General features: G+C 28.3%; 5 protein-coding genes across 7 annotated transcripts in view; 3 read left to right on the top strand and 2 right to left on the bottom strand.

The window, feature by feature from the left end:
- The first annotated feature begins 442 nt into the window (after positions 1–442).
- LOC123305053 (lysosome-associated membrane glycoprotein 1-like) lies at positions 443–10,456 on the top strand. Of its 2 annotated transcripts, none has more exons than XM_044886655.1 (5): positions 443–611; positions 6,984–7,502; positions 7,917–8,105; positions 8,344–8,479; positions 9,305–9,468. In XM_044886655.1, the coding sequence occupies exons 1-5, from the start codon at positions 557–559 to the stop codon at positions 9,414–9,416; spliced, it is 1,011 nt and encodes a 336-aa protein (XP_044742590.1). In that variant the 5' UTR covers positions 443–556; the 3' UTR covers positions 9,417–9,468. The 2 variants fall into 2 exon arrangements, with proteins under 2 accessions (XP_044742590.1, XP_044742592.1); XM_044886657.1 differs by lacking the exon at positions 9,305–9,468 and adding an exon at positions 10,202–10,456 and having other exon boundaries at positions 444–611.
- A 2,370-nt stretch (positions 10,457–12,826) lies between these two features.
- LOC123305730 (COP9 signalosome complex subunit 9) lies at positions 12,827–14,554 on the top strand. Its single transcript, XM_044887531.1, has 3 exons — positions 12,827–12,980; positions 13,038–13,110; positions 14,453–14,554. Exons 1-3 carry the CDS (start codon positions 12,912–12,914, stop codon positions 14,488–14,490), a joined length of 180 nt encoding a protein of 59 aa, XP_044743466.1. The 5' UTR covers positions 12,827–12,911; the 3' UTR covers positions 14,491–14,554.
- Positions 14,555–18,961: 4,407 nt separating this feature from the next.
- On the bottom strand, positions 18,962–35,892 carry LOC123303346 (transcription factor Dp-1). The gene is made up of 10 exons (XM_044886273.1): positions 35,512–35,892; positions 35,121–35,251; positions 24,988–25,051; positions 24,130–24,209; positions 23,139–23,389; positions 22,423–22,588; positions 21,118–21,476; positions 19,810–19,892; positions 19,421–19,504; positions 18,962–19,361 (listed from the first exon to the last, which is right to left on the bottom strand). Exons 1-10 carry the CDS (start codon positions 35,558–35,560, stop codon positions 19,117–19,119), a joined length of 1,512 nt encoding a protein of 503 aa, XP_044742208.1. The 5' UTR covers positions 35,561–35,892; the 3' UTR covers positions 18,962–19,116.
- A 721-nt stretch (positions 35,893–36,613) lies between these two features.
- LOC123305562 (F-box/SPRY domain-containing protein 1) lies at positions 36,614–40,730 on the top strand. Its single transcript, XM_044887316.1, has 3 exons — positions 36,614–37,251; positions 37,332–37,422; positions 40,013–40,730. Exons 1-3 carry the CDS (start codon positions 36,640–36,642, stop codon positions 40,105–40,107), a joined length of 798 nt encoding a protein of 265 aa, XP_044743251.1. The 5' UTR covers positions 36,614–36,639; the 3' UTR covers positions 40,108–40,730.
- A 7,996-nt stretch (positions 40,731–48,726) lies between these two features.
- LOC123305143 (transmembrane protein 164) overlaps positions 48,727–60,948 on the bottom strand; it is a 23,182-nt gene continuing 10,960 nt past the window's right edge. For both annotated transcript variants that reach the window (XM_044886770.1, XM_044886771.1), the window contains exons 2-6: positions 58,729–59,321; positions 50,543–50,659; positions 50,402–50,480; positions 49,464–49,564; positions 48,727–49,402 (exon numbers count right to left, since the gene is read on the bottom strand). In XM_044886770.1, coding sequence (XP_044742705.1) covers positions 49,133–49,402; positions 49,464–49,564; positions 50,402–50,480; positions 50,543–50,659; positions 58,729–59,181 — 1,020 coding nt within the window. In that variant the 5' untranslated portion in view covers positions 59,182–59,321 and the 3' untranslated portion in view covers positions 48,727–49,132. The remainder of the gene's footprint in view (positions 49,403–49,463; positions 49,565–50,401; positions 50,481–50,542; positions 50,660–58,728; positions 59,322–60,948) is intronic.

Genomic DNA, 60,948 nt, shown 5'->3' with positions numbered 1-60,948 from the left:
TTCTTTTCAGATGTGATGTCAGTTTTTCGCTAGCTGTCACTTATGTGCTTCATTCCGGGACCTGGACTCCACATTCTTGAAACATATTAGAGAAAGAGAAAATTATTTCTTGATGCAAAAAATTTTTTTATTGACTCAAGAAAATTATCCTTTTTGATATTCTTGAGCCAAGATAACCAATTTTTCTGTGTATCAACAGAATTTATCATATCATTACAATTGCTTATAGTGTTTGATATCCTAAATCTGAAGGCAACGACGAAGGGTTAACAAGATTACAGTTTATTACAGCAAACAAAAATGACAGGAATATTTCTAATGTCTATGTGGTTGTAGTCTATTGTTTGTTTACTCTGTTTGTTTTACAAAATGCACCTTATGTTTTGCTCTATTGAAAGTATGCGCACGCACTAGTACAAGAAACAAATAATTTTGAATGCGCAATAACAAGAACGATTACATTTAGAACTTGTAGTTGTGTGAATCGGTTTAATCTACTATTTCATAAAATAAATTCTTTAAAAAAGTGTCAAATTATCTTTTTAGTTAATTTAAAATGTTAAAAATGAAGTATTTAATCTTGTTTTTATCGTGTATAGCCGTATGTTTAGGTAATGTAAAATAATATTTTATATATCAAAAATTATTTTAACAAAAAAAAAATGACGTCGCTTTTCTGTGACAGGTCATCACGTGATGATATTTGTTCAATTTAATAATTCTGTTTTGTATTTAAACAAAATAATTATTTAAAAAAATTAATGTATAAGTTGAGTATTCCAGTTGTTTATCATTATGATATTTCCACCTCGAAATATTTTAAGATGAAAATCTTAAGTAAATGTTTATAAAACTCTTATTTCTTTGTGCATAATCTCTGTAGCTTATCAATTTATAATTGACTATTTGATTACATAAATATGTCTTGGAACTGTTAATAGGTTGTTATTATTCAAAGATAAGTTTTAATTTCGTATCATGCTTCCTAGAAATGTTGGAGGTTGGAATATATGACTTGACTTTTTTATGTACCTTGATTATATGCAATATGTATTCGAAAAATGATTCATAGATAATAATGAACTTTTTAGGTTTCATCCAAAATGCAATAAATCGTCTAATACTTCTTCAGCTATTTCAGTTCGTACATTTTTTAATTTCATGTTTATGTACACATTCGAATAAAAAACGTGTTTTTACACGCTTGACGCTATACAAAAGTGCATCAATGCTGGAAGCCATATTTTGTTTTTAAATTCGATAATTCTTTTAGCCGAGTAATTTTCCTAAGAAAATTTTCATTGCCTTTTAGATTCGTAGGTGTATTTAATTTTTTTTAACAATTCAATAATTTCAATTAAATTACTTCAGTAGGTAATTCAACTGTTATCAGTCGATATTTTGTAACGAATATTTTTGATAGTGCCCCCCACAATTATTAGGCAGACAGATGAATTATTTTATTAGTATTCAAAACCTATGCAAAAAAAAAAAATTAATTAAAAAATTGAACTGAATCATCCAAACAAATTAATTGATTGTTGGTACAAAGTTGATTATTTTTTCCGTGCTTTGTTCAATTAGACGCAGAGTGACTAACAATTCTCATAACAATATTTTTAATAATTTATTTGAATACATTTTCTTTATACACTCTCCTAAAATATTTTCGGAAGTTGGCTCTTGTTGATCTTGGAGGAACTATTTATGATTGAAGAATATGTTCCGTTGTGAAAGAAAGTATATTTCGATGAAGGAGCTTTCATCATTTCGATTAGCGTAAAGGAATAGTCATTGATTTGATACTGTCGTTAAATTAAATATGATTTTCGAAAAAATAAGTCAAATTATAATAAATAATTGAAAAAATATATTAAGAAATAGGCCGACAGGTAAGACTAAACTTATCATTGACACGTTTGGGCGTTTGTTTCTTGGAAGTTGGAACTATAAAACCGGTTTTATATTTACCTTCTGTTGTAGTGGGATCATGTGAACGTTCTTAATAAAAATATTTAAAAAATAGATAAATAAAATAAATAAGAGCTTTAATTATTCAAATTGAGCGAGAATTCTGTCCTTTGTTAGGTTTAAACTTTGATATAAGACCAACAAAAAACATGTACCCTCCCTACTATTATAATGTGAATCCCCATGCTGATAAGATACATGGGCTGCAGTATGCCTGAAGATTAATTCGTAAGTAAACTTACGGGACACTCAGTTCTATCACTAGCTTTTCCGAGTCTTTAGATGGAAGCCAGCTCGCCCCCTTTCCTTGACATTACACTTGCTTGTATGCAAGCTTTATTTGTATCCATCAACAGAAATCTATACAAAATATTTTAGTGTAATGTTGATTTTTTTAAAGTTTTTTTTCGTATAATTCATTTTAAATTTCAAAATTAATTATAAAAAAATGTTATACAATAATAAACTGTTGACTATATTTCATCCTGTTCAGTATATTCCACAGATAGCATTAAACTACTAAAATAATCAAAAGTTAGTAATAGAATCCATAATATAAAATGCCAATTGATATTATAAAAAAACATTTTTGATGTACCATGTTTTTATAACGTACTATAAAGTATAAAATAATAAATAGCTATTAAAATACTTAAGAAGAGTAAGAGTAAGATTGGTAACGAAAAACAAGAGGACCTATTCTATGGATCGAATCAAAGGAATTTCAACGTTTAAATTGTGGTTTTAATTGGCCAATTTGCAAATCAAAAAGCTAGACGCGCTTGCCTCTGAAAATATTAACAGTACCTATATTGAAATTTATCAGTACTATGAATGAATCATTTTATTTATTTAAAAATTGTATATCGAAACTTAATTCATTTTATTTTATGTAAAATTTCGGTTATGGGATGGCATTTTTCACTTTGCTCAGGGGCAGGTCTAAGGTTAAATCCAGTCTTGATTGTGTTAAATATGAGTCACACGAACCTTTGATATCAAACGCACGTTTTGGCCTTGTGTAATTGATAACAATTAATGTCACACGTTTGTTGAAATGGGTGGGCGTTGATTTTAACTCATGTTTTACGAACTTTCATTAATGTATTTTTGTTTACAATATACAAACTTGTTAAATCGAAGACCTCAACCGACAAATAACTTCATCTTTCATTTATATATACTTGGCAAATATATTCCGAACTTTATTTCATAAACTGTTAATATATGTAGATATAATCTACCTGTACAACCTAAGGTGTCTCTGAAAAAGATCGGCCTAACGCTCTACAAGGTACAGCTCGGCTCAAAAAAGACTGATTTAACTAAATTTATCTTAGTACCAAGTTGCTTCAAGTGGGTCCAAAATTGAAATTTTGTAATTACATATTTTTAATTAAAATTAAATCTATGATTGGTTACTTTTCCGAAAGTTTTTGACGTGTTGCCCCTAAATTCTACCCTGAATATGGTAAAAATTCATTTTTTCCATTATTGAAAGTCATGATATACCCAAGCGGGGCTGAGACACTTACTGCTAATCCAAGTTTACAAATTTACCTGAACTATACCTGTTAGAGAGTTGTACAAGCCTTTTAGAGACATGTATATCTAACTATAATATAATAAAATACTAGTCTGTTTTCATTTGTGTTCCATCAAGGCTTAGGAAAGATTAAAGTTGTCAAAGGTGGGGTTTTTATTTTCTTTTTAATAATTCTCTAATCAACAATCATTAATTTAACAAAATACGAAAACGAGAAGTTTTTTTTTTAATCAGCTATTTTATGTTACCCCTTCTTGAACCTTACTTAATATTTTTCAAGTTTCACTGTTTTCGAAATTAATTTTAGTTGTGAACGAGATGAATTACTACATTCATTAACCTACTTGAATGAATTCAATGATCTTAGACAAGGCCACATACTTACAAAACAAGTGTTTAGAAAAAAAGTTAATTTTATGCGCTGTTAATAACTAAAATATTGTTAGATTTTTGGATGAGTAAAATGTCTGGGATTTTTATTTATTTAAAAAATTCGTTTTAAATTAAAAAAATGATATATTTTAGAAGATAAAATTCCAAAAACAATCTTCTTATAAAATTTTAAATCATTTTTAAAAGTATCCTAAAAAACCCAGATATTTTATACAAATAATAATAATAATAAATTCATAAAAGTTCATATGAAAGAAGAAACTGGCTGATCAATCAACGCACAGTTAAAACCACTCTGCCTAGAACCATGAAATTTTGCACAAACGTTTTTTAAATGGCATAAGTGTGCACTAAGGGGGGGTTGGAAATTCAACCCCAAGAGGTTGGAATTTTGTATAAAACTTGGTCAATTTTGAAGTTAGAAATGCTTCTTGCTAACAATAATTGTTGAAAAAATAATTGTCTTATTACATTTATTATACCTGATAAATTTTAAGAATTGAAATGATATGTGAGTTTTTCTACATGATTAACCGAAATTCGTTTTTCTACATGATAAACCGAGCTTTATTCGGTTGAATACTGAATGATAGCCCAATACGCGCTTATAATCTCTATAAATTCAATATAGAGATGTAATTGCATAATACTACATCGGTAAATTCATATAAAAATCCCATCATTAATAACAAATAACAATTCTTATCATTGGGTATTCATTTCGGCAAAACTATCATTTGGTCGTCTTATCCTCGGACCAAATATTGAGGATACCTTTAAGACACACATTCTTAATGGTTAGTCCATAAACAAGTTTTTTTACGACGATTCATCTTGTTTTTCCTTGAAATAGTACCAAAAACGAGTATTTTCCTTGGGGAATAAGATATTATTTTTTATGGAGAATAAGATATTATAATTTATGATTTTATTAATTTTAGTACATCGTATCTTTTTTTTTTTTTGTAAATTGTATTTTCGTACGCTTGAAATAAAATCTTTCTCGAATTCTTTTTCCTATTCGTGATCTTTAAGTGCATTATTTATTGGGCTTTTTCTGCTAAACAAGTCTTAAAATACTTAATATGAAGGTACTGGGATTTTTTGTTTGTTAAAAGAAAAAAATACAATCCACAAATGATGGTAGATATTCAGAAAATCTGATGAATTCACAGATTATAAGTTAATTTTTTAAATTAAAAATTATAATCTTTGGATGAATTAAATAATCATAGCGCTGAGGAAAATTTTATTGATTCAAAATAAAATAATAAAACATAACTTGATTTCAAGGTCATTTAATAACGGTTGTCATATAATTTAGAAATTTTTCCATGATAACATTAGACAAGCGCATTTTTGCAAAAATATTTCTATCATTTATGTTGATATTAAAAATTATAATAAAATATGCATTAATTTACTCTTTTATTTACATGAATGATGAATAATATTTAAGAGATAACATTTACATTTAGTGTAGTCAGTAGTGTTAATATGTATTTCATGTAAAATGACGACTATTAGTAATTATTATTGCTTAGTATTTCATTTTGTGCAAGCCGTTATCCGCCCACTGTTTCGCTGGACAATTTTCTTATTCTTCATTAAACTCCCCTTTATGTTTTGGTTTATTGAAATTTATTTTGCTTAACGAATAAATAATACCTATTTTTGTTATCTAAGTGGTTCATGATACAATGATGAATACCTTCAAAATCAGTCCTGTAGTCGCATATTGATAATTAAATCATTTGATATAATGTAACAGGAAGGGGTGATAGCCTAGAATAATTTTGCAGGAAATGGTAGCTTTTTATTACGTTTTAAAGCGCATTAGAGGAAAATAGAATAAAAACTTCCTTTTGTATAGACAAAATATCTGACGTAGACACTGCATGACTTTTAGTGCCCTTTATAAATCGCTAAAATTGATTTAGAAAAACTTAAAATGCATATTTCTATTGAAATCCGAAAATCTAAATTTTGGATATCGCTATTTGTAGTTTCGTTCGATAAAAACGCGACATTATCTATACACCACATATTTAATAGATAAAGAATATATTTTTGTGTTGTGTCACCAATACCTGATATATAGATAGTGACGTTTTTTTATTGAACGCAAGTATATAATGAAATACAAAATAAGAAGTGTACATTAGATGCTTTAACAGTACTAAATTCAAAATTTTAACATTCTATGTCTAAAGAAAGTTGGTATAAAACTTTTGATATAAAAATCATTCTTTAGTTAAAAAATTGTTGAATTCATGTATATATTTACTTATTTAGTAAATCAATATCGAACACGAAATTTTAAGAACACGCCTTTGTTGGCTTTGAATCCATTGTAGATTAAATACATTTTGTTTATTCATTCATGAACTATTACAAACAATGGATTTTCAATTGATAGAAATTCTAACTATTAATAGAAGAAAAATTTGGAATTTTCAACTATATTTGCATATTTTATGACTCTTTTTAAAGTAGTCCGGCCAACTATTATTTGATGAATAAATGAATGATAATACAATTATGTTAATAAGTACTTAAGTTGATTGGAAAATTATGTAGTTAAATAGTCTTTATAATATAAAAATAAATTATAAAATAAACACAGATTTGTCACTACTCCTTGAACTGTATTAAATATATTTTATTTACTTAACGTCAGATTGCGTTAAATCAAAATCCGGGAAAATTTAATGGTAGATAAAAGATGTCTGCAGAATTATGCTTCAATTAAATTTTTCATTTTTGTAAAACATTCTTTTTTCAAGAATAATGTGTAATCTCGTTCTAGACCGTAGATCACAGATATTAATGATTCACCATTTTCCGAAAATAATACTATTTAAATAAATTACCTATTATTTTCGTAAGTTCTGGAAAAATACTAAACAATTTCATAAAAATAAATGTTACTAACTTCTTAAATCAAAAAAGAATTTTTGATTCAACTCATGTGCAATCGTTACTGATTTTTATGCATATAGAATTTTTCCCTTAAAATTCGAATAGTTAACAAATTTTGAAGTGAATGTTATTAGAATTACCCTTTTTGTAGGTGCTGATACTTCGACGACACCAAGCTCAGTAACTAGTTCAACTACAAATGCGCCACCATCAACCTCCACTGCGGCACCAAACACAACAACCGCAGCACCAACAACAACTTCAACCGTTGCACCTGCACCAAACACAACCACCGTAGCACCAACAACATCAACTACTGCACCGAACGTTACAACTGTGGCACCAACAACCTCCACAGTAGCTCCAACACCAAAACCAGTTGAACCGACAATGGGAACATGGGTTTTAAATAAAACTGGACAAGTGTGTATTGTAGCACAAATGGCGTTGCAAGTAAAAATTACATATAAAACAAATTCAAATGTATCAATGGATGATTTCGTTAATTTACCATCTGCAAATGAAACCACTTTTGATGGTGTGTGTGGTAATGACACACAAAATTTAATCATCAAATGGAACAATAATAGTTTGGAGCTTTCCTTTGCAAAGAACGTAACTGAAAAAGAATTTATGTTGAATAAATTGAATTTAACTGTGCAAGTACAAGGTTAGTATGTTTTGTTAAAAAAATTTGTTACTCTCAGTTATGACATTTTTAATAAACATTTTTTACATTTTTGTTAAAATTTCATTTTAAAAAAAGTTTTCTTGCGATTTACAAAAAATCAAATAGTTTTTGCAGGAGTAGGGATTGAATCTTTGAGTTAGTTTAGTTCTTGGATAACTCATGATCAAAATAGGTATTGATATCCGTAGGAACTTAGGATAGAAAAGTAAAAATGTTTGAACTCTCGTACGGATGAATCGTTTGTGGATTGAACCCGTCATAGGTACTATGTATTAGTATTACTATTCCATGTATTTTCTCAACTTATTTATTGTTGATCTGTCCAGACCATACACTGTTAAAATATTTAACATAAAATAAAGTATAAATAAATTTTAATTTATTTTGTTTTAGATAAACTCATGGAAGCTACTTTAGACAAACCATCATTCATTACACCATTAAGTATGTCATATAAATGCGATCGTGAAGAAACATTAAAATTAGTTACTCCAAATGGAAATGATACAATTTTAGTTAATGTACAACATTTGCAATTAGAAGCCTTCCGAACAGATAATACCACTGTTAAATTTAGTACAGGTAATAAATTTGAAAATGATTTTTTTGGAAGATGTTCTGTTACAAAAGTTAAGTAAATAATTCTGTTTTATTTTGTTTGAAATTATAGAAGTAATCAATTTTTTTGCATAAAAAAAATAAATACTGGAAAGAAATATTATTAGACAGGATAAATTAATTTTTGGATACTTGTAACATTACACTCCAATTCACTCATATTATTATGATTTAAGATATTGATGATTTATGTTCTTTTTAGCTCAAGAATGTCGAGTACCAACACAAGATATTGTACCAATCGCAGTCGGTTGTGCTCTTGCAGCATTAGTCCTAATTGTTTTAGTCGCATATTTAGTAGGAAGACGTCGCGTAACAGCACGTGGATATCTCAGCATGTGAGTTGTTCCTCTAAAACACTTGATCTAACTTTTTAAATTATCCCTTCGTAATTAGATCTATTGTTACAACATCCAACAAAAATAATATTAGAAAAAAAGAGGATAACTGTCTTGGAGGGAGATAAAAGTACTGACATGCTTTTTTCTTAAAACCTGTTATTGCTTTATTCCATTTGCAATTATTATCTCTTTTGGCTATTAAAAAAAATATGTTAACAAGAATTAATTTTTTATTTCCATTTTACAAGCAAGATTATCTATTTTTTGTTAAGGTTAGGTCCAAAATATTCTGAAGAAATAGATTTTTCATAACAGTCCAGACACTATTAACTATAAGGTTTATAAATATTATTTTTGGACTTTACCGTAACAATTAAACAAACTTCAAAGGTAAAGTTAAATTAAAATTTCCCATTCATGAAATTTATGTTTAAACAGTTATCTTTTTAGTTAGATTTATATTAGTAAGTATAAATGATTTTAGGTATACAAATTTTTCAGATAGAATTTATTTGAAATGTAGCTACATGTACTTTTTTAAATCAGGACTTAAAAATTTAATTTACTAACTTTTATTAAAATGTTTAATTTGTTTTCTTTTTATGAACATCAGAAAATTAAGATAAAACTAAAATTTTATAAAGATAAAATAGTATGAAAACAGCACAAGTTTGTTTCATTACATTGTACTGTCCAAACAACCTGTTTTTAAAGCATTATCTGATGTAAAATACTGTATGCTGTTTTATGTAGACAAGTGCAAAATATCCAATTATAAGAATCCAAGTAGAGAATCTGAAATACCTTTAAATAATTTTTCAGCACTTTGGTGGATTGCTTTGTATTGGTAGCATTGATTTGTTTATCCACTCATCAAATAATAATCATCAACATTCATATTCAAAACTTATCGTTCAATGGTCATTTTTTTTAAACATTTTCATTTATCAACTTGAAAAATGTATTCACATTAAGATCATTAAGCTTAAAACCAAAAGGTTTGTACTTTCCAAAATGATTATCGCAATTATAAGTAAAATGAGTAGCATTGTTCGAAAATCTTTAATTAACCATTTTCAATATTAATCACTGTCTAACTATCTTTGTCTAATTACTAACATCAGCTTCTTTTTTTTATGTTTCATTCGATACTGATTTATTTGTAATATAAAAAATACGTCAGATACGCTTCATTATATTTCAACTGGACAGATTCCTTAGTATATTCATCTTTGGCCTTTAGAGTAATACATCGCGTAACAGCTTATGAAGTTAATAGTTATTAAATTATTAATGTTTTTTAATTGAAATAAATAATTATGACTTGTCTTTTTCGTGAAAAGTATCTAGATGCATATAATTGTGGTCTAAGTTTCTCCAGAGAGGTATTAAACAAAACTCGCGTTTCTTGTTATTGGAATTTTGCACCACTTATTTATTATTCAACATAATCGGAAAACTTTTATGGGAAAGTACGAACATGTAAGATTCTTGGCGTATCGCGTGTAAATGAATAAACGTGAGATCTGATAACATACATTTTTGATATTTTACAAGTTTACAACTATATTATGTAACTTTTCTAAACAAATGATTCTTTGCTTTTATTTTTAACACTAATTTTATTTTTCTATTTGGAATTAGTTTTGCACCTTGTCTACGTTACACATAAAAAAAAGGTTTAATATAATATATTTAATAAAAATGTCAAATTTCTAGTTGAAATACGAAAGATGCTGCAGAAAAAACATCCTGGGGGTATACAATAATTAAATAATATTCCAGCATTTAAATAATTACCTTATTTGAAGTATTTGTTATAAAATAAAAATAAACGAGAGTTCTGGTGCTAGTTAAAAATTAAAATATTATGGAATGAGCTGATAAATTTTATCTTTTAATTAAGGCATCGGCATACAGGCTGTGATTTCAATTAAAAAGTGTGTATTGTTTATTAAAAAAAAATTAATTTGGATTTAAGCCTTTTATGTCATTAATATTAATATTTTGTAAATTACACAAAGAAAAAAAACTTAAAAAAAAAATGTTACTACTACATGTAAGAGAAAAAATAAATTTTGTTTTGGGTCATTTAAGTTTTTTTTTATTTCTTTTCCTATAGAAGTTAATTTTAATTATTCTGATTTTCACTTCTTTGGCTGGGGGCATAGAATGAACATACCAAGAGTATCGATAGCCGAAGAATTAACAATGAAAAAATTTAATTTCAACGACTGCGAATCAACCATAAGTTTGTGTTTATTTTGAAAGTCTCAATGGTTATGTAAATCAACAACAATGGTCATGTATATAGCCACATATTTTAGTATTTAAAAGAAGGCACAAATATAGTGGTGTAATACCTAAGTAGATATAAATTCATTGCTCATAATGTCTCTAGATACGGATACTTGCCGCGGAGAAATATTTAGGTACAGATATAACAACAAACAAGTGGCTTAGTTAATTGTTGAAATACTCCGTATAGACAGTGCTGAATGTGGTTTCGTTCCTTTTTTATAAATTAGATAAATTTAAAAAGATTAAATAGAATATTCTACTATGGAATATGTTCTCGAAAAAGACCCCTTTATCTTATCGGATGAATTTGGTATGAAATAAGAAATAGTTCCTATTTTGTATAGCAGCTAAGCCGTCATGGTCTTGACTAGCTATTTTTCAGATAACATGAAAAAGAGATGTGTAATGCATTTTTACCATTTCTCTCCATAAAAGTTAATGAGCAATAATACCCTGATCCGCATAAAAAAACTAATATTTTTTCGAAGATCACTAGATTTTGGAGCAAATTCGACTTGAAAATATGTCATTGTTGCATTTAATCGAAAGATAATACGCTAGCTTTAGAAAATTATTTTAGGCAAAAGTTAATGACGGCAATACAGGTCATTCGTCTGTGTTAATGACTTTTAAGCCTAGATAAATTTTCAAGATCATTTGACGATCAAGGTCAAATACCTTTCTTATGATACCAAGTTAAATTTGTTAACAGACTAGTGTAATGAATGTAGTTACCTATATTGACTTACGTTTTCATATTGTATGAGCAAATTCACAGCGATCTGTTAACCAATCGATATTGGTATCACAATAAGGATAATTTAATCACGAAAATAATGGTATAGGCTTGCCTGCAAAAAACTTGTATGAACAAATTTAAAATTAATCCATGTCCTCATTGACTTTATATTACTTTATAATGTCAATGCATGTCCTATACCAAAGAAAATACAGTTGATCATTTCAAAAGTATGCACCTTTGAGATGATATGATTATTGTTTTGAGTGAAAACATTTTAGATATCTAGAGGGAAGTTCAAAAATGGCACCTTGAGAATTTTTAGTTTCACCCCTTAGCCAACCCAACTTTGAAATTTCAAATGGTCTCCCTACTTAATTATACATCATTTAAAAGGCTGTAAAATTCTCTATTCACCATGTTAAAGTGAAAGCACGTCAATTCAGGTATCCATGGGAAGTTCAATAATCCTCCCCCCCACGTACCCCAACTTTGGAATTTCAAATGATTCTTCCTATTTTGTGATACCTCATTTGAAAGGCCGTAAAATTTTCTCTTTAACCATGATTTAAAAAAATAGAATCGATCGATTGGCTCTTAAAATGGACTACCCAGTCTATTTGAATTGAATTCTTACCCTCCATCTGTTGCGTAGTCTATCTTATGAACCACTCGATCGATTTCATATTTTTAAGCATGGTTAAAGAGAGAATTATATACCCTTTCAAATGAGGTATCATAAAATAGGAATTGTACTATTTGATATTTTAAAGTTGGGATAGGTGGGCATGAAAGAATGAAATTTCCCGTCGATACCTAAAACGACGTGTTTCCACTCAAAACAATAATCACATCAGGTCAAGAGTTTTTAAGAGTGGATACCTTCCACCTTCTGTGTAAACTATCTTGAAAACCAATCGATCGATTTCATTTTTTTCTATCATGACGAATAAAGAATTTTATGCCCTTTCAAATGATATATAACAACGTAAGGGATGCTATTTAAAATTTCAAAGTTGGGGTGGCTAGGGACGAAAGGGTGAAACTTAAAATTATCTGGTTACCATTTTTGAACTTCCCTCTCAATATCTAAGTCGACGTGTTTTTACTCGAAACAATAATCACATCAGGCCGAAAGTTATTAAGAGTGTATATTTTTGAAATAATCAACTGTATAGTATCCTATGGTCCCGTACTAAAACATCTGATTTTGTAAAGAATTAACTACTGTCAAAAACAGCTGTAATATAACTATGGTTTGAAGATGGTTTGTACCCATGATAAATGTCAAAAAATGCGAAAGTGCTGCCACAGATTTAACTTCCGCCATACAGAAAACAATAAACAAATACAAATTATAAAATTTTATAATATTCTACAAATAAAAAAATGAAACCTAATTTAGTCGCAGATGAAATGTTTCCAGAAGGTGCTGGTCCATATATGGACTTGGAAGAGGTTTGCCTTACATTAAATTTAATAATTCAATGAATTAATAAATTCATAACCTTATAGGCTGGTGGTTCAACTGGACTTTTAATGGATTTAGCAGCAAATGAAAAAGCAGTACATGCAGAATTTTTCAATGGTAAATTTTTTAATTAATTTGTATTTAATACAAACCTGCATTTCATCTAAAAGTGAGGTTTCAGTCAAAATAAGATCCCTCATTTTTTTAATAATTAAAAGATTTTAAGACTAACTCAAATGCTAAATTTTAGGCTGAGAAGCAATCATTGCTTTGGTATAATTATTTATTAAAATAAACATCAAATTTGTTTAAGCTCAACTACTTAAAAAAAGTTGAAACCGATATTGTGAAACCTCAAGTTAAATTTAAATGATCAAAGTCAAACAAACCAAATCAATCATTTTCTTAGTTGAATATAGAGAATATAGCTATACAATTTTATTATATTCATTGATAAAACTAAATTTAACTAATATCGCTTTTAGAATTCTAAGCAAATAATTTAAAAATAAACGTTTTATTTTTTTTACTAAACAGATTGTTTCAACTTAGTCAGATCTTAAATTTGAAGGTCTGTCAAAAGCGAACTCAGGTCCGTAACTCTTATAAGAGATAAATGCAAATTTTAAATTGGAAAGTAGCTCTTTATAAAAAAAAAAGAAACAAATTTTGTCAAAAACATTTGTTTTTTTTTTTTGTAAACCTGATAAATTATTCAACATAAAATCTATGCTTGTTTTTGCATTCCGTTTTCAAGGAATCTGGTCAAATTTAAGAAAATTGTTTTAAATAAAAGTATGTACAACATGGCTGGTTTTTATAAAATACAACTTTGCTATTTAAAGTATTTCTCTTCCTATTAATAATGACCAGACCCTTAGCCAACTGAATTCAATTGATAGAATTCCTCCAAAAAGCATTTCTAGCCTACTCCGTTGATATTCATTGGCGTTTTCTTCGAAATATAATGAATGAAAAAAGAATTTTCTTATGGTATTGTGCATTTAAGCAACTTACTCTAACTTTTCACAGTTAAATATTTCGAAAACGATGCTCCTACGAAAATTTCTTATAGAACCTATTTTATGTAAAATTAACTCACGCACAAATTTTATAATGACTAAAACTGCCATAAACTTAAAAGTTAACGAAGATATTTAAAAAATCTCTTTTCGCGATCTTTGACCTTGAATAATGTTTCTTTGCGCACATGAATTTACAATGAACTTTTTACGGGTCATTTTTTGCATCCGAATAAAGATAATTTCGGTCAAAAAACTTCACTTGCATTTTTTAAGCAGAAAAAACTTTATTTCCTGGCTAGTTTTCATCCTTGTTGACACTACTTTGCGTGTGATTTTTTGCTATAAAATATTATTGATAATTAATTATCAATAATATTTCACAATGCAAAAAAATTGAGAAAGCAGAATATAAATATAATCTTTAATTTTTTCAGATTTTGACGATTTATACGACGATGAAGATCTTCAGTAAACAATTAATTAGCAAAATTTAGTGATGTAAATTTTTCCAATCATAAACGCAGTATAACTCTTAATTATGGTGTTTTTTTATTAGCTTATTTTAAATAAATTACTTATCCAAAATTTAATATTCTTTCGATGTCATTTTTTAAATATGCGTGTTTAGGATACACCATCTTGAAATTCGCAAAAATTGTTCACTAAACGGTTTTTAAATAAATCAAATATTAGAATCAGAATTCATAACTAATTCTTAAGTAAATTTAATATATTTCAATAGAACTTACACATCCATTGCTTACATTTAGTTTATTTTTCGATAATCTGTGTCATAAAAAAGTAATTAACACATATTGATACAGTTATTCAAAGTAGAATATCTAGTGGAGACACAATAACTATTTGAAATTGATTAATAAAGGTTTATTAATTCTCCTTTAATCCCCACTCCTGCGTACATCTAATTTAGTATCTACAATTGAAAATAGAAAAAAATGTTTTGAGACAGTTTAATAAAAATAAACAAATAAGTATTTTTTAAAGCTGTCCATTAAAATTAAAACCCGAAATCAAAAACTTTACTTGAAATTGATTGAGTGGAAAGTTGAAAGGTGTAATCAAAGATAAATGCTGTCCAATGTTGTGTATAAATAAAATTTTGGTTTCCGTTACATACTAACATACAAACATACGTATGAAGCTAATAAAAGCGTGTTAAAAAGATGCTCCTATATGTAAAAGTATTTTTAAGCACCATGGCGTCAGTTTTGCGCAGTTTTAGGCGAGAACATGAATGTTACAACCCTTAAAATCTCACCCCCACACCATCAAATATGTACGGCGTTGGTGGATACTAACTCTACATAAGTATTCGAAGCAAATTACATAAATGTCGTACAGAAATAAATCACGCAGGGCTTCGGAAATTGGCGGGAGATTGTTGAAAACTTGGGACTTTAGATGATATATTTCATATATACATGGTATACAAATAGTTCAAAATATCAAAAATAAATGAATATCAGTGGCAAAAACTTTTGAATTTCAACGATTCTATGGTAAAATTATAAATTGCGTATTCCTTACGGATATCGTTGCAGTTCAAAAGTTCAGCCAGATTTATTTGAGTGCTCCATGTGGAATAGTAACTTATAATAATAATGATAATGGGGTTTAAACTCCGTTTTTCTGACACGCCTATAACAGAGGCCACCCACATAGTTATTTGTTAATCTTTATTTATGTAACTACATCCATATTATTACAATTACAATGTAGGTAGAATTGGTTCCTTCGTTCATATTTCAAGCGGCGGCAATGTGATCACTTCTACCGGCCCCATTAATTATAATTGTTCACACTGCCGCTACCTGGATGCGAACCCGCAACCTAAGTTTAAGTAGTCAAACGGTCTAACGCCTTAGACCGCTCGGTCAATTAGGCCCTCGAATAGTAATCAAAGAGAGCAGTCCTGAATGGAGACATAGCAGAACATCTAAGCATAAAGTGATAAAGACTCTTGCTCCTTCAAATTGCATAATGTGCATACTTCGTCTGCGTTCCACTTGTATATTATTCCTTTAATAATTATTCTTATTCTTGAATGATGCATAAGTTTTAGTTGTGATATAGGGCGGGTTACATCCAGAGCGGTATTATTACGGAAGTATATCTTATTTTTATCTGCGGGAAACCATTTATACAAAATGTTAAAAGTGGAAGTGAGCGGTCGATTGTGATCCTGATCCTGTTCGAGTAGTTGATTTGAATAGCTTACGATGATGTTCTCAAGATCATTCTCCAGCGCGCGACTATTTTGTTGTAACCATAAGTTTTCAAAACCCAAAGTGATTAGGAGCAAACATTAACCCTCTATCCGTAGTGTGAACTGCATGCTTTAGAAGTTTTAGGTGTAAATGATTAGGTCAGGATGAAATAAAACGTGTACTATTTTTATGTACTGATCAAATTTATATTTAATATACAAATTATGAATTATAAATGATACACTGGAAAATGCTAAGTGATCATACATAATAATACATTAACGATGTAATAGAAATAAATTCTTCTTAATGTAAAAAATGAATATACAGATGTTCCTACAACAAGAAATACAAACATCTCTCCAGCTCAACTTTAATCACCAAGATATGTAGATTCAGTAATCGATAAAGGAAGGATTTCTTCAACTACAGTTTATCAAACTTATTTTTACAATCGCCACTTTATACAATTAATTTGCCATGTTTGTCCCTAATCTCCCTAACATAAAAAATCTATTGAAAAGACCCTCCTCTATTGAATACCCTATATACGGGCTTTAAAATAATAACATTTTTATCGTAGATTCAATAAATGGTGTAATAATACAAATTTTAATCTTTATATTTTGCAAATACCCAACAAATATATTTAGATACCAAAATGAATACCACCGTTTTGTGAAATAGTTATTTACTTTCACAGCCATGCCTTTAAAAAATTGAAAATATATCAATAGTAGCATTCAGTTTAACTCAGCAATTAGGGATTGTTTTAGGAACCATGTAGAGGGACCACATTAAAAAAATACTTTTTTAATAGCTGGCTAAGCGTTTACATAGCGATGAGTTAAACTGAATGCTACCTCTATCTGCAAGATCCATACAAAATAAATCAAATTCCTGCAGAATATAATCAACGCGAATTACCTCAATTTAATTTGCTTCACTTGTAATTAGCCCATACGTGTTGAGGTTAGTATATCTTTGCCTCTTCTGAGTGTTATAAATATCAAAATAGCGGAATTTTGACTATATATAAAAAAAAATTTATAAATGAATTCGTTAATTCTCAAAATATCTAAATGAAGCTTTGAAGCTAAGATTTAGATAGTAATGGTTACATTTGATGCCATATGCATTGGTATATATAATTAGAAAACAGATGCCTTATAGAACGATCACTTTTCACTATTTTAAAATTTTCGTTTTGAGTGAATAAGAAAAAAAATTTATAATATAGAATTACTTGAATTGTATCTTGGTTTTTCAGTTTTGAATAGAATAAAAAAATATAATTATCCAGTATTCTTTATTGATTGGAGTACATGTACTTGGTTTCTTTTTAAATAAAGAATTTATAACTTAAAAATGAGCTGAAAGATTTTCAAAAAAAAACAAAAAATGGCACTTATGATATCCATGTAGAGGATGTTATACTTATTTAGGCACATCTGTACAAAGGGGATTTTGTCAAAGTTGCGATAAGATTTAAAATTAAACCTGAAGGTATATTTTGTCGTGGATGGCACGCATTTCTCCAAATGGCGATTCTCAATTGAAACCATCAACGATAAATACCTGAAATAGGGGCGCAGTATTACTAATTCGATGGATATTTTAACCAAAGACAAAACTATATGCATATGTGTGTTTAAAGAGTCATTAAAATTTTATCTGTTTGTTTCAACTTAAGACAAGATGAAAAGAAAAAAACTTTGTTTGAAATAGTTTTCGTAAAGACTGCGCCTATATCATTACGCAATATATTATGATCAAATAAATCCTAAAATCACTTTTGAAACAAAAACCCACTTTTAAAGTTGTGAAAACGTTAACTAATCAAATAAAAATACATAACTTTATGTAATTAATAAATATTTGTTTTTATACAATATCAATTTAAAAACTTGTGTATATTTAGTCGAACTGAATTGTATTAATTAAATGTGAATTTTCAAAAAATATTTTATTCAAATTGATAAAATATTTATAAAACAAAAATTAATGATGAAAATAAAGAAAACAAAACAAATGAAGTTATGAAAAAATATTGTACTCTAGAGTGTTGACGTGACATAATTATTTATTAAAACTAACATTAAAACGACATTATATTTTTTGTTCATCAGTTCAATTTTTTTTTGTATGAATACATTCCTTCATATCATCACCAATAAGTATTGTACTGTAACAATTTTGACTGAAGCGTTATTATAACACCTTTTAATTATTTTTTATATTTTTTATTTTAAACAAAGTATTTCTTAAGTGTCTCCCAAAAATAACTGCATTACATGTTGACCTCAACTCACCGTAAAATTAATTTCGTAATAGATGTGAAATTTCCCGCTTAATTAAGAAATTAAAGCTTTTAAAGTGCTTTTGTGAAATAAAAATTTCTTACTAATTATTATGTGGAATTCGCTATTGTTCTTTCAACTTGAAACTATCGAAATATTTCTAAAATTTTCTGTTATAATAATTTAACAAACAGAATTCAACGTCAAACATGCTTTCTTATTCGTTTAAAATTTTCTTTTATCGATTTTAATTTTTCGGAGACACAGGAGAAAAGAATTGCAATTAAAAATAAAAAAGAATTTAATAACTTTCAGTCAATACAATTTTTATACCGAAATAACCAAAAAGAAAAAAAAAAGAAAAAAAACAAATATTCGTCGATTTTTTATATTTTATTAAAAAAAAAATCGACGATTCCACTATTGACTATGAATACAGAATGATTTTTTTGTTCTTTCAAGACTACAAACACAATCATCTTCAAAAACGCTTAAAATATTCGTTTTGAGATAAGAAAACCGCAATAATGTTATTACAATTAAATATATCAGTCTGCACCATAGTTGTAGCTAGTTGATATCAATATCATCGCTTGATGGCTCATCAGAATCTTGTTCATCGTCGGAAAAATCTTGAGAATGATTCGGTGAGAGTGGATCTGAATATGATGATTGATGTGAAGTGTCACCTTCACATGCTAAATGTGTTTCTACAAATTCAGTAGGAAGTGGTTCCAGTTTACTGCAACTAGGCCCTGGCCCCGCTGATGATAATATATCATCAATTGTTGGATCTTCTATGCCATGTGCTAATTCTATTAAAAATTTTATTATTAATAATTCATGAAATGTATCTCGAAGTTAAAGAACTTACGTTCAACATATTTTTCTAAAGATTTTGGTAACATGCTTTTCGCCTTTCTGATATTTTCTTCACTTATTTGTCCTTTATCCAAACCTATAAAATTTTATAAATTTAAAAATTAATTATACACCTGTCACAGGCATAACTTAGTACACCAGGTAATTCATTCGGAAGTACTTTCTTTTTATCTCTTTGATTAAGGTATAATTTTCACTTAAATCAGTAGATTAATTACAATTATTAAATAATTGGTTTTTCAAGTATGATACAATTGTCTTAATTGTTTTTCCTTTTAAGCATAAATGACACATACCACAAGGAATAATTTCTGAGTTAAAAAAACTATTTTAGTTCTCCGATCTAATTTAATAGTTTTGATAATGTTCAATAAAACTTACCCATAAGCATTCCAATTCTTTTCAAAACTTCTATGTCATCATTTATTTCAAACATATCATCAAATGTAAAGCTGTACTCCATTCTAAAATTGAGAAAAAACAAGTGAAAATAAACAATTGATTGAGTTAATTGTTGAAATACATTGTATACACAATGTTGGTGTCGCAATCGTTTGTGTACGTCACGTAAGTAAAGAAAGATATCCACACACACATAACTAATATTTCCATATAACACATACTATAAAATTTGCACCTAATTTGCGCCCTCACGGGTAAACAATGATGTTTACGAAAAACTGTTTTAAACAAAAATTGTTTTTTATAAGGAACATTACAAGATGGATCATACGGATCCAAGATCCAATTGACCTATGTTGCTCATTTACGAACTCGACCTCACTGTTTATGTCCTAAGCACGCTATAAAAATTTCAACTTGATAACTCCTTTCGTTTTTGAGTTATCGTGTTTACAGACAGGCGTACAGACGGGCAGCCTAAAATGGACTAATTAGATGATTGTATGAACACCTGTACCAATATTTTTAAGCGTTACAAACTTGAGACTAAACTTAGTATACTTTGATATATTTCATACCCTATATACATGGTATAAAAATACAATGACCATAAATCACATTTTTTCTCACTTTGTATGAATGCGTTTTCATAAAAATCACGTTAGAAAAAAGTGAACCCGATATTTGACTTTTTTAGCCATTATTTACCGACTCCTTAGAATACACAAATAGAGAATAATTCATTTCTGTCACAAAAACGTATACAAAAATACAAACGTTATGCGATTTCTTGAGAAATAAAAGTTTTAATTTTAAAAAGTTCTAATTAACAAAAATTAAGGACGTTCATGTACTACCAATAGTATAGTATAGGGAAAACAGTATGCAAATTTTAAATGAATAGAAAATTGAACAATTATATGAAATTCTAAAAATTTAGATAATTATTTTTTGTAAAAATTTGTAGTCAAGTTATCGAAGTGATTTTTGAGAAATGCCGATTTATATTGTCCGTTTAGTTCCATGTACTGCCTTGATTTTCGTCACTTTTTAAACTAAAAATTCAAAGAAATTATTTCGATAGCTGTATATTTTTTCTTTCTTAAATCATTCAAAATCATTTACACTTATATATTATCATAATTATTTTAATTCTCTATTTATATTGTTAATGCATGAAAGTCCTTAAAATACTAATTTCAAATTTAACGCCAAATTTTATTTTCTAAAATAAATGCATGTAATCGAGATAGAGAAGAAAATTATAAGAAAAATGCAGTAACTTACTTATCATTTGAAATACTGCATTCTACAGATGTTTTCTTGTCGGTATTAACTATAATAAAAGGCAACGGTATAGTTGAATTAATTGGTGGTACACCAAAATGTCTTTGTTGTTCACGATTTCTTTCCACTAAATTCTTAAATGATATTTGTTGATAAATGAGATCACGTAATTGTTGTGTTTTTTGTTTGATACTATCTATTTTTTTCTGCTTCTCTTTTTCTAATTGTAAACATTCTTGTAATGAATTTGTTGGTAAACCCAACCATCGGATTTCTTTCTTCTCTTTGGATATTATATTCATTGCCATTAATACATTTAAGGCATCATATACTCTTCGCCTAATATTCTTTTGATCATACTGAAATTCAAAAAATAGAAGTAAACAAAAGTTATTCTTAAACAATTTGAATGTCAATCAATCAAAATATTTTTAGTTTATAACTCTACGGGAGGAAACCCGTAATCGAAAATCTAAAAAGATATCCTAAAATATATTGAAGTTATTTAATTTTTATTCGGTACTACGATTTAACAGCTTTGTTAGCATGAATTTTTAACATTTCTAGAAAAAAAAATGCCTTCAGAATATGAATTATTGGTAATATTGCGTAGCTTATACTACTATAGTACTATACTAAAGACACATTGGCTGCTTCGATTTTTTAAGTTTTAATTCAAGATAGATATTGGTGAACCACAATTTATGAAAAATATTTGTTTAATGTTATGTTAAAGAATCTTTTTGGCTAAACTTGAATCTTTTTACTTAACACAAAATATACGTGGTGGATCAGAATAAATGCTTAATAATTTAGGATGTTATAGAGTACAGCAAAAAAAAAAATATTTTAGAGGAAATGTTTCGAACAAAAAGTTGTTGATTTTAATGAAAAATATTTTTGCTTATTACAGTTTTTTTTTTTTTTTACATATTTTAAGAGATACAAAAAATTTGTTAAAGAACCGTTGAAGAAGACCAAAACTAGCTCTAAACGTAGCAAATCGAGAGAGATAGAGCTAAATTTGAAATAGTAAGAATTTGTATTATAAAAATACCAACAGCTTTTGTTTGAAACAATTTTTCGAAAACCGAACGGATTCGGCAGAAATTCGACACTGTACGCAAAATTTCTAATGCCTGTAGCTCTGGAGGAAAACGTTTCTGGACACATGTTTCTCATAATAAAATACTTCTTTTTCTGTACCTTATCACCCCCTAGATTATAGACCTTTTATTCTTATATATCCGGTATCATTGGCTATTGTCTCAAATATTATTATCTAAGTAGATAACACTAGCTTACTTGTTCAGCAGATGAATTATTTATATTTGACGGATTTGTAAATTCAGCAACTAATTCATCAGCTACCTCATTGTAAGATGTTGTACCTTTTTTTCTAACTTTTTCACATACTTTCATTGAAAAATGTCTAAGACCTTTACCCAATTTTTCTGTTTTTCGACGTTTGCTGAAAATTGAATCAATATTAGTTAAAGTGCATGTAGCATACTCACAACTTACTCATATTGAGTTTTTTTGTGTGTAGTTTTATAGTCAGAGTCAAGTTATAACGGCAGGATCAAATGTTGGATAGCGTTAAAATAGTGACAATTTTTCAATACAATTATAGCTGAGAAGGCTTTATTTACTAGATACAGGGAGTTAAAATTTTGGAAGAAAAAACAAATAATTTTCTGAATATTGGCAAACGCCTGTTTAGGATCCTTCATGGTTGAAGGCATAATTATTAATTATGAAAAAAACTGGCGGAATGTATTCCTGTTTTCTCTTAAATTTCAACCCCTTTTACCTGGAAAATTACAAATACAAAAAAAAGTAGGTGCAGCCGCTTTATAATTATGTGCGGATAACCATTTGTGGCAATTGATTTTTATTTATAAGATTTTGAAAACTCTATATTTCAAATATTCTTATATCTCGAAAGTTCTATATTTCGTATTAAGCGAACGGGAGTCAACGGTACTAAATTAATAAACAAAGAAAATATTCAAACTCACTACTCTGGTTGACTATATTCACTATCCACATCATGTCGTTTTCTGGCACCAGTATGATCCAATATGGGGGATATTAGATATGTCTTATTTTTCCCTTGTGATACTGAACTCGTTTGTTGCTGTTGTTGTGTTTGTTGTTGTATTTGTTGTTGGTGTTGTTGTTGTTGTTGTTGTTGTTGCTGTTGTTGATGATGTTGTTGAGCCACTTTTTGCTGCGTCGAATTTATAACTTTCAGCCCTCCCGTTTGAGGCTGAATAAAATAATATTATTAAATGCTATTCTTAATTTTCAACGCAGGCAAGCTTGATTAAGAGAAATAAATATAAGTGAGATCTTTTAAAATTTATAAAAATATACGTTTATTAGTTTAAATGAACGTTAGTTTTATATCATAAACTCTAGCTCTGAAGCTAGAGTTTGCAAGAAGAACGATGGTTTAACTACCATTTAGTTAAAGCTATCTTAGTAAAAAATTGTTGCGTTTGGGCGTCAGTTGTAAAGCTAAAATTAATTTTTTTTAAACGTATTGAAAGCGGAGTTCGCGATTATGTTAAAATTTGTAACGGTGACACAAGCTATATAAAACTCACTTTTCAGTTCAGTTCGAAGTCACAGTTAAAAGTGCAACTATGGTAGATAATAGAGTGTTTTCTGTTTCTTTTTAAGAATTAGAGTCCTTGACGAGATCAAAGACTCGATTTGAATGCAAAACTTCAGAATCTTCCTCTCGGTGGAAATATTTTTGAAAGACACGTTAATCATCTTTAAATCTGATTTGATATTCGTCTTCAACATAATCGATTATTTACTCAGACTTGAATTAGTGATTTTAGTGTTAGTAAAGCAATTTAAAAATCAACAGTCACATCTTTGTCTGTTTTCAAAACTAATGTGAAACCAATATTCTCTCAAATCTAGGGTTTAGTGAAATAATAATGAGATACCGATGATACTTTAATTTAACCAAGATATTACTGATGCAATACTTACCACTTGCGAAGTAGTTACTCGTATCTTTTGTAATGTTTGACCGTCTATTTTTTGTCCAACAGGTTGTAAATGTACAATTCCTAAAAATAAACAAAAAAAAATCAACACATTTCGCGTTTAAACGGTTACACGAATAAATATTCCCCGTAAAAATGTTCTGCGGCAGACTCAAAAAAAACACTTCAAAAATAAGAAGTCAAGAGGACCAATTTTAAAGTTTTCGAATAACCGAAGCCATAAGTGAATATTGGAAATCAATTATTTAGCGATTTTTCCTGTTCTATCGATGAAAATTTAGTATGCCTACTTGATAAACAACAATTAATATATCCTGTTTTAACAAACAAAAAATTGGAAAATTTTCAAATAATATTTCGAAGGACTAAAGATTCATACCTCTAATAAATATTTTCCTTTAATATAATTTTAAATAAAACATTATAGATGATTTTAAAATTATTTGCTAAAAATTAGTATTCAGTATCTCAAACTAATACAATTATTTGGAGTTTCAAATATCTGTGCTAAAATCTATTTTGATGGGTTCAGGAAAGATTTTTTGAAAACTAGGTATTCAATTTTTTTTTACAAATAAAATATTGGAAAAAGTTTTCATGAGTTATAATAACTCAATAAACAAATCTTTTTGTGAGTCCGGGTTACTTGGGAGAATATTCTATAAATAGTCACTACTTAGTATTTTTTATTTTCCATACCACAAAAATACATATAATTTTTAAAGTAATTAGTTCAATTTTCATTTCAATGAATATTCAACATTTTGTAAAATATTCCCACAAATGCTGCGAGTCCACAAAAAAAAAAAAAAAAAAAATCAATACTTAAAAAAGTACTTACTTGAGCTTAGTTTAGAACCATCTCCTTTAAAAGTGAAAACTTGTGACCCCGCAGTTAATATACTCTGAAAAAAACAACTTATAAAAATCAAAATTATTTTGAAAGTTTTTATCTCTGTTTATTTAATAATTTGGTTGAGATATATGAATAACATTGTTTTCAAACTCCATGTACAGGGTGTAAAAATAACGATACCTCAAGCATTGAAAAATGAAGTTTAAATTAGTAAAAGATAGAGGAAAAATTAGGAAATCTGTTTTTTTTTTAATTGGAAAGAACTTTATAATTTAAGATTTTTCTCTATCTCTTTCCGGTTAAAAGTTAGAATTTACTTTTCAGTGTTTGGAATACTGCTTTTTTTTTTTTTACGCACGATTTCTTAAAAATTTTACCCACATTCTATGAAGGGAGTTCATCTGATATTTGTTTATTTATTTATCTTTTTGAAGATATATATATAGAGTGCCTCTTTTTTAGTTTCTCCAACTTAATATTTTTAGTGAATAGGTGGTGGACACTTCATTTTGACTTAAATTTGATCTACCTGTTAAAGTGGTCAACTCATGTTCGTTACTGAAGAATTAGGGGGAAAAACGGATTAGAAAGTTATCATTCAACAAACAAATTTTGTTCGAAACTTTTTTTTGTAAACCGAATAAATTTGGTAGAAATATAATGAATAAAAGAAACTAAGATAATAAAATTAAAACAATTAAAAATTAATAGAAGAAAAATTTTAAATACCAAAGTTTGCCCGTGTAGCAATACTAACAACTTTAAATCAAATTTTTTTTTTTTTGCAAAAGTCACCTCGATTCTATAGATATCGAATGCAGAAAATAGTTGAATTAGATTTTTGTGTTATATTTAAATCGAATTTATTAGATTTACGAAAAAATACTTCAAACAAATTTTATGAACGATATCTTTACAATGTAAACTTTTCTTCTATCTCATTTACGAACATGGATTGAATTTTTGATCATCTTGTTAGATAGATCAAATTCGAAAACAACTTTTACATGGGTCAATTTTTCCAAAACTTGCTTCGTTGAACAAATGTTCACCTGAGGAAGTTAAAATGTAGCATCCCATATATAATTCAGATTTATCCCTATAGAATGCTTTAATTGGTATAAGTTGCGGAGCATTAATTATTAATACTTATTTTTACAATTTTTTAAGGCACAATATGCTTTGCAGGTCAAATTTAAATCGACGATTCTCTTAAGAATAAAACCAAACTACTAATATGAATGCGAAAGTAACTCTGCCTGTCTGATACGTTTTCACGCCTAAACCGCTTAATCAATTATGATGTCGGTTTAGAGATAGATGGAACCTTGGGGAAGGACATACAATACTTTTTGTTGCGAAAATAAAACATGAATGAGATGAAAATTTGTATGTGAAACCAATCATTTCACAAGTTAGCGTTAGGAGGGTTACGCAAAACATGATACGAGAACTCCCTTAGGGGTTCGTCATTTGATGGTAGGGGGTTCGCGACAACGAAAGATTTATAAAAAGACGGCTGGATTTAAAAAGTATGTCTTAAATTGATTTTTGGACAGCTAGGCAAGGAGAGTATCCTGAACACTCACGCAAAACGCTGAATTTCCTTTTATCCTTCACAACATACTTTTGTTAGAATGGGTTTTCACACATGGTCATGAAAAAAATAAAATACTGAAATTGACTTGATGCTGAATCAGAATTAAGGTTAAAATTGTCAAAAATTCCCTTTAATGTCGATTCAATTTGCGACAAGAACAAGCCCACCCATCACATTAATATTTATGATATATTTTTATGATATATTAATTAAAATAATAAACCGTATTTTATTCCACAACTAGGTTTTCTTATTTTGTTTACAGGAGATAGGTCGGCGCTCTCGCCTAGGAACTCCAATAGGGGAAACGTGGGGTCATAAGTTTCAGAAACCCTGGTTACGTTATTCGCAGTATTATAGCCTATCAGAATACGAGATAGGATATAATCTATTTTATATATAAGCCTCGGGAAACAGCTGGTATTGAATAGTTTAAATTATAAAACTCTTTCGAATCAAAAATTCTATAAAAAATTAAATAAAATATTATTGATAATAGTTTTATGATTGTCGCGTAAAGGTCGCCATTCCTATCATAGAAAATAAATTACTAAGTAGGCGCAGATCTAAGAACTAAATCTTGGAGAGTTATCATGGACTTAAATTAATAAATTTTGAAGGACTAGTACACTGTGAGAAATGTATGGCGTTTAGTACAATGTTGGTATGGTATAGAAACAGATATAATAATATCTATATTAGTATAAATAATATTACAGTATTAAATAAAACTGGTTGAATCCACCAGAAGTATTGTGGTATCGCCAACCAGTATGGGCCTACACCCATACTGCATTCACTCGTCTCTTATTCGTTGTGTGCGTAGTCATGGTAGGGACAATAAAATCGATGCCAGCGCTTGAAGTGAAAAATTTTGGAGTTAAAGGGGGCTGTTATGACTAATTTGCAATTCTTTACATGTTAATGTAATAGAAATGTCAAATTAAAATTATTGAAAAAAACGAATTAATTAAACTTAATGCATTAAAAATTGTGAAAATAAGAAATCAAATTGAACAAATATTATCTTTCAAATGTAAATTATCATAATTATTTATTTAAATTTGTGAAACAAGAATATTAAATTTTAAATGTAAGTCTTAAATGCAATCCATACAATTATATATGCATCCATACAATTCTATAATTAGAGTAGTGTATCGTTACCATGGAAACGAAACTCACGCACGGAGCGAATAGTTAATGCTAATGTTACTATTCCCTCAATGGCCAAATCAGGATGGCATTCTCACCGATACTGACAAGGTGATATCTCCAAAAAAATTTCTTAACGTGCATATTCTGGTTTTTACGCTTAACCTCATTTCATTTCAATGTAAGATATGAGTGGAAAATTATATTTTACAAAAAAATTTTATTGTTTGTGAGTGATCATGGAAGTTTTATTTTAACAATCGAGTCCATTAAAAGAGGCATTAGGTCTCTTACTTTAAGAGAATTTTACGAATCCAATATATCTAAATGCTTTATCAAATATCTCAACTGGGGAAACGTAATTATTAGAAAATTTCGTTGAAATAATATTTATTTCTATTTTATTTTATTTTTTTTAAAGAAAATTAATAAAAAATTCAGCTTGAAAAAAATTAAGGCATATACATAATTTTATTGAAAAAGAAAATTATAATTGAAAAATTTACGAAAATATTTCAAATTATAATTAAAGAGAATAACCGTGACCTACATTACATAAATGCTATTGTAAATTTAGCTATATTTTTTATTTCTTAAATTATTTTCATTTATGTCAAAAGTTTATGATCGATTTTCGTGATAAAATTTTTGTTAAATTAATTTATTAAAAATATAACAAAATTGTTTCTCTTAAAAGTGCGGATAATTGATTTGGTTTTAAGTTTTTATTTAGTTTCACTAGTCCGTTTTTAAATCAAATCTTGCAAGTTGAGTTTGACCCACTTTCAGATTTCCCATTAAGCTGTAATTTGGCTTGCTATGTAAATCGGATGACAATGCTTATAGTAAGTATGACCTGATTTTCCACTCGCCTCCACCATATTTGATTTACATAGGTTTTTTAACTTTAAATTAAAAATTTGAATAAAAATACTTTTTTAGGAGGTTTTTATTGTCCTAAAAAGTAGAAAATAATTTTTCTTATGAGCCACTTATAACAGCTTTTACAAATAGCCAGTATGAGTGAATCTAGTCAACTTAAGCAACACTTAAGATCGTAACGGTTGGTATGCTTTTCATAATTTGCTTTCTGAAAGCCAGGAATAGAGAAAAGGCGACCTTAAACGAAATAGTAACAGTTTTGCGCCTGAAAAAATCAATCAATGCCCCGCCCTCTGTAAGGAATATTATTGTTGCACCACTTCTTAAAAGTAATTTTTTAGGATGTATACTATTGGATGTATACTAGAAATATATTGAAAAATTCGTTTCGCTATCCTTTTCGGCATTAAACGACGATCAATGAGCTATAAGTCCGTGATTATTGATATTTCCTTTGTTTTCTGTGCCTAAATTGTTTTCGATAAAATATACGATTTTCCAATTCTTCACGCGTTTCAAAAAATAAAAAACACTATTATATCTTGGCAAATTTTTATTGCTAGAAATCTACAACTTCAAAATTACGCCAACTACAACTTCAATTTGAAACTTTTTAACCCATGATTCCAAGTTTCTCGCAAAAAACTAATACGTAAAAAAAAAATGCGCCCGATTCGCGTGGGAGTATCTTTCTGGCACAACTACTTAAAAGTAAGTTAGGTTATATATTCCAGAAAAATAAAATGTACAATTTTTTCCACACCAGTAGTATTCAGGACAAACCTCTGACAAGGAATGAAAATTACAAAAACTAATTTTTCAGTTATAGAAAATTTTCTATTTCTAAACAAAAAATTTCACTTTTTAATATGACACGCAAACGATAATTTTTTCTCGAATCAGTAATAATTCCGTACAAAATAAATGGAAATTATAATGACTACTTTTACTGTTTGTTAAAGCTTTTTATTAAATAATCTCATTCCATGCACAAAAAGTATTGAAGCTTGAATGAAAAAAATAACCGTAGGTACTAACATTAGAATTAACTACCAATACCTTGTTATTACAAACCATTGCATGATAATTTTTGTTTGATGTTGAAATATTTTTTACCACGAACAACAAACACCGCGTTTAAAACTAATATTACCCAACATTTTATTAATTTTACCTCTATATATGGAGTCAAATAGAGGCAAAAAATTTCTTTCTCGAAAAAGATGTGGAGTTTCTGGCGGATATTTTAAGGTCACTCGATTTTAAAATAGGCTTTTTACAGACAATACTTATTGATAGTTATTTTACCGAGACCAACTTTTTTGAACTTTAAAACTTGACCTAACATTTTTTCGTACAGTTACAGTTTACGTACAGAACGGGCGGAAATGTTTTACCAAAAATTGTTTTTTCGTATCAAAATTGTTATTTTGTATAATTGTTTCTGCGAAATCTAGACACTTTCCGGAAAAAATTTTTCAATAAATCCAATAAAAGTGGTTGGTTTTCTATAAAGACTATTTTAGTTCAAATTGAATGATAATTACTGTCTAAACTATTCGGTTTACAAAAAAAGTGTTTCCAACAAAAAATGTTTGCCTATTTATAAAGAACAACTTCCTAATTTAAAGTATTCATTTGTTTGTCAGTTATGAATCAGAGTAAGATTTAATTGAACCTGAAAACAAACGAATTCGATGCGGATATGAGATGTGTCCCTTTGAAACTAATATTTTTCGCCTATGTCAATCTAAAAAAAAACACCCTGTATCTGAGTGCAAGGGCAGTAAAGGTAAGGAAGTTTACAGGCCCAAAAAATATATTCTTGATACAAACTCAACCTAAATATCAATTTTCAATCCTTAAGCTCATTTGGAGTGACTGTAGAGAAGTTCAGGTATTTATGGGCAAGTATTAACAAAATTTAAAAAACCTCCCAAATTTAAAAAATGCGATTTTTTCTTAGAACTCTATTCAAACTGAACCGATTTTCTTGATACATAGCTACAAACACTTTCCATTAAATTACCATTCAAACAAAAAAAAAACAAAAAACAAAATCGGTTCATCCGTTTAGGAGCTATGATGCCACAGACAAACAATCACACACTCAGCGGGCAAATTTATAACACATTTCTTTTTACGCCGGGGGTTAAAAAAATATTTTTTTTTTTTTCTGGAATGCATAAGTCTACATTTGCGGAGAAAATATGACTAAAAAACAATTTTAAAAAATAAATAAATGTATTAAGACTGGACACTCTTTTTATTTAATTTTTAAAATTGATATGAAAATTTCAATAAAAAACAACTAACGTCTTTGTAGTACAATTTTAACCCCCTTCAACATAATGACCTTGTAAACTTAACCCTTTAAAATAATTATTTGTGAGTAGCGAATGAATAAACATCCTTGGTCGCTTTAATAACAAACCCTGAGAAATATTCATCAATAATTCCGTTTATCTTTTAAAAAATATTCAGCTTATAAATCCAGAACAGCATATCATATACCGTATGGAGAAAGGAAAACAAAAAATATTAAAAAATTTAGAAAAACGAACTCATTATTTTGAATTTTGTTTAAAAAATCTCGTTTTTAATGCAAGTAAGTCTAATAAGAAAATAATAAATTTTACAAGACATGTTAAATAAACGGAATGTTAAATAAAATCATTTTTACATTCATTATTTGACGATCTGCCTGACAAGTTAGCAAAAAAATTATCAAATCTATCAAATTAAATTGCTCAATTGCAATAATTTTCGTAAAATAAAAGTTATTAGGCTAAGCATTATCTCAAGTCACGCAATAATTTCTTGGGAGTATTTATCGATGACAACATATGCTTATGGACACCGAGACTATTCATTTTTTGTCGTTGGGCGGGAATAGTGTCTGCGGCTCGTGCGAATTATTTATTATCCACTCGGTTGATTAAACTCCACCTCTTGAGAAAATGACAATTTATTCCATGCTCATAGCTAATTATACTACCGTAACTAATTTTTTAAGCAATAATTAATAATTCCGATTATCATTTAAAAATCGTATACAAGACTTTGAAGCTAAATGAAACTTTTTAAATTAAGAAAACAGGACTTGTAAAATAATCAAGTATTTAAATGGTATGTAGAAACAAGTGAAAACAAACAATTAACTGAGTTAATTGTTGAAATACCACGTATAGATAGAGTTGATGACGCAATCTTTTGTGGCGTCACGTAAATAAAGAAAGATATCCACACACACATAACTTAAATTTCCATATTAATATTATTAATACATACTATAAAATTTGCACCTAATTAGTGCCCTCGTGGGTAAACAGTGATGTTTACAAGAAAATATTTCAAACAAAAATTGTTTATTTTTTTATAAGGAACTTTTTTTACATTTAACCTTTTGTTCTATTTCTAACGGTTTTCAAGATTGACCTATGTTGCTCATTTACGAACTCGATCTCACTGTTTATGTCCTAACCACGCTAAAAAAATTTCCGCTTGATACCTTTTTTCGTTTTTGAGTTAGCGTGTTCACAGACGGACGGACGGACAAACAAAAATGGACTAATTAGATGATTCTATGAACACCTATACCAAACTTTTTTTCGTATCATCAATATTTTTAAGCGTTACAAACTTGGGACTAAACTTAATATACTATGTATATGGTATAAAAAGGAAACAGAATATGTAAAATTAAATTGATTTAACACATCAATTTAATCGTCATATTACACTAAATATGCTTGATGTAATTAAATAATGGATATTTACTGATAACATATGTAAAAGAATCATAAAAATTGGAGCAGGGGTAGATTATGTATGCATATAATATGTATGTATATGAGGGTATACACATCTATGCATTCGGTTTTGTATACTATATGTTATGTTTAGTAGTACATATATGTTATGTTTATTCAATTATATCAGTATACAAAAGTAACAGTGTCACTGTTCGCGCCATATGCATACATGCGTGCGCATGTTATATTTGTAAAGATATGATTAAACGGTATTCGTTTCCAGTTTGCTTCTAGTAGCCTTTAAACATCCATTACCCAAATATCTAGTTTTGTAGTTAACCAATCAAAAAAATAACATATAACAAAAGTTGTAGAGTTTGATGGGAGGTATCATGTTCTGACATCAGATTGGACCTAGTTCTTCGGGTTTCTTTAATAGTCAATTTAGATGATAAACGGTAAGAGATAGAATAACACTTTAAATTAGAAAGTTGATCCTCATAAAAAAACTAACAATTTTTGTTCAAAACTTTTTTTCGAAAATCGTCAGCTTTCGGAGGAAATGCGACTGAAAATATGCAATAGTTTTAATTAAATGCAATAATGACATACTTTTAAGTCATCGCTAATACTAACGTCATCGTTAAGCTAACGTTTTTAGAAAAAAATGTTTTAAACAAAAATTGTTAGGTTTTTTGTTATGAGGATCAACTTTCTAATTTACAGTGTTTATTTAAGTTGGTTATTAAAGAAAACCGAAGAACTAGGTCCAATCTGATCTCAGAACATGATGTCCCTCATAAAACTCATTTTTTTATGAGGATCAACTTTCTAACTTACAGTGTTAATTTAAATTGGTTATTAAAGAAAACCGAAGAACTAGGTCTAATCTGATCTCAGAACATGATGTCCCTCATAAAACTCAGCAAATTTGTTCAAGCAATTTTTTGATTGATAAACTATTAACGATATATTTAGATATAAAGATTAAAATAGCCCATTTTGCATATTTACGCAGATCATTGCTTTGAATGACTGATTGTGTAAATTCAAACACGGATATTTAGTGTGAAAAACTAGCATGAAACCAATTGAGCCAAACCATCTTACTTGTTATAACATCTAATAATTGATACAATTCATTAATATGGCAGAAAAGAGAATAAACAAAATTAATTTTTATAAATAAGTAATTATTTTTGATTAACTTGAATCGATAATCAAATGCGAATTTTCACGTGGCAGTCTGCTACGCAATTAACGGATCCAGGCTATGATGTTAGCATCTAAGAATTCATTACTTTTAAATAATACACTACAATTCATTACTTTTACATAATACACAATATAGCTACATATATGAACAGAGTTTATTTAACCTAAGTTTTTTAACCAAGCGGAATATGTACATATTTTGGTAAAAGCCCTCGTTTCGTTAGTAAAACACATAATTGTAAGAACCTTTACTAACTACGATAATTTTAAGTGAATTAATTATTAAGGTATTAGGATTTTTTAAACTTTATGTTAGGCTTAAAGTTTAAAAAAATAATTAAAATAAAATAACACACCTTCAAACAGCTAAACTGAGGATACAACAAATTTTGAATTTTTATCGGAAACACTATACCGTGTAACTGAACCTGTATTGTGATGTCATTGAATAACTCTCCATGTGCCATGTATGTATACACAACAGTAATCTTTGAAATGTAATCGACATTCTCATAATATTATTATACATCAACAAAATTCTAATATATCTTTGGGTACCATTGAAATTACTTAGTAAGAAATATCGAAAATTTGAATATTATAAATAAAATTCAATTAAATACAGCGTATAAAATAGAAAATCTTTAGTCCTATTTTGACCAAAACTCTTAATATAATAATAAACTAAATATAAAAAGAATAATTTTTCTAGAAAAATTAACTAACCCACTTTCGATAATTTCATAAAGGAAAACCTGTATTTTTTTTATATTAATCCTGAAAAACTACAGCAAATTTGTCAATTATCTAAGAATAGTTTTGTTAATCGTAATTAAGTTAGAATTTTCGATTAGTAAACTTTTCAGCACAAATTGAAATCCTTTTGCATCATTATATAAATCATAATAGTCAAGCAATCAGTCATAAAAAGTTTGGTTTTTGAAATAGCTATTAGAAATAATATTATCTAATATTAAATTTATCAAAAATTATTGGAGTGAATAAACCTGTAGAATAGCCTATTATAATTTGATACCTTTGTTTTAATTCAATAAAATATTATGTTTTGGCCTTGAGTTTTAAATACACCGTAACATATTGAAAATTGCTAAGATTCGATATCTTTAATATTATTTGAGATCTCGTCGAAAAGTGTGAAAAAATTCAATCCACATTTTTTTAACATAGTAAGATGTCTATAAGACGAGACTTAGTGATAAAATATTGATGTACTTAATCATTTTTAATCAAGATTTGAGATAAATTTTTATCATACCCAATTATCTATTTAAAATAAAATTAGATGCCGGAAAAATTGTAATTTTCGTGAAATAGATTGAAAGGCTTATTATTTTAACTTTGAAAACACATAGGTACCTACTTAAATATATCAATCGGTGTATATCTAAAAAAATTTGCAATACGTAATTTCTGAAATATTTTAATTAACTTCTCAAATAAAAATTTTATCATAAAAGTAAATGCTAAATTAAAAAATAAAATTTTCCTACCTGTCCACTTTCTTGACTCGTTGCTGTTTTAAAAACAGTTTTCACAGGTGTCCCAGAAAAACTGTTCTTTACCAGTTGACTTAAAGCTTTACCAGGGGTGCTTTGTACCACTTTAATCATCTGGGGTTGACCTTCGATGAAAAACATGATTATAAAATCATATAAATAAAATCCTAAATACTATTTCGGTATGATTTGAAAATATTTATTTTGAAACCTTTCTGTTACAAATATTCGATTGTAAATTTACATGATATTACTTATTAATATAAAAATTAATAATTTAAAATTCACTTTCACTTGAAGGTCATGATTATAGAAAATTTTTGTTACTAAAGTATGGCAAAAGTAGACACCCCCAGGAAGATTGGGGTAAGGCATGCATACTTACCATTTGCATCATGAATTAATAAATTGACTGTACTGTTTTGCTGCGTCATAATTATATATTATTAAATATATGAATATTACACGTATTTTATTAATTGTTCCACAATTTTAAACACACTAACATTAAAATCATTTACACATAACTACATCGACGACAAATTTTTAGTCAGCTCAAAATGGCGACTCCAACAAGGCATCATTTATTTATTAAAACCGGCTATTATTGGATACATTAATTATTATTTTATTTGTTGAGCGGGAAATATAACAATTGTTCTTTAAATTGGCGCCAACAACAAGCTTTTAAGGTCAATAAATGACACGTATTTTCAGTTTGGAAATTGAGAAGTTTTGTGCACAAAACACACCTGAGACAAGTGTATAAGCTTGGCGGCAGGCATAATACATTACAGCTGATTGGACGACGCGCCTCACGTGGGATTTATGAGTTCACAAGCTGACCGCATTTCCGACATAAGCGCCGATATTCATTTAGTTATTTTGTGCGCCTAAACTGTATTATCTACCGTGTAGGATTTTATTATGCACATAAATTTAAAATAGTATACCTAATATTAATTATTAATTATTACTATTTTAATTATCATAATATTTAATGTATACTAAAAATAATAATTTTTTTAACTCAAAAATTTATTTAAGATTATCATTTGATTATATTTATATGTATTATGAATTACGATCTTTTTTTGTTTTACGTCAATTTTTTTTTTAGATAAATATAGGTAAATTGCATTGACGCCTTAATTAAATTAGCTTTCGGTGAGTTATCATTTATTATTGGCTATAAATTTAATTAACCAACTAAAAATTACAGTTATTTTAATTAATTAAAGGGACTTTATACTATTTACATTTATATCTGCAATTCGTTTATAGAATATTGAAAAGAACTCCATGAATGATTTTAGTTTACCATGAGAGAAATTAAATAATAAAATAGCTTGGCCAGTGAACCAATAACTTTTATTACATTTTAATATGTAAATAAAAAATATATTATGTAAACAAAAAATCTTTTAAAAATCAGCAGGTCAGGTTCTCGAGAGCCCTCTGAGCAACAGAATATGAATCACAAATGATTGGAAATAATGTCTTTAGTGTCAAAATGGTTGACGAAACAACCGCACGGCCGTCAAATATACCGAATTTATGGACTAGGTTACCAGATAATGTTTTAGAAGTGATGTTTTCATATTTAGATCTTCACGATCTTAGAAACTGTTCATTAGTGTGTAAAAGGTGGTATGAATATTTAAATGATGAAAATAATGACGTATGGCGGTTACATTGTATTGGTAAACTTGCTGAAGAAGCACTTAAATCAGACTTATTATCATCAGTTCCAACTTATAAAGCAAAATTACGTGCATTTTATCATGCATGGAATCCAAATGATTGTTCTAGAAATGTGTATATTAAACCAAATGGATTCACGTTACACAGAAATCCTATAGCTCAAAGTACGGATTGTTCGCGAGGAAAAATTGGATTTAGACAAGGTAGACATGCATGGGAAGTGATTTGGGAAGGTCCTTTAGGAACAGTTGCTGTAGTTGGTGTAGCTACAAAAGATGCACCACTTCAATGTCCTGGTTATGTTGCGTTGTTGGGTGCTGATGATCAAAGTTGGGGATGGAATTTAGTCGATAATCATTTGTTACATAATGGAGATGAACAAGGCAATTATCCTTTATTAAATAATGCTCCTAAGTATCAGGTAAATAACATTTTAATATTTTTTCATGGGTACACACTGTTTTCATAAGTTGATCATGTTTAAAATTTGTATTTTTCTAGATGGGTGAAAGAATAAGAGTAATTTTAGACTGCGATGATAATACTTTATCATTTGAAAAAAATTACGAATTCTTAGGTGTTGCATTTAGAGGTAATTATTATTTCAAATTAATTTAAGATGTATAACAAGCCCTTAGAGGGCACACCCCTTTTATGAACTTTAACGACACAATGACGCAAAAACAACCCAAACGATTTAAATATGGAATAAGTCTATAAGTACTAAGTTAAAAAAATTGCTTGCTTTTAATTTTCCACGTACAGACCGTCACCAAATTAGCAACGAGTATCATGCATTATTTATAAGAGTCCTTACGATTAGCTTATTAATAATGATGGTGACTCTATGAAAGTCGAAATTAGTATTTTTATAACACAAAATTTATCCAGGAAAATAGGGAAAAATAGAAATTTAATTAACAAATCCATGATTTTTATTTTTACCGTAAATAATAATTTTTCTAGTAATTTTACAAATTTTTTTTTTTTGTTAGATCAATCTTTTGGCTTCTGTACATGAAATTCATGTAACTACTAACAGGTTGACCTTGACGTTTCATTGCTTAAACAATAATTGTTCACTACAAACATTTGGGACTGAAGGTGTTATTAAAGTTAATATTTAAAAAATAAAGCCTCTTTTAACGCTTAGTTCCATTGTGAAAGAATTAAAAGCATGGTATTATTCTGCCTTAAGTGGGTAAAATATCTGCATTAAAGGATGCAAGAGTGTATAGCTAAAAAATTTACTCATTTCCCTGCTCAAAACCTAACAAAACGCAAGTTATGCTAACCTAAACTTGTGTATAGTAGAACATATCTTTTGAACACTTGATTGCTCAGAAGCTTCATTGTGTCAAGGAATAGACAGAATTTCTGACTAGATACGAGAAAATTAAAAAATATTTTCCGACTCTCTGAGATTGAATCTTGATATTTGGATTCGTTTTACGTGAACGTTAATGATTTTTATCAGAATCTGAAAGTATTCTTTGCATACTTCATATCGCATACTTAAGATAATAGTAGGGATGCTGAAAGATAACTTTAATATCGATATTCGATTTATCGAAAATGCAACTCTGCCTACCGGTAAATCCTGGGCTGGACACCGATGATTGAAGTGTATTTAGCGAACGCTTGGAAAAAAGGGCTGATAACGGCACCCCATGTATGATTTCGACTGAACGCAGCCATTAACTGAGATTTCTGAGGTTATTCTGGTGTATTTTATGTAAATTTAGTTATCGATTTTCAATAAAATTTGATTAATATTATTATTTATTTGAATTAAATATTTGATTAATTCATATTGTAACTGAGCGATGCATTGAGGAAGCCTGAGACAAGTTAAATTGTTGTGCCTTACCCTATCTAATAATAATATAATCAACACATAATATATACAATAAAATTAGGGTAAAATAAATTATTTTTTCGTACATTTGGAAGCTGCTTTCGATCAGGGTGATATTTTTAATGGAATATAAATGATTTAATGAATGATTTTAAAATTTTGGTAACTATTTATAGAAGGCTTGAAAAGCGACAAATATAGTTGGGATCTTTCATTTGTGGAACAAGCAATGTCACTTAGTACGAAAGATATTCAATCAATATTTTATGATATCAAATTTTTTGAGATTTGAATTCACTTCGCCACTCCTTGCACCTTAAATGCTTGATTGGCTTTTGATTTTACAAGTTTGCCTATTTTTTTTCTACGTCGCCCGTGATCCAGATATGAGTGACGTCGTGCTCATAGTACAAACCCAAATTAGCTGTACTTTAAGGTGTAGTAGTATACAGTTCCTATGGCGTTGTTTTTTTATGGTATGATTGGCCACAGTTTGTGATAATGGCCCTATTTTTTATTAGACACAGCTTCCAGTAACGAGTGGGGTAATGAGAATTTTATAAAAATTATCCTTATAAGTAGACGATCGGGGTTTTTACGGTCAATATGACATAGCTATAACGTGAAAGAGGTGTGGACTCATAAATATAAGCGCTATAGATATATTATGAAAATATCGTTTATAAGTAAACAAACTGGGATTGCACAGATAGTATGAAGTCCCCCAGCATTTGGAAGCTGTGTCTAATCAAAAATTGTCCCACCTGCAATATCTGAGGCCAATCGGCCTGTAAAGACTAGTGTCGTGTTTATAGCCTTTTAAAATTATCGTTCATAAGTAAACAATCAGGGTATGCACGGACGGCATCACTCGCACCTAAAATTTGTTTCTAATAAAACAGAGGTCTAGTAACCTAGATAGGGGCTTTATAAAAATACTCTTTATAGGTAATAAACCCAGGTTTGAATAGGCAGCTTTTCGTTATTCACATCTGGAAGTTTTAAGAAAATATACCACAAAATGCATTATTGATAACTGGGGGTTGCAATCCGCCAACTGGCGATACTTCGTACTAATTAAAAGAGATGCATGCCCAAGATGTACAATATTCGTACCGACTGCTATTGAAATAATCCGTATTAAATCGATTATTCCAATAAAATTTTTGTAATATGAAAAATGAAAATTACTTGCTTTCGGTCTACTTTTGATTTAATTTCACCCACTAAATGTCATTGCATGCGTACAAATTTTAGTGTGATAATAATCAAAAAACTAAAATTATAATTTAATATATATTTTAAAGTTTGTAAAATTCTTTAGGTTTACCAAAAAAGAAGTTATACCCAACAGTATCAGCGGTGTATGGAAATACGGAAGTTTCAATGGTTTACTTAGGACATCCACTTGATGGCTAACAGTGTTTGCAATAAAAGAATTATGTACATAAGTAGGTGTACAGAACTCAAAACAAAAAGTATTTGTTTATAAGAAGATGAACGAATCATGTATGATGGAACAACGGAAGGGTGTAACACAAGATAGATGTATGTGTTATAAAGGTTGTGGTGGTTGGTATGCCAATTGTGATATAAAATCATGTGTACATATTATTTTAGAAAGCAACATTTAATAATATTCGTTAAAATTTTCTACTCGTTGAAAACACAAAGAATAAAAACGTTTACTCGTTATCAGTTCACACCGTTGTGTGCGGACTCTCTCGATTCAAACAATAAAAAAAACATTTTTTCTATTCAGTCAAGCATATTCAAATTGTCCATTTTCTAATATTTCTGTTGCACATTTGCCCTATTATATTATTATTTTTTTGGCGAGGGTAAGAATTCACACTTCAATTGAGATTAAGAGTGCATCTTGTGAATAAATAGCTTATGGCAATATCTATCGTAATAAAATGCGGATGAAAGTGAAACGACGTTTAGGATTTGTGAAAGTTTAACGATGATTGGTTTTGTGACCAAAAACAGCATGAAGTGGTGTCGACCCTATTATATTTTTTGTGGATTAGTTTTTGTGATGGTCGTTGTGTAAATTATGTGAAAAGTACTTTCTACTACTTCGCAAATAACAGAAATATATAACATGACCTAATTTTATTATAAACTTTTGTTTTCAAAACAACATAATAAATAATTCGTAGTTGATTATACGCATTGTTTATTACATATGATAACAATTGGATATAATAATATAAAAATTTGAAATTTGAAACCTATTTTTTTAAATAAAAAACGCATAGGTGTAAATATTTTTAATGCGTACATTTCAGTTAAAACATAGCAAAGTGAGTAAAAACTATAAAGTAAAGCGGGAAATTTAAATTGAAATACTAAATATGTAGATCTGTTATTTTCAAGCACACTGCAGGCTTTTTTATCGGAGGATAGTTGATTGATTTCTTATATTTTTTGATAAGTCTATTGAATATTGTTGGGATGTAGGTCGACACGAGCAGTCATATAGTTGGGAAACTGAAGAATATTCTACTAAGTTCTTTGGAGTTCAACGACATGGCATACGGCGTTAATTGTAAAATAGACTGTAACGTATTTCCATATAATACAGATGCCTTATTATCAAAATAATTATACTATCGGCTGATAAAAAGTGAGCAGTGTATGGTATACTATAATTATCTTAGAGGATATATAATAATATGAAGAGTGAAATATTCTGATACATAAATGTACTCAATATTACTTTTGAAATAATTAATTAATATTTTTATTTTTACCCCGTGCATTTTTCAAATAATGTAATTGTATTATAAATTTTTATATATTTTTTTCAAAATTATTAAAATTTTATTTACCAAAAGTTGAACAGTGAAGCACTCCATATTCTTAAGTATTCTCTAAGTTTCTAATAATAGTTTAAGTAATTTCTAAAATCATAGCTATCTACTTATGTGAATTAATTTAATTTATTTTTTGTATTTTTTTGTAAAGTATAAAGAGTATAAATTTAAGATTGAAACTTTGATTAAATAAAATCAAAGTGCCTAAATTATTGTCTATTAAAATATTTATGAAAAATATTAGGCAGATTTAAAAACGAATTGAAGGTATCATTACAGTATTATTGCATTTGTAGTAATTTAAATATTTGATGATCATTTTTCGGAATAGAAAGGAATTGAATAATACATCATAAAATTTAGAAATTTCTAAGAATTTATTTTATAAAAAATTATAACCACCACGTTAAATTGAATTTTTGTATTAAAGCGACACGTGAAACTAAATGATGTGCAAAGCTACAAAATATACGAACTACTTCGAAAAAGGCATAATTTATTATGTTAATTTTTTTTAATACAAAACAATCATTTTCTAATGTTTGGTAATCATTTTGAAACTTTGTACTTCAATAATAATTAATACGTATATAAATTCAGTGATTAGTTATCACCTTTTGTTCAGTAAATCGTCTGAAAGCTCTGAAAATATTCAGGTGAAGTTATAAAAGTACCGACCAATTAATTAGACAATCAGGCATATAAAAATAGGCATAAGCGTGTTTCTTTGGTATTATTGAATTACATATTTTTTCCAACTAATACTTCTTACAACGATTGAAAGCATACTTTATGAACTTCTTTGTTTTATAAATTTTGATGTTCTCGTATATGAGAAATGTTTTAAAGGTTCAATTTTGTTTTTGTTTTTTTTTTTTTTTTTTTTTTTTTAAGTAATGGTTCAACTTTTAAAATATTTGTACAGAACCACATTTGAAGAAGTTAAATTGAAAAATCAATTTTTTTTAACTTAAACAAAATGATTAACGTTCTGCTTTAAAAAATACGTTAAGAAACACTTATTATTCATCCTGCTTAAATGCACAATCATTGCCTACAACATATGAACTACGAAAACTCGGAAAAATAGATATGAAGCTTACACCATGATAATCATTCATTGTCAATATTCGTTTTTACATGGCTTATTAGACTATTCAACAAAAAATTCTTAAATTTCTAGTATAGGTTATGTTGTGTAGAAAATTCGATTATTCCATATACTTATAATGAATTAAAATATTCCGGAGCTAGTTGAATGGAGTATTATCTACCGTAAAAATTGTTTTTAGGCCGCAGTAATTTTGATAAAAGTTTGTTTTATTAACTGATTTTTATATATTAAAGTTGCAATATTTTATCTCTAAACTTTTTATGAAGAATGTGCTTAAGTAGGTAGATTGAAGGCTAGGTTCGGCAGTTTTTTACTATCTTTTTCGTCGACCATTTCATCTTCCCAATCATTTTGAGAGGCTGAGTACACTTCCTTCATTAATATATCTATCATGTACGATACTATGTCATCGCAATTAATTATTAAATTAATTTTTGAATTTACCTTTTATAAATGAAATGTGATTTTTTGCTATCTATAATCGTGATATTTTGTCCTATTGTTAGGCGATTGGCTTTGGCATTAACTTTGGTTTTACTGATTTAATTTTTCATTTTAATGTAATTTTATTTGGCTCTTCCATTATAATATGTAGTGGGGATAATGAAAAAAATTTCGACTCTGTTCAAATTACACTGTGCGGCAAATTGGAAAGTGTTATACGAATTTAATAATTTCGTGTTAGGAATATAAAAAAATATTATTTTATGTAAAGGCATAGGGTACACGAGCGATAATTGTAACGCACATGGCGCTCTAACTTGAATTTAAATTGACGCTAGTGTGAACAATTCAATTTAACACAATTGCAATGTATTGTTAAAACGAAAGTGGAAAAAATTGTGGGTGAAATGCACGTTTGCAAGGGAGATTATTTAATCGTGGCAATTCCCCTTTTCAAAAAGTAAGAAAATTTTTACACACACGTGTTAATTTTCATAGATAAACATTAATTTTCATAGATAACATTATTATTTGTAGTGACATTTATTTCGAAATAATTAATTGCTGTTCCTAACTTGAGAATATTGTTAAAATGTTAGTTTCGTAGAAAAATTCCAATAATATTTGTCTACAAGAATGAATTCTTAAAATATTTCTTTTATGTTATTCTTAAATTTTTTTTATTTAATAAAACCAGCGTGAAATGACTTTTTAACAGAACAAAGATCACTGTTTACTAATCAGAATTTTTGAATGTTTAGAACCCGAAACAATTACTTATTCACTTATACGTCTTATACAGTATTATTATTCTTGAAATTAAAATTTTATTTTATTTTACAAAAGCAACAGTATTGGACATTCATTCCACATTATAAGTAATAGCCTACTTATTTACCGAAAATATACTCTACCTTTTTTTTTTTTATTATACTTTACTGCGTAGGAACCACCTTAGTTGATTTTTAATTTCTTCGGTGTTCAAAATAATTTTATTTATTTGTAAAAAGAAAAATTACTACACCTTCAACGATAAAATGAAAAAAATGAAGTCAATCTTAAGACTGAATCTCTATTTTAGTATCATGTATTAATTTCAACTGATACTTCAACTCGCTTTGCGCGCCAATAAAATAGTTATGTAATAAATAAAATTTTATTTAAAATTTGTTATTTTTACGTAATATATAAACACTCATGTTTATCTGTAAATTTACAATCACAATGGTGATTAAAAAAGAAAATTTTGTTTATAAACTCAATATTATTGACAAAAAATAATGAAATTCATTTTAGACATATTGATATCTAATGTATCAGCCGATCCATTTGTTATTATTGTGAAAAAACACGAAGGCGCTTACACAGATGTTGCGGCATTTTTATTTGTATTTGGAACTAATAATGAGGACATTTTTGAATCTCAGTTAAGTGTGATGTGTGTGGAACATTGACGTTCCAGCGGTTAATTGTGCGCAATGTCTCAGTGTGAACGTATCATACCAGGGACCGTATTTTTTGAGTTCATGCGAAATTTTTTACTGATTTTTTATTTCAATGAAAAAAGTTAAATTACACTTTGAATAAAACCTCGAATTTTATCTTTTCAAAATAGTAATTGATGTGTCCCAAAACTATCTGAACAAAAGAGCAGAGTGATATGGAGTGTAGAAACAAGAAAGATATCTTGCAATTTTTGATTCCAATGTACCATTAACGAGATAGGATTTAGTTATTTAAAATTTATAATTTTGAGAGTTTAATATTAGTCAAATTGAAATTTTTATAATTGAATTTTTCAATTCGAATAAAATACATGTCTAAAAATAAACCAAAAAAGAAACAATTTATTATATGGTTTTGGGAGGTTATAATAGTATTTGTTAATATTACGTAAAAATTTATCGGCAACTCTCTAATGTTTGGTGTCCATTTAAATAATTTTAAGCGCGCAGAGACACGAATTTGTACGTGTAGTTAATTTGGATTAAAATAACTTAGGCTAAGGCCACACACAATATTTTTTACAACATACATTGTGCAAATACACGTTACATCTCTGTATAATACTATGCAGACTTGTGTGACTTAAGTCTAAAAACTTATCTAAATGTGACAGGGTTAAAACTTTTTTTAAATTTTACATTCGATTATATTAGGGTTTGTAAAGTTTCGTATCAACTCAAGAATATGATCTTAGAACATTTTTTTTTCTAACCATTGATGCCTTGCATTGTTGGCATATAGTTTTAAAAAAATATGAATATAATACTAAAATAATATAAATATTCGTGTAGTTTAAATTGAATAATGTATGTAATTAAATAAATACTTCAATTTTAGTAATATAAAAAAAACGTGGCTCATATTGAGCTTATCCTCACAAAAATAAAAAAAGATACTTATTTTGTATTTAATTTAATCAAAGAGAATGGAATATATAAATATATTATGTGACTTCAAACGTAATGTCATATTATGGCTAGGAATCGGTGAGAGTGTTAAAATATGCGAGAAAGGTATACTTTATATATGAATGTAAAGACAAATACTTTCTACGGATATAAATTTTGATGAGTATATATTACTTTTAGAAGTTATTATTGGCATAATTTAAAAAAAAAACAACAAGTTTCCAAGTTACTCTACGTACAACCTTTGATAATAAACTTAAGGCAACCTTTTGAACGAACGACACTTCATTGTTTTCAACATTCGTGTCATCTTGATTTAAATTCCGAAAAGCTACTCGCCTGTAGTAAATGTGAGTAAAACACAAACCTTTCATTTACGCTTTCATCACGAAATACGTGAATTTTTTCCTACGACTACGATAAGAATTAGATATTCATCAAAATTTAGTTTCAAAGAAATATTTCAAAAGCTGTAAATTTTCTGGAGTACTTAAAAATATACGAAAATTTATGGCAATTTATTGTTTCTTAGTGATGCCAATTGTCTGTCAGAACTTTAAACATATTCTTAATTTTTTCACCCATTTTTGAATGAACATTTGATCTATCATTTTGAATTGATACTGAATACCACCTATCACTAAATTTTGGTTTGGAAATTAGGTTTTCAGTTGTCCAATATTCACGCTAAGCGATGGTATGCGTTTATTAGCTTTTAATAGCCTGCGTTTGATGCTTGACGTTGGTATCTTTTCTTGAAGTTTCTTTAGAATTTAGTATGTAAAATATTTACCTATTCCATTTCTGATTTCAATTATGACGATGTCTGCAATCTCAATTATATTTTAAGATTTCCTATATGAATGATTTACTTACATGAATGTGAGTAAACTTGAGTAAGATTTTAATTTTTTGCCCTTTTGCTATTGATTGAATGATGGTCTTATCTTGAATACTTTATCGATGGATGTGTTTTTTTATAATTTATTTTGTGTTGAGTAAATTGGGTCCAGTAAAGGATAATTGAAAATTAAATTTTGTACATAACAAATTTTTCATGTGGCATCCAAAGGTGCATTTTAATAAGTTTGAAAAAAATTAAAATCTTATTAAAAATTTTGTTCAGTTATTTATTTCTATGAACGAGGAATTATTTTCTTCCAATATTTGTACAGTTTTTATTCGAATAGCGCCTCTAGTCATAAAATAAATTTTTCAATATAAATAATTGAAATTTACACTTAAATGAATACTTTTTGTTTTTGCATTTGTATAAACTAATTGTAATAAATTGTTATTTTATTTTGTTAATATCTTATGTTTCCGAGAACTGATTTTTTAATTTTGGGTAATTTAGTGTTTTTATAAAAGACTTGAATGTTATATTTGGGGTGTGTTATTCGTCTTGGATTACTGTTACACACATTCAGTTTAGAAACACAGAAAAATATTGTCCTTGAGAGTGTGTGAGAGTGTGTGACTCCCTGCTGAGAGTGTGATAAAAACTTCAGGATGAATACACCCTTAACTGTAAATATATGAAATTTTACGCCAATTCTAGTAAAACTGATGGAATTTGTTAATGTACAGAAACTCAAGTGGGTCTTTCTCAACTGATATTTGTTTTAATGATTGGTCTTTTTTATCTAGATATATTTGACGAAACTTTTTTATAGTTACTTTAAAATTGTTTAAAATCGTGTGAACATATCTGCAGTATGAGACGAAACTTAAAAAAAGTTTTGAATTGCACTAATAAAATTTTTTAATTATTTAAATTTTGTAACCGGATTCGATCGTTTAATTGTTTCTAAATTATAAAAGTTTTATTATTTTAAATGCAATAAGGTACAAAATGTAAATTCAAGTGCAATAGTGTGTGTATTAAGAAATTCTGTCAGATATTAGTTAACTAAATGAAAAAAAAAAGAATACACTGATTTTTATTTCTAGTCCTTGAATGCCATAATTTATAAATAAATAGAAATGGTAAAAAAAATATATTTGTTTGTTAATTTATTATTAAAAACAATGCATAAATATTACCTATATTTTGAATGATGGTTTTTCATTTGTAGCATAGAGCTTAAAGCGATTGATCGGCAAATTAAACCAAACAGGGCTGAATAAGTAAGTGAGGCCATGTTAAGACATAAATTTTGAATTTGAATAACATTTAAAAAATATAAATGGATATCAAATCTGCTTCTCTGACTGACTGATCTATATACCAGCGCACGGTCCAAACTCCTGAGCTGGAATCGTGAAAATTTGCATGTGTTTTTCTTTGGCACTGTAGATGAGCACTAAGAAAGGATTTTTTGAAATTAAACTCCTAGGGAGGTGAAAAAAGGGGTGAAAGTTTGTACTCAACCGATTTTAGAAATTCTCTTACCTATAGAAATCATTAACAGGAGCAACATGGGGTAAATTTTATTTAAAAAAATTAGGGTTTATTAAACACATTAAAAAATGAAAACCCATGAAATTGTGAACAAAAGGGGGATAATTGAGGACAACTTAAGTTATGGCAATGGTGGGTAACTGCTAGGGTATAATAATACAAAATGCCTGGCGAAATATGATTTTGGTATAAAGTCGTCTTACTTTTTTGTCAGTATTTGTATTGTCATCAAAGATAATCTGTGTTAATTAAAAAAAACCCAAAGTTTCAAATCTTATTGGATTGAGTAGTTTTAGGTAGTTATATAGGATTGAGTTGTGTTTGGTCAAATTATAGTTATGGCAAACATCTCAGTTTGGTATTTGGTATATACCCATTTAGCATCTGTTTATATAATAGATTTTAGTGTTTTCTTGATGACAGATTTTGGAGAGAATGAGCTAGAAGTAAAGTTTGAGTGTAGAGGGCGGGCTAAACAGGGTTAAGTATAGAATAGCTACTAATGATTTGTTGCTGCATGAGAACGTATCGAGCTCCGGGACTGGCGGCCGTCTAATCGACCAAGAGACCTAAAGTTTGTGGTTAACGGGCGGCCTAAGTGGGACCAAGCATAGTATAGCTATTATAATCAAAGTAACTGTAGGTGAAACGAAGCTCTCTGGGTCAGCTAGTTTAAATTAATTAAAAACAAATGTATATAAAAGTATGAGAGCTTTATTTAAAAAATGTAGAAGGCCCTTGAAGGAGATTGTATTAAAATTGGTAAAAATGATTATAGTTTTATGATTTAATTGAATTAATTTTAATTATTGTTTATTTTCAAACCTAAAATTACAATAATGTTGGGAACATTCATTCTTTCCTCAAAAATAAATAAGAATTGGATTTAAAACACTTAAATATAATTCTTAGGCATTTGCAATTATTGTCCAACCATATTAGACATTCGAGTTCAAATGTCAATAACAACCATCATTTTTTATTTATTTTAGAAAACAATAACAAAAAAACTGAAAAAATCGTAAATATTTGAGAGAGAAAAAAGTGTGTTTTTGACTAATGACGTGGTTGGCATGAATACTAATATTGTCTGTCAAACACTCTCTAAATATGTCTATTACGATTGGGCAAAGCCTTATTTGGTATTGTAAGTATTTGCAGAATATGTAAAATAATAATATATATAGCAAAAAATGAAATTGCAGAGAAAGAGAGAAAATTTCATGAATTCTATTTTGAATTAATGCTACTCTACGTGAGAATGACCATTTAAACTTTCTTCCGTTGAATTGATAGGAAATGTTGATATTCTGTTTTGTTGTTGTTGATGATTTTTATCCAATTTGAATTGTTTCTTCCTTGGCTGATTTAATTTGTATGATACCACACAAAATAATTTACACAATACTGGGCACAAAATGGCTTGATGTATAAAACCCATTTTTCTATAATGTGGCCCACTAAATGGATCCAAAATGGCCGGACATAACATATGATTAAGATTTACTTGAGTAGGCTGAAAATAAATCATAAAATTATTTAGGGAATTATGTACCTGTTCAAGTAAATATTCTTACAATTGCTATTGCTTGTAAAACACAAATATGGTACAGGGCATTCATACCAAAACCAAAAATATTCCATGAAAGATCTGATAATTTTTCCATATGATACACACCTGTAAGTAAATTACAAATCTTTAATTTTGAATATACTTTTAGGGCTTCAAACAAATTGGACTAATATCCACTAACATATTTTTAGTGGATCTTTCAGACGTGGAAATTTGGATAGTAAATTTTAATCAGCAATGCTGAGCAAATACTTTATATTATGACAATTTCGCAGAATTACTCAGAGGATAGTTCTACATATTTATGTATTATACAGGGTGCAATTCCGAAACAGTCTGTATAAGAAGGAAATTTAAATTTAGCTCAACGTTTGACATGTATGGGATGAATATAAAATTTAAGGAGCAGGAGTCAATGACAGACACTGAAGAAATTTGGTCCAGATTTCTTATAATTTATTCTGCTGGAATTTCAAAAAATTTGAAATAACAAAAATAGTATTTTTGATTAAACATTTTGCATTTAAAAGTGGCGAAAATGATCCGATGATATTTACAATTGAGATTTATCTCCCATTCTCTTATTATATAATCGTAGTATAAATACAATGGTCATTTTTAATAATTATGGTATTTGAGCAATATTAAGGAGTACGAAAAATCCAATGAAAAGTTTAGTTCGATTCAAATTTCGAACTAATCTTAATGAAGGTTTATTTAAAAAATAAGGCAAAGGAGTTTGTTAAAAATAAAAACAGTCTGTTTGGTTTGCAAAATGTAGCAGGATTAAAACTCTGCAAATATCTGTAAAAGGTAGTATATGTTACTTTAAGATCTTATATGTATTTTTTTTTATTTTTCATTTTTCAAAACCAGTACCGTCTCAAAAAAAAAAAAAAAAAACGCAACAGACATCTAGATAAGTTAAAAATTGATAATTACCCCCTAATCGTAATAAATAATAAGGCACAACAATCATCATTCCATGTTGAATCCAATATATGGCAGCCTCCAACGGTAACTGTAAATGGTAAAGTTTTAAGACGATTATATAAATTATATAATTGAAGAAATAATACATACAATTCTGGTGTCCGTTTCTGGAAACAAAAATGCCAATAAAGGACCATTTAAGAAATTCATATGGACTCTGAATACAGCAGTTACTAAATCACTAGGTGCGGCAGCCAATAAGTATATCTGGAATAAAAATTTAAATATAACTTATACAATATCAATTTCATTGATATAGGGTGACAAGAGTAGACTTTAAAAAATTGCCATAAACTATTATACACAATCGTCTAAAACATATTTGCCCTTTCCCTCTAGTAGCTCTTAAATTTGGACATTATAGGACTTGGTTTATTAGATTGTGGGACTTAGTTTTATTAGATTGTGGGAGAAAATTTTTTTTCTGTATCGGTTTCCGTCTGTAAAGTATATTGCTTAGACAAGAGAGCATATAAAATGTGAAGATAATATAGTATAGTAAAATCGTCGGAAAAAGAGGGCAATGTACGTTGAAGACCGGGAATATTTTAACGGTAAAATTTCTATCTTTAATGGTTTTGCCCTCGACTTTTTCTGCCTGTTTGGCCTTTAAGTATATAGCTTTATAACCATGGTTTTAAATATTTCGTAGAACGATAAAATATAGTTTCGGAGCTTATATTTATAAAGAAGCATTCCTAACATACTGCTTGTGAAAAGAACAATTCGAATTCTCTTTTGTAAATATTGCAAAACATATAAAGTCATGAAGTTAAAAAAACCTAGCAATGTCATTAAAACAGTGGCATTATAACAAACGTTGATCAATTGTTGTCTTTAAAATATATACCTATATTATAATTTTTCCTAAAACTATTATTATAACTTCAATTGTTTTAAGTATTAATTACCGATGCCAAGGAACAAAAAAAAGTAATAAATTCAATATGTTTGTCAATAATAGTAGGTCACGTGATTATATTTTAAATAATTAATACGAAAATTACAAATCAATAATAAATAAATTATATATTAATATTACAAATACCATAATAATAACGATATTATATTCGCTCCGAGCGTGAATTTCGTTTCCATGACAACGATACACTACTTTAATTATAGAATTAATGGATGCATATATAATTGTGTGGATTGCATTGAAAACTTACATTTAAAATTTAATATTCTTGTTTCACAAATTTAAATAAATAATTACGATAATTAACATTTGAAAAATAATATTTGTACAATTTGATTTCTTATTTTCACAATTTTTAATGCATTAAGTTTAATTAATTAGTGTTTTTCAATCATTTTAATTTGACAGTTTCTATATCATTAACATGTAAATAATTGCAAATTAGTCATAACAGCCCACTTTATCTCCAAAATTTTTCACTTAAAGCGCTGGCATCGATTTTATTATCCCTACCATGACTACGCACACAACGAATAGATAGTAGCCGGTAGTGCAACGTTTATAATTTGTTAAGTTTAAAAAAAAAGTTGATATTGTAGGCACTGCAACTTTCCCTTGTAAAAGGAATCTCATAAAGAGTCTTTTGGAAATTACGGTAAATTTTGTGTAACTCTTCGAGCTTGATGTTAATCGAAAGTACATAGTGTAAGAAGACATAGAATACCTATAGTTCAGCACAGATCAAAGTTATTTAAGCCGAAGTTATAAAAATGATGATTTGACAATAGGTACAAAACTGTATAACAAAAATCTCGAAAACTATGATATTTATCGCAAACTTTGAATTAAAAGGGTCTCTACCTACCATTTGCTCGCTTAAGCTATTTGTTTGGTAGATATGAAAACGGTAAATTGGTATTACAGTATAATAAGGAAAATTAATATACATAACTACATTTTAAAATGGTACAAAGAAATGCGATATTGGGTTGAAAATTTTCATAGCTGTTATTAAAATGAAGGCTTAAAAGGGTTAAGAACCAATATGTTTCTGAGACTGGTTTGCTCTAAATGTTTGTCGAATATTTTTTTCTGAATGTTTTCTTAAAAACCTAGTTAATAATGGAAAAACTAAACTATATTTAAAAGTTTGAATAAAGTTGATCTATTTTGATGAAAATCCACTATAATTTCAATATTAAATAACATTCACGATATTACTTTACAGTCGCCTCTAAATTTTCGACACTTGATAACTTGGCAGAACATTTACAGATTTTACTCTAAATCGAATTGAATTCCAGTCACGACTGTATTAGCTAGCAGATATTAATCAAACATTGCAAACGCAAATAAAATGCTGAACAATTTCTAAGATTATCTGTCAATCTACATTGATCGGTATCATTAGATTTTCTCATAAATTCTATCCATGCATGATAGTGTTCTGGAATATTACTATGTGGAATATGTGCATTACCCATACCAAACAAAAGTCTGACAGTTGCATTGTTTCAATGCTTTACCCAAGGTGGTAATGCATCTGACGTTAGCAGATAAATTTAACCCAAGCTGTCCTTAAAGTTGGAAATTGAATTAGCAACAAAGGAAACTTTCTTTGCTGGTTCCAAAAAACGATGAGGTCGTATTAGACGCTGTTAAGGTGTGAATAGCAGGCAAAGTGTGAACATAATTTATAAGTCCAAGTTTGACCGTATAATTTTTTATTTCAAACCAAATTTCTGGATAATCAAATGAACACATTTAATTTGACTTAGATTCTTTAGTAGAGATATTTTTAATTCACATTTTCTTTAATTTTGCTAATCACTTTTTTCGATAAACTTATCTTATATATTTAAACGAGCAATTCTTGTATATATATATATATATATATCAATGATCTTGGAAATGGCTCCAACGATTTTCATGAAAATGTGTATGTAGGGGTTTTTTGGGGCGATAAGTCGATCTAACAAGGTTTCATTTATCAGAAATGACGTTTTATCCGTCTTTTCATGAAAAATTCATCAGACATCTATTGGTGTATAACGTAGTTAATGATATACAATGCAAATTATAACATAACAAAAAGGAGGCGTTTGAGTAGTCTAAAGTGAAAAATATGACTCTTGCTGACATCTATTGGCGAATAACCGAGCGAAGCTCGGTCATCCAGATATTACGAAATTATACGAGATTTTTGAAAATACTTTTAATTAGCATAAAGCTGAAAAGGTAAAAAATTTTAATAGTGAAGGGCTGAAAATAAGAGAGAGCTGCAGTACTAATAGTTTACTTATAATTACTATAACCATACGCATGTATTTATTTATCGGTCAATTCATTCATTATATAGTAGCATTTATTCATGAACGTATTTGATGGAAGCGTTTTTTCCATCTTAACATCCGTTTTTTCATCTCCGAATTTATGGCGTGAATCTGAGTTAAGCCGAGGAAGATAAACAAAGAAGGTAAAAATCGACCGATAAACAAGGGGTGGGTAGGGGGATCGGAAAGTACAAAATTTTGATTTTTTTCAAAATAAAAAAAGATTTGGTATTTTTTGATCAGTTTTAAGCAAACTGTGATTTAAAAGTGATTTTTAAAAAATAAAAATTTTTGAAAAATTGAAAATGCAATATTCGATTTTATGAAAAATGTGTTATTTTCTAGCTAACGCAGCTCTACGCTACTGAAAGTATGAATATATTTTCAATAATAATAAGAATCCATTATTATTCTTGCTCGCTTTAAAGTAGAAATTAATTAAATTTTCATAACCCGATAATTTGCTAAACGGCATTTATAATTTCACAATTATACTTATACTGCTTTGAAACAAAATAAAGTTTAATTGCTTTATAAGAATAAAGAAATTTAGTATAAAAAAAAAAAAAATGGAAATTTTTTAAAAGCTCTAGTGAACTAAAATCTTTTTAGGACAAAATAAATTGGATCTTATCGTGCAATGTCATCGCTTCGTTTTTCTTGGAGTTTATGTGCACTTATGCATGGTTTTTTCTACGGCTTCTGTATTAAAATTTAAAACATTATTAACAATGAAATAAAAGAACATCAATATATGAAATACAGTGTGTTCACAAATTAAACGCACCTGCCATATTAAAAATCTAGAAATCTCTGTTAAACTTACTACTTAGCGAAAAAATTACTAATTAAAAGTTTTTCGTATAAGTAATACACGCGCGACATTTTGGACCCAAAACACAGAGTTGGTTCTATTGCAATAAAGGTGATTTTAAGTATTTTGTCAACTTCGCTTCATGAATTTGAGAATATCAGCATAGTTCCTAACAATAAGTTAGCTGTAGTTTCATAACATTTCAATTAGCATCTTTCTCAACATACATTATGAATGCGAGGTTCAAGAGCGAACTATTAATTTGGGAGCCCATAAGCAATACAATTCGTGGAGTTTTTTTTTCTTCTTTTTAACACCTTTATAACAGAGTTTATTTATGACTGAATTTAATGCGATTTCTGATTATGGACAAATTCAAATCTTACAAAATAATTCAAAATTAACAGAAAGAAAGATATCTATTAAAACGTTATAGATAGAAAAAACTTTCAAAGACCAAAGTTTTGTTTGAAACTTTTTTTTTTTTATATAAAATGAATAAATTTCATGATTTCGAGGAAACGTACAAAATATAGCATAGTGGTGAATTCACACAAAAAACGGTGGGTAGCGTGCGATAAGCACCCGAATAATTTCTGATACGTATGAACGTATTATTATTAATGATTAAAAATTGATTAGCTAGGAAGATATTATAATAAAAATGAGACGTTTCCCATGATTCACTATTTCCCATGAACTTGTTGCTTAAGGACCATGAAGTTATAACCATTTGATTACATGGGCGTTTGAGAAATGTGAGGTGCCCGTCTGCAAAGTGGTGAAGTTGTTGTCGAGGACTCACTCAATTTACAAATGGTCAATTTTTCAAGTTATGGTCAAAAAATTTAATTTGTGTAAAGTCCGTTTGGGATACATAGGTGCCTAACTAAATCAGGTTTTAACTTGTTGTTTGAGATGTCAAAAAGTGAAATCTAAGCATTAGATAGATAAAAAGGTAATTTTAGAATTGGGATGTCATTTTCAAAATATTATGAGGAAACGTATACTTATAATTTTTACTGGCATTGAACAACTGATTATTAAACATAAAAGTAGAGAAGATTTTGATAAATGCGATGCCTGGGAGCATAACAACCTCATAGCCCAAATCCTCTTCCTCCGTGGGATTGAAATATTATAGGGCTAGAGGTTTTTGTTACCTACAATCGTACAGATGTTATCTCATAGAGTTCAATGGGCAGTTTTATAGCTAATTACGTGTGCCGAGCGATGGGCTATAGAAGATGACACGCGATTACCGTATGGTAGAATTCCATAAGTAATAAGCGGTTTTTGTATAGAAAATCCCAAATTTTCTGTACAAAAACGTTAAATAGCGAAAATGCAAAACTTGTTTATTAAAATATTGTACTTTCCATTTATCTACTCCAAAATAGTTCTACTAATATTTAATATTTGTGAAATTAAAGTTGGAAATTTTGGATTAAAATTTTTTCCTAAGATGACGAACATTTATGCAAGCATTTTAAGGTGTATGCCATGATTTCACCCTTTGTACACATTTTAGTCGACCGCTCTGTAAAGTATTTATTTGTGCATGTACCTACTGATTTAATAAGTAAATGTGTAGAATGATAAATAAATGCCCTTGATAGGTTGAAATCTAGAGTTGGCATAATTATTACTTGAACTAGGCAAGAAAATATCTAATCTGTATAAACAAGAAAATGTTCTTAATTTAATAAGTTTTTATGCCTGCTTCATGCATGCATGTAAAAATAATATTGTATAATTATTTTAAGGTGATTATAAAGATTATTTCAATATCCATTAAGCGATATTCTTATTAAGAGAAATAAAATTAAAACAGAAAAAAAAATTTTCAAATTAAGATTTTGAAAAAAAAAATTTGTTTTTTATTTTTTTGACAAAAATGAAAAGATCAAATATATAGTTCTATAACAAAACTGTTTTCATTTTTATTTTTTCATGATAATCTTAAAGTTACAGGCACTTTTAAAAGTACTTTTCAAAAGAGAAACGAAAACGCCCGACAAAAAAAATTGTTCGTAAAAGATCGTGTACCGTCATGATGTTATGGTGTATACTATTCAATAAACATTATTACGTCACAAAGATGTTTTACGAACATTCAAATCAGTTTTAAATTGATCAAGGAACCAGTCCAAAAAAAAAAAAAAGATTAAAAAAGCTGCGTTTTGATAGCTTTAGTCATTTCAATAATATAAATTTTTTATCAATACATATAAAACAAAGTCGCTTCCCGCTGCCTGTATCTATGTAGGCTTAGATATTTAAAATACACAACGGATTTTGATGGGGTTTTTCCTAATAAATAGAGTGATTCAAGAGGAAGGTTTTTATGTATAATACATGCGTAATATAGCAGATTAATGGGTTGAAATAGGGATAGAAAGTGATGCGCTTCAAAAACTTAAAAAATTGTGTATCCATTAAGCTCAAATATTGACAAGATATACCACCAGCTACAAGGATTGTTTTTATCTATTTTTAACCTTTGGGGGGGGGTGGAAAGGTGGAGCTAGAAAGTGGGGATTAATAATCGAATATTTTCAAATATACCCAAGTGGGATATCAAATAAAAGAACATGACGTGCATATTTCAAAACTGTAACCCCCATAACTGCAAAGCAGGTAGTTCACAGCTTTTTATAAATATTTAATTTCAGTGTAATTTTAAACTGTTTTCAATCACCGTAGAGTATAAAGAAAATTAATTAAAGAGTCAATATTTTTGACATGTTATATTGAATATCAAAATAAAATTCCTTTTATATGAATTGCTTGAACTTAAATTAAATATGCGTGTGCTTAGCCTAATAAATATTTTATATCTACATTTCCGATATTAAGTTAAAGACGTAGGCGTAGGTATGTATAGTTACGAATATTATGTGGTCAATATTCTTGTAAAACAAAGCTATAGTAGGTAGCCATAAATATACTTTTATATCATACTTTATACAGACAGGTGACTTGCCCCTTTATTCAAAGCTCTAATTTCAACATAAACCACTATTCTCACGTGCTCATTAATTTCTTTTTCTATTTTTAAATCAATATTTTTTTATAATCGAGAATACATAAAATTAGTGTAAAATTATTTTATGTGTGTTTAACCTCAATAAATTATTTCGTTGAATAGTGACCGATTGAAAAAATTGGGGATGGACAAATTTCAGAAAGTAGGCCAATTTATCATCTTTTTTTTTTGATTTTAATATTAAAGAAAAATATAGTTTAACTGTGCATGGCGTCATCAATATGTTAAACCGCAATTTTCAGAATATTAGTTACTAAGTTGATTGAGTTGTGATATCTGAAGAGGAGATCGTCCCCAATAAGCCAATATTTCTTAAACATACTTAATAGTCAGTCATATTTAATAAACGGTTGAATATTAAGAAATATTATAATAACTTATGGTAGACCGATCGACTTATTCACCAATGGAAGGTGGTCCTCAGTCACCTAACTGGTCATATTTGTACTCTGATTAAATGAATGTAGATTGTTTGCGATTTTTCTATGGGGAATATTTAGGAGTGGCTAAGGAATCACCCGCCACCGCTCGAAGGCGCTCATTAATTTACATAGTCATAAACTTAAGACATTCGATTTTTTTGATCATTTATGTGCTTAATTCCGGGATCTGGACTCCACGTTCTTGAAACCTATTAGAGCAAGGTTAATTTTGATCACAAATTTGTAAAGTATGACCCAATTTTAGTACGATTACATACTTGCTTTATCAAAATTGGATAAAATTTGAATGTGATAGAGCAAAATTAAATTTTTTGGATTCTGATGACGTCATAAAGTTAAAAAAATCGATTTTTTTGATAACACCTGCAATTTTGATCCGATATTATTGGAATTTTTTTTGAAACCCACTAATTTTGAGTCATTGTTTTCAGCTGGGATGTCAGTTTTTCGCTAGCTATCATTTATAAGCTTAAGTCCGGAGTCAGAGCTCCAAATTCTTGAGCTATTATTAAAAAACCTTAATTTTTCATAATGAAATCATTGATAAAAGTATTTATGTATTTATTTAAAAATAATTTTTTATTTTTAGTGTATATTTTTGAAATAAGGGTTATTTTGTCTAGTAAAATTTGTTTCAAATTCTCCTATAATTCGCAGATAAGAACTTAAGTTAAGAAACCAGAATATTGAATAATGTTATAAAAAATTAACATACTTGTATTGCCGTTGTAACATGACAGGGATTTAATAAGTATATCACAGTTCTTGATGAAAATTTGTATCCAATTTCCATGCCCCATATTAATGACATTAACATTAAAAGGGCTTTTTTTGTTGACATATTTTTACTATAATATGTATTATTACGATTGCGTCGAATATTATAATTATTATGTTGATTATTATAATTGCTTCCACCTCCACCCCCGTCTGGATCCTTTACATTAATACTGGAATGTTGTGTATCTTTTTTCCAATTTGTGTTATCATCATATCGACTTTCCAAGGAGATATTCATGTATCCCCAAATTGTCATAATCAATGCAGTAATTATTACTATCACAGTTTCAATTTTTCTAGTTGTTGGATCCATAAAATCGGCACAATCAGCGCCTGCATTTCTTGGAACTGTTTTATTTACACCAGAGTATGCCCATTCAAACACCATTTTATTTTTGACGATACTTCTTATTTAGGCCGTGGTATTTTCTGAATGTATTTGAATATTGATATTATGTTGATTTGAGTTATCTGTTATTGATGTATTTTAAAAATTTATTATCGTGCGTGCAAATGTTGATAAATACTCTGGAACAAAAATGGATCAAGTCAATATTTGCTAGCAAAAACATAGAAGCAGGGAAGAAAAGAAACTTGATAAAAATGTCCTGCTAATTGAACTTCTTTATTTCATTAATTGGTAAATACAAAGCAATTTAGCAGTTTACCTTTTTTCGACCACTAATAATTCCAATTTAAAAACAAGTGAAAACAAATAATTGACTGAGCCAATTGTTGAAATACGCTGTATAGAAAGTTTTGAATTTCAGTTCTTGCATTATTTGTAATAAATCAGAAAAGTTTAAAAAACCAAAATAATTATGACGGCCTTCTATTTATTTTTTAAAGCCTTTTTTAAAATGTGGGAATCCTTTAGAAGTGGCAAACCAAAAACTGTAAACAGTTACAGTTTTACCTTTTTGCACATCTTTCGTATAGCATAAGCAGAGTCCTATTGCAAACATAAAAAAACTCGTTTTTAAAGATAAATAGAGAGATTAAAACCATTTCTGGTTTTCCATGCCTTAACTGGCCTACACCCCTTTTATTGATGTTTGTTTACAAGGCTAAAACTTGCTAAGTTGTGTGAATGTTAAACAATTAATATCTTCCCCTTTTTCCTGATTTAACGCTTGAATTTAAAAAAAAAAACCTCGCTATAGTATAACTTCAAAAAATCATAAAATATTTTCTTATTAATTACGAAAAATTAGAACGAAAATAATATTAAAATAATCTGTTACCAGCTTTGAATCAATAAAAATTGATTTTGATACATTGTGTAACGACCTAATTTAATACATAAGAACAAAGGTACTATATTTGTATGCACAATTACCTTCTTAAAGAAAAGCTTATATTCTACGTCTATTGTTTTGAACATTTTTTTACCTGAAAGCAATCAGTGAAATTCACGGATATTACTTTATAATAAAAATGAGGGTGTGATGTATTTATGGAGAATTTATTTTTATCTTAAAGTAGTTCGGCCGTCACGTGACTAGTAAAGTTGCCAACTAATTTATATTCAATGAATTTAAATCAAAGATATGAATAAAATTAATGAACACTGACAATGAAAATAATCGTATCACGGAAATTTAACAAAATGCTTTAAAAATATCGTAAAATATGATATTTATACGTCAATTTGACTAGTTAAGTGATTTAGTCTGCCATGAAACAAATATCGATCACAAGTTCCTCGAGTAGAAGTTGACATTACCGCGATTTCCGACTCTGCTTGAAGCTTTATCAGTTGTTACCAGCAGTGCAACTTAATGTCTGACATCCGCTTCAGAAATGTCCAAAACCAAAGGTTTTTATGTTTTCTTTTTGGAAAGTGCTAGCCGTAAGTTACTGTTTTTTTTTGCATAAACAGAATCTGTGATAAATTTTCTTCATGGTGCAAACTTTTTATAAGCTCAATCACGGATTAAGTTTTGTACAATTAACATTATTGTTAGTTTTTCCATAAGAAACTGTGTTAAAAATCATAATTTTAAAATGAATTAATTCACAATTTTGCCCCGAAAGAGGCCCTAAAACTATGTTTATTGTGATCAAGGGGCTTTGAACTATCATTTACCGCATAAACAAATGGATATTCACCGTACTAGCTCAAACAGCCGGATTAATTTAATGATTTTTATTT

Source organism: Chrysoperla carnea, chromosome 1 (assembly GCF_905475395.1).
Source record: "Chrysoperla carnea chromosome 1, inChrCarn1.1, whole genome shotgun sequence".
Lineage (NCBI taxonomy): Eukaryota > Metazoa > Arthropoda > Insecta > Neuroptera > Chrysopidae > Chrysoperla > Chrysoperla carnea.
This window is presented reverse-complemented; position numbering and strand designations above follow the sequence as displayed.

Excerpts from the sequence above, each read along its gene's own strand:
- LOC123305053 (XM_044886655.1), top strand. The coding sequence starts at position 557 with ATGTTAAAAATGAAGTATTTAATCTTGTTTTTATCGTGTATAGCCGTA. Across the intron at positions 8,106-8,343 it reads CACTGTTAAATTTAGTACAG|CTCAAGAATGTCGAGTACCA; the intron begins GTAATAAATTTG and ends TGTTCTTTTTAG. Across the intron at positions 8,480-9,304 it reads GCACGTGGATATCTCAGCAT|CACTTTGGTGGATTGCTTTG; the intron begins GTGAGTTGTTCC and ends ATAATTTTTCAG.
- LOC123305730 (XM_044887531.1), top strand. The coding sequence starts at position 12,912 with ATGAAACCTAATTTAGTCGCAGATGAAATGTTTCCAGAAGGTGCTGGT. Across the intron at positions 12,981-13,037 it reads CATATATGGACTTGGAAGAG|GCTGGTGGTTCAACTGGACT; the intron begins GTTTGCCTTACA and ends ATAACCTTATAG. Across the intron at positions 13,111-14,452 it reads ACATGCAGAATTTTTCAATG|ATTTTGACGATTTATACGAC; the intron begins GTAAATTTTTTA and ends TAATTTTTTCAG.
- LOC123303346 (XM_044886273.1), bottom strand. The coding sequence starts at position 35,560 with ATGACGCAGCAAAACAGTACAGTCAATTTATTAATTCATGATGCAAAT. Across the intron at positions 23,390-24,129 it reads GAGTAACTACTTCGCAAGTG|CCTCAAACGGGAGGGCTGAA; the intron begins GTAAGTATTGCA and ends TATTTTATTCAG. Across the intron at positions 19,362-19,420 it reads TTTAGAAAAATATGTTGAAC|AATTAGCACATGGCATAGAA; the intron begins GTAAGTTCTTTA and ends AATTTTTAATAG.
- LOC123305562 (XM_044887316.1), top strand. The coding sequence starts at position 36,640 with ATGGTTGACGAAACAACCGCACGGCCGTCAAATATACCGAATTTATGG. Across the intron at positions 37,252-37,331 it reads ATAATGCTCCTAAGTATCAG|ATGGGTGAAAGAATAAGAGT; the intron begins GTAAATAACATT and ends GTATTTTTCTAG. Across the intron at positions 37,423-40,012 it reads CTTAGGTGTTGCATTTAGAG|GTTTACCAAAAAAGAAGTTA; the intron begins GTAATTATTATT and ends AAAATTCTTTAG.